This window comes from Eretmochelys imbricata, chromosome 8 (genome assembly GCF_965152235.1).
Source record: "Eretmochelys imbricata isolate rEreImb1 chromosome 8, rEreImb1.hap1, whole genome shotgun sequence".
Classification (NCBI taxonomy): Eukaryota; Metazoa; Chordata; order Testudines; family Cheloniidae; genus Eretmochelys; species Eretmochelys imbricata.
The window spans coordinates 73384659-73456747 of NC_135579.1; the positions used below are offsets into that span (position 1 = coordinate 73384659).

The 72089-nt window shown below is 40.0% G+C and overlaps 2 protein-coding genes across 4 annotated transcripts in view; both read right to left on the reverse strand.

Moving 5' to 3' along the window:
• Positions 1-5500: 5500 nt before the first annotated feature.
• Positions 5501-16143, reverse strand: HCCS (holocytochrome c synthase). Of its 3 annotated transcripts, none has more exons than XM_077824759.1 (7): positions 16117-16143; positions 14562-14723; positions 12504-12655; positions 11694-11842; positions 10378-10497; positions 8150-8236; positions 5501-7930 (listed from the first exon to the last, which is right to left on the reverse strand). In XM_077824759.1, exons 1-7 carry the CDS (start codon positions 16139-16141, stop codon positions 7732-7734), a joined length of 894 nt encoding a protein of 297 aa, XP_077680885.1. In that variant the 5' UTR covers positions 16142-16143; the 3' UTR covers positions 5501-7731. The 3 variants fall into 3 exon arrangements, with proteins under 3 accessions (XP_077680885.1, XP_077680886.1, XP_077680887.1); XM_077824760.1 differs by having other exon boundaries at positions 16063-16133; XM_077824761.1 differs by lacking the exon at positions 16117-16143 and adding an exon at positions 15598-16046.
• Positions 16144-41107: 24964 nt separating this feature from the next.
• The window catches only part of TLCD4 (TLC domain containing 4), a 32509-nt gene continuing 1527 nt past the window's right edge, over positions 41108-72089 (reverse strand). The window contains exons 2-6 of the mRNA XM_077825169.1: positions 61857-61946; positions 57687-57745; positions 56345-56439; positions 48731-48804; positions 41108-41423 (exon numbers count right to left, since the gene is read on the reverse strand). Coding sequence (XP_077681295.1) covers positions 41108-41423; positions 48731-48804; positions 56345-56439; positions 57687-57745; positions 61857-61946 — 634 coding nt within the window. The remainder of the gene's footprint in view (positions 41424-48730; positions 48805-56344; positions 56440-57686; positions 57746-61856; positions 61947-72089) is intronic.

The following is a 72089-nucleotide window of genomic DNA, read 5'->3' on the forward strand; positions in this document are numbered from 1 at the left end:
CTCCCCGCCCCAGCTCACCTCTGCTCCACCTCCTCCCTGAGCATGCCACCGCCGCCGCTTCTCCCACCTCCCAGGCTTGCTACGCCAATCAGCTCTTTGGCATGCAAACCTGCGAGAGAGAGAAGCAGAGCGGGGCCACGTGCTCAGAGAAGGAGGCGGAGCAGAGGTGAGCTGGGGCGGGGAGCTGTTCCCCTGTGCGCCACCTCCCCCAGCCCCGTTACTTGCTGCAGGCAGCCCTCCCCGCACCCCTCTGCCCCAGCTCACCTCCGCTCCACTGCCTCCCCGGAGCATGCTTTTGGCTGCCCCCAACCACTTGGCGCCCTAGGCGACCGCCTAGTTCGCCTAGTGGTTGCACCGGCCCTGGGATGTTCTGCTTTTTTACATTACAAATTCAAGTCCTTTTTTAGCCTGGAATACAAAATAGTAACATCTCAAGAGTTAAGAAAATGTAAGCTGAGTAACTCTGGGGGGAAGAGAGTTTTAAATCAGGCTGTTTAAATGTTTGCGGTTCTGATGTATGAGAACTAACAACTTCATACTCTGAGACACTCAAGTTCTCCAGCAAAACTACAAAAGACCTGTGATGATGTTTCTGATATTCCTCAAATAAAATCAACACTTACCCTCGCTATTTGGAGCTAACGTTAGTCCAGTTATCTGAAAAATAAAATTATCTTGAAGTATTTTCAGGTCTAAATTTTTATGACCTAAAGGAACTCATTTTATGAGAACACTCCCCTTCCTTAGTGTTTGAAAAAAGTAAAGCTCTGGCTACACTGCTAGCAAATCTGGGTCTGTGCGACCCATGCCTGGAGACTTGGTGTTTCCAAACCCGTGCTTGAGCATCCACGCTGCATTGGAAAGCTGAGCCTCACAACCGTGCTGGCATGTTCATGCTGCACTACAGACCCATCACAACTTCTACTTCCGGGGGCTTATCCCAGGGTTCCTAGTGCTCTTGCCAGCTGTAACCACGCTACGACTTGGTTCATAATGGTTTGTGGGAGAACTTATCTGTCCAGCTCATTGAACTTGACCAGAAGTGGGTTGAGCCCAACACGTCCAGCTAAGACACGTCTGTATCCGAACACTCTGAGCAGCTAGGAGTCATCAACATGAACCCTGACCCAGTGGAAGAATGTCTTCAGCTCACACTGTCAGTCCTATTTCAGAAATCAGGCAGAGCATCTGTGAGACTGGCAGTGATATCTGATCTGCCAAAGGCAGATTGCAGAGGATGCTATTGACATGGCAGCCATGACCCAACAGATGCAGTTCATGCCAGTTGCCGCAACCTCACATTCCCCAGTGCTTCTGGAGCAGAGCCACAGACACAGACTGGTGGGATCACATCATCATGTGGATCTGAGATGACAAGCAGCAGCTCCAGAACTTTGTCATGAAAAAGCAGACATTCCTGGAGGTTTGTGATCAGCTTGTCATGACCCTCTAACAACAGGACACACATTAGAGAGGCCATGCTAGTCCAGAAATGAGTTAATGTAACCATCTGAAAAACGGCTACTTAGGACTGCTATAGGTCAATGGCTAACCAATTTGGAGTTGGCAAGTCACCTGTGGAGGCTGTTGTGGCAGAGGTTTGTGAGGAAATCAGGAGTGATGTACCCAAAGGTTGTGGGCACTACAAATGTTTCTGAAATAATTGCTGGCTTTGAGAGAATGGGCTTTCCCAACTGCATCAGGGCCATTGATAGGATTCATATGCTCCCAGTTTGCCCTCCACAAGAAGCATGAATACATAAACTGCACACTCCACCGTTATGCAGGCACTGGTCAACCCCAGAAGCAGATTCATTGGACACTAACATGGGATGCAGCAGCAAGGTCGAGGGACGTGATCGTTCCCCGCTATTCGACATTGGTGAGGCCTCATCTGGAGTACTGTGTCCAGTTTTGGGCCCCACACTACAAGAAGGATGTGGAAAAATTGGAAAGAGTCCAGCAGAGGGCAAAAAAATGATTAGGGGACTGGAACACATGACTTATGAGGAGAGGCTGAGGGAACTGGGGATGTTTAGTCTTCAGAAGAGAAGAATGAGGGGGGATTTGATAGCTGCTTTCAACTACCTGAAAGGGGGTTCCAAAGAGGATGGCTCTAGACTGTTCTCAGTGGTAGCAGATGACAGAACAAGGAGTAATGATCTCAAGTTGCAGTGGGGGAGATTTAGGTTGGATATTAGGAAAAACTTTTTCACTAGGAGGGTGATGAAACACTGGAATGGGTTACCTAGGGAGGTGGTGGAATCTCCTTCCCTAGAAGTTTTTTAAGGTCAGGCTTGACAAAGCCCTGGCTGGGATGATTTAGTCGGGGATCGGTCCTGCTTTGAGCAAGTGGTTGGACTAGATGACCTCTTGAGGTCCCTTCCAACCCTGATAGTCTATGATTCTATGATTCAAGGTGCATGATGCCAAGAGTGTCTGGAGATTGGGACTTTATCTTCATGGACAAATTGGGACATTATTTCCACTGAATGACATTGTTATAAATAAAAAAAAAGGAGTATCTGTGGCACCTTAGAGACTAACCAATTTATTTGAGCATGAGCTTTCGTGAGCTACAGCTCACTTCATCAGATGCATACCGTGGAAACTGCAGAAGACATTATATACACACAGAGACCATGAAACAATACCTCCTCCCACCCTACTGTCCTGCTGGTAATAGCTTATCTAAAGTGATCATCAAGTTGGGCCATTTCCAGCACAAATCCAGGTTTTCTCACCCTCCGCCCCCCCCCCCACAGAAACTCACTCTCCTGCTGGTAATAGCCCATCCAAAGTGACCATTCTCTTCACAGTGTGTATGATAATCAAGGTGGGCCATTTCCTGCACAAATCCAGGTTCAGTTGGTTTTTGGAGGGGGGGTGAGGGAGTGAGAGAACCTGGATTTGTGCAGGAAATGGCCCACCTTGATTATCATACACATTGTGAAGAGAGTGGCCACTTTGGATGGGCTATTACCAGCAGGAGAGTGAGTTTCTGTGGGGGGGGGGGGCGGAGGGTGAGAAAACCTGGATTTGTGCTGGAAATGGCCCAACTTGATGATCACTTTAGATAAGCTATTACCAGCAGGACAGTAGGGTGGGAGGAGGTATTGTCTCATGGTCTCTGTGTGTATATAATGTCTTCTGCAGTTTCCACGGTATGCATCCGATGAAGTGAGCTGTAGCTCACGAAAGCTCATGCTCAAATAAATTGGTTAGTCTCTAAGGTGCCACAAGTACTCCTTTTCTTTTTGCGAATACAGACTAACACGGCTGTTACTCTGAAAATTGTTATAAATGGAGTTCTCACTGTTATTTTAGGGGAATTCCACTTAATTCTTTTGCCATGACTTCTGAAACAGTATCCTGAATTTCAGAAGACCTGCCAATAGAAGATTCAATGGCACACTCAGTAGCTGTAGCATGATGGTACAATGTCTGTGAGGACAAAGGAAAATCCTTTCACCTGGGTGGACTCAAGACACTGCTGGACTGCTGAATCAGTACACACAGCCAGAAAGTGCACCTGTTATTACTGGAGCTGGATCCACACATGCAATACAAATCAGGGTTTGCATGGTCCCATGCATGAGGGGGAATGAAATGGTATTTTTAATTGTGCTGTTTGTGGATGTGGGGCAGCTCTAGGAGATGTGTATTATTAATTGTGAACACTTGTAATGTACTTCTACACGCAGTGTAGTGCTCACTATGCTGACACATATGGAGTTTTTAGTGTATTTTATAAGAACTGGCTACATATATAGCAACAGCTTATGGATTACTGTAATGAGATTTATTGAATTTTACTGAGACTGGACATATACATCAACCCCCATCTTATGGATTACTGTGATGAAGTTCTACTTCATGACATATAATTAAAACTTGCTATTGAAGCCTTGTGTGGAAAGTCAATACGTTACTTCAACTATGACATGGCCCTGTAAAAGCCAGAAAGGTAGGCTAGCTGCCATCATAACATACAACACAATAGCCAAACAGTGCAAAAACAATGAAAGATGCATATTAATGCAATGGACAACTATTTTTGGGTGTCACCTGTCTGTTATTCTCAGCCTTTCTAGTTCATTTTTGTCACGGGTGCCACAAGAGGACTGGAGTGGAGGAATGCACTGAGTATATTTGACTGTTTCATGTACTAGTACTCATTACCTGTGACATGGTCCAGCCAACACCTGAATCATCGAAAGGCCGCATAGTCTGATAGCATGGAGGGAACTGACTCTGCATTGGTGAAGCAAGAACTAGACCTGGCACTAGAGCCTGCAATCGGGTGGACATGAGTGCAAGTAACCGCTCAAACAGCTCTTTGTGCTGCACTGTCTTCCTCCCTCAACCTGCTGTCATTTCCCTAGAACTGTGCTGCCACTCTCTCCTCACACTGTGTGGTCTCTTTTCCCATCTTTCTTGCATCCTTATTTTTCTGACATTCAATCTGTTGATTGGTTTTATCAAGAACCTCTCCCATGAACTCATCTTGCCTATAGTTGGAGGGTCCACTCCCACAGGTTCCTAGCTTACCCTGTGTGCCATTCAAAGGTGACGCTCGAGGGCCTTGAAAGGAAAATAAAAGAGCATGTTATCTGACCATGATAAAAATAATTACATTTTTTACTCCTAAAGGAGCTGCTTCAATTCAAGGGCAGATGATGATACTTTTTAATCAATGGATTTTATTTTATTCACACAAAAATCACTGGCCAATTTAGACATCCTTTAGAACATGGTAACATACACGTACAAAATTCAATTAAAATGATCAATAAATCCCCACCATTATTTTCTGGGCAGGACAGGAGGTGTTATATGAGGGGACCTTGTCACTAGCTAGTATCCTTTGTGCCTGGCAAGCTCTGGAGGATATTGATATTCTGAAGGTCCCCGAGTGGAAGTGAGAACTTTTGTTCCAGACCAGTGGAACACAGCTATCTGTGTATGCAACAGAGCTTCTTAGGCACCTGGTGGCTGACCAGCACATCGCCAAAAGGAGGGGGCTTGTGAGCTAGAGGCAGCCCTAAGTAAGCCCTGCCCTGGTGCATAACCAAGCATCTAGAGTGCCTACTCTGTGAGAGGTTTCAGAGTAACTGCCGTGTTAGTCTGTATTCGCAAAAAGAAAAGGAGTACTTGTGGCACCTTAGAAACTAACCAATTTATTTGAGCATAAGCTTTCGTGAGCTACAGTGAGAGGTTTTCCATTCATCCCCGGCCAGCAATGGGTGAAAATTCTCAGTAAAATCAACAAGATGCTCATTTAGCATGGAGACATAGTACAGCCTCCTCATATGAATATATACAGAGTATTCTCAGCGAAGGCTCTGACCCAGTTCTGTGTAGTTATGTAACAGAAGTAGAAAGGCTAGTCAAGTACAGGGTGTAAACAGGATCATTTCATTAATCACCAAACTTGGGAAAAGCCATCACCAGCACTAACAGCTTGGGTCTAAAACTAGAAAATATTACAACAGCAAAGTAAAAAAAGTTCACTTTATTAAAACAGAGAATCAAATGACAAGATATCACATTTAAGTAATAGTGTTCAAGCATTGCAAAGAATAAACCTGAATCCATACCGCAGTCAGTGGAGCATACTAGAAAACAGGTAAACTCAAGTCGTGGTGTATATGACATCTTCTGGTTCTTCATTAAATGAATACTTCAATAATAATGAAGCCACTATGTTTCTGCAATCAATGAGGTAGGTGAGGGGTTTGGTTTTTGTTTTTTAAAGTTTTTGAATACCAATTTAAGAATTGCTACCTTTTCTGTTTTGCATGAGACATACAGCATCAGGACTGTATGTATCACAAGTTATCAAAACTGATTTGTAAGGTGTGAGGACACATCATACAAGGAGTATCGACGTCATAATTTCAACTGCTTATGTTGGGTTTGTAACCCTTCCACTAGCAAATGTAGGATGTTATGGGCTATCCACTTATCTTCCTAGTAGCTCTGCCTCTTCTTGCACAATAGTAAATCAATCTCAGGTGGATTATTTATTGTCCAAAACTGCCTTCAATTCAGATGGCTATAGAACAGGATTATGCTGAACAAGGACAGAGAGAGAGAAAATGCACCTCAGTTATGTTGGACTTTAGGCTATGCAATACTTTCTGGAAGCCTCTGAAGGGGGATCTTTTCCTCTGGACAACAAAGGTGGTCTCCACTACAAGCATCAAAGTAGGAGCAATATGAGATCACTTCCTCATGAAGTGAAAGTCAGTTGATTGCAAAGCAGCTCTCTGAAGGCAGCTTCCTATATAAATCCAATTACACACAGCCCTTCATCCAAAAATTAGGATTATGTACATATTGGAGAAATTTCCCACCAGAGGGACTAGAATACAGTATTCAGTTACTCCTATCAATCCAAAGTGACATGCATGGATGGATCAGTCTCAAGAACAGGACATGCAGGAGGGAAGGAAAGGTTAATTTAAAACTTTACACTAAGATCCTGGTGCCATAGAACCCCAAAGTATGATTTATAGGGTATATCAAGTTTGTAATAGTTTTTAAGTAATTTCCCTTCCTATACACATGTAAGATTGTTCAAATTGCTACATGATATGCAATAATTTTAAATATCTACGTTATGATAGCAAGAAACAGCAAGTTAAATCAATAGATTAACATTTCTGATACTCTACATTTATATCTTTTACATGACAACACATTTCAGCATACAGTAATTTACTGTCTACCAAATTTAAAAATATACTCTATAAAGTGTGAAAACTGAACACTGTGTCCAATTATCATCTTTTCTTTAAGAGAGGCAGTTACTTGCCACAAAAATTAAAATTTCACACACAAGACTTAATTCTGCTTTTCACCGTGTCCATGTAACACCTACCGAAGGCAATGGGCTTTTAAGTACCGGTATATATACAATTAACTCAAACACTATGGATTTTTCATAACTTCAAAAATGAAACTTAACTACTCTGAAATGTCCATTTTATTTCCTGCTTTTTGGAATACAATACAGAGGCAGCATTTTAAAAGAAAAAAGTAACCATCACACTGTTTCAAATTATTAATTGCATTTCTTTTTAAAAAAAAGTCTGTTGAAAATAGGCACAACTCTTTCTACATTAGTTTCAGTTGAACATACCTTTAAAAATATTCACATGCCATATTTTTTATTTAAACAGTTAGTCCAACTGAAATCATCTCAGCAGATTTAGATACGAATGAGTAAAATACTGGTATATAACTGTATATAAATTAATTTGCAACAATAAGTTATCTACCTAGATTTTTACACCACACCCACCATCATGGTATCCATATACCACTTTTAATGACCAAGTAAAAACATTTACAAAACTCCCACTTTTTGTTATCTATACTGCAGTAGTGCCTAAAGGCTCAATTAGCATCAAGCCCCATTGTGCCTGGCACTTTGTGAGAGTCACTAATTTTGTGTAGTTTAGTCTTAATTGACTGTAAAGTACACAAGATTTTCCAGCTAGGAGAGAACTTGACCACTGAAATAAACCTAAATAGAGAAAAGCATGTACCTTACTTTTAAATTAAAGATGGTATGAAGTATCTGTTCATACAAAACTGCATAGTGTTTTCCCCCAGAGAGAAGGACAATGTTGGTTAATGAAGACAAGCACAGTTACTATAATCTTTATTTAAAGTTCAAATGGCAGCTCATCTTCAATCTGAGAAAGTACAGTTTCAGTGTAGTTATGAAGTCCAACGCCACCAAGCTACTTTCATTCTGTCCCACACAGCAGAGAGAGAATCAAATGCAGGACGGACATCCAAGATGGTGAACTGATAAGAATTATCTACTTCACCACCATCATAATAATCAATAACATATCTGACTTCCTTCCCACAACGATCAATAATCCAATCATGTCTGTCAAAAGGAAGTTCATATCTGGAAAGAGAATTCAGTAAATTAACACCAGCTATGAAATCAAGATGACATTTCATAAAATGGGCACAAGTCATATGTACTATATAGGCTACTCCTGCCTCTGTTCTGGTAAATATAGTTTAAAATTGTCATTCTAAGACATTTTAAAAAAAATCTACTTCTACATCACATTTCAACATATAAGGAAAAAACCCCACATTTCTGGTCCTGTAAACGTACCCCATCCATGAGCGAATTCTGGCTCTGGGTGAATACTCTTTAGCTTTACCTCCAAACCGGATCAATGATGGTCCACATGGGCATTCCCTAAATACATTTTAAACAATTAAAAAGACACTTTCAGTTTTAAGACAGATAACGTATAGTTTAAGAACTTGTTTTACTGATACATAAATTGTATATTAAAAAAAGTTGTGGTAAAAAATCAGTTATTCAAATAATAAAACAGTTACTTTAATAAATCTTTAAAATAGATTTACAAGTCAGCAGTAAGCTCTCAGTAAATGTGAAAGTAACAGTGTGACTAACATATCTCTTCGGTATCTCCATCGGGGAGGACAGCAATAAGAGTACCCGTGACAGAAGAAAACACTAGAGATCATTTCTGGCCAATGGGATCACACTGGGTCAGATTCTCTTTTTTGAATAGACCACTCAAGTAAAGGAGGAGACTGTGGCCAAGCATTACCCACAGCAGGGGAGCTCTCAGTTGGTGTAAAAATGGCAGAGTTGGATCCTACACCAAACAGCCACTCACCCCAGTGTAAAGGGTGCGTCAGAGGGAGATGGTGAGGTGGACCTCTGCTGATTCTCAGATGACATATGGTTCCCTAGGGTGGACACAATAGAGGTCGAAAAAATCATGAATTGTGTGGAGAAAGTGAATAAGGAAGTATTATTTACTCTTCACAGAACACAAAAAACAAGGGTTGCCCAATTAAATTAATAGGCAGCAGATATAAAACAAGCATAAGGAAGTACTTCTTCATACAACACACAGTCAGCTTGTGGATCTTCTTGCCAGGGGATGTGGTGAAGGCCAAAAGTATAACTGGGTTCAAAAAAATAATTAGATAACTTCATGGACAAAAGGTTCATCAACGGCTACTAGACAAGATGGTCAAGGATGCAACCCCATGCTCTGGGTGTCCCTAAGCCTCTCACTGCCAGATGCTGGGACTGGATCACACAATAGTTTCCCTGTTCTATTCATTCCCTATGAAGCAATAGCATTGGCTACCATCAGAAGACAGGTTTCAGAGTAGCAGCCGTGTTAGTCTGTATTCGCAAAAAGAAAAGGAGTACTTTTGGCACCTTAGAGACTAACCAATTTATTTGAGCATAAGCTTTCGTGAGCTACAGCTTACTTCATCGGATGCATAAAAGTGGAAAATGCAGTGAGGATGTTTTTATACACACAGACCACGAAAAAATGGGTGTTTTTCTCCCCTCACCCCACTCTCCTGCTGGTAATAGCTTATCTAAAAGTGATCACTCTCCTTACAATGTGTATGATAATCAAGGTGGGCCATTTCCAGCACAAATCCAGGGTTTAACAAGAACGTCTGGGAAGGGGAGGGGAGGGGAGGAAGGGGGTAGGAAAAAACAAGGGGAAATAGGTTACCTTGCATAATGACTTAGCCACTCCCAGTCTCTATTCAAGCCTAAGTTAATTGTATCCAATTTGCAAATAAATTCCAATTCAGCAGTCTCTCGCTGGACTCTGGTTTTGAAGTTTTTCTGTCTTTCATCAGAAGACAGGATACTGGGCTAGATGGACTATTGGTCTGACCCCGTATGCCCAGTCTTATGACCACATATTGCCAACACAAATTAAAGAAGCCCCTAGGTTATTCTAACTTACTCTGAGAGACGAGCATTCTGACCCACATGACAGGATCTGTAACCAGCTTTCAGATAGCCTCTGCCACCAATATCCTGCACAAAGTGCATCTCAGATGTATGATAATCTAATACAATAGATTTTAAGGCCAGAAAGGAATTTATGATCATCTAGTCTGATCTCCTGTATATCACAGGTCATAGAATTTCACCAGTAATTCCTGCATGTAGCTCCTGCATCCTCTGGCTGAATTACAACATATCTTTTAGAAAGATAGATCATCTTGATTTGAGGACTCCAAGTGATAGAGAATTTACCCCATCCTTGATATGTTCCAATTGTTAGCTTATCCAGTCAATATTTTCATCTTGTTTCCAGTTTAAAAACGTTGCTGACTTAAACTTTCAGTCACTGGATCTTGTTAAACTTTTGTTCCTAACTAAGGGATTTTGGTACTACAGCCAAAAAACACACAAGTCTTAAAGTCTTGGAATTATAAACATCAGGTCATTTTCTGGGTAAATTGAAACCATTCCGTCTTTTAAAGACTTACATTAGCAAGAACCAAAGAAATTTTTTGTTTTTCCATCTCAAATGTACTTACACAGCATGAAGAGCTTCCCACTTTAAAATCTCTTTCCAAGCCTGCTCATTGTTCTGATTGTGAATCTTGATAATATTATTCATATCTTTGGGGTTTATGTCATCATCTTTCCACCTCCATCTAAGAAAGGAACACTATTTTGGAAATTTTTACAAATATTGGAGCTTAAATTCCCCACCTCCTCCGAGAGGTGAAAGATCTGCCCCAAGGTTACAGAGCAACTCTGTCAGAGTCAGAAGTCATGCATTGCTAGCTTCCAGTCCCCTGCTTTAGTCCTCTTAACTTTCTACGTACAACTTATAGTTATCTAACACTAATCACAGCTTGAACAAATGAACAGCATGAGCTAAGTCATGGTATTGGAATGTGCTGACAAAGCTATCTATAGTTAGTTTACATTTCACAACGCTTAGAAAATTTTGTGCAGGATGCAACCCAAATTCATTTTTGATAGATAAATGTACTAGATAAAGAAAAAAAATCATGTAAGAGTCATGTACAAATAACTCTCTTATTCCCTAATCCGGCACACGCGTATACATGTGCTTACATTTAAGTTAAACATCTGCATATGGGTTTGCAGGATCAGGGCCTTAGTGTTAAGATAGTTTATAATAAATGGACTAAAGTTTTACTGCTTTGAATACAGTGATATAAATAACTACTGTATTTTATCATCAATTGGACCTTAAAAAGTTTAAATATGACAGTTTCAACAAAAACCCACTTTACACATGTACTATTTGTATGAAAAAAAAAAAGTTGTCTCACTCTCCCATTACTGATCCAAAGCATTTTTTAGGCTAAGAGATTTATGTGCTTCATTCAGGCCTTGTCTACACTTAAAAAAAAAAAAAAAAAACCCACAACACAGAAATCACACTATTGCTAAACCCATTTCTATACTAGTCAACACTAGGCAACCCATATTGCTACCCAAAGCTCCTGCAGCCACCAACATTTTTAACACCACTTTCTCTTAACCTGTTTAGTGAATGTCTAACTGATACTGACAGACACAGAAACCTTGTCTACACGAGGGGTTCCATATTGCTTACACCAGTGGACCTGATCTAATGTTCAAAATGGAGGAACTTTCGTTAAAAAAAAAAAATCCACAGTGACCAAGTTTTTAAGACCAATTTCCTCTTGGGAAAACTTTTTAAAGGGATACTGACTTCTCTGAACAAGCTGACTGATTACTGCCTGCAGCCCACCAACCCCTTAATTAAATGCCTACAATATCAACGCATAATGATTTATTTTGCAGTCTTCTGGCTAGCACACATTCTACTGGGTAAAATCAGTTTACTTACCCTTTCCTTAGCATAGCATTCCAAAACATTTGTTCTGACGGATAAACCCATTTTTGTTCTGAATGCGCTCTAGGAATGGAAGACTCTTCTCTGATAGTTGATAATGGAAATGGTTGATTCAGGGATGGAATTTGATTAGGCGGTGGCATCTAAACACAAAATGATTGCTTTAACAAAATCTCAGAGCCAAAAGTGTTTTGATATATCATAGTATTTTTTAAAAAACAATCACAGTATAACTATACAGTTGCTACAGACATCAAAAAGCATGGTCCTCTGAAGAAATAACTATTTCTCTTCTGAAGTTGGTACTCCTCATCCATGCCTAAGACTGCCAGATGTCCTCTTTCTCCTCTTTAAACCCAAAGCTCCACATCACAATTTTACTTTAAACAGAGAGAACCTTGCTGAGGCCCTGCAAAAGACCGATCTGAGGAACTCTATCAGGTAGAGCTCATCATTCAACATACCGCAGTGCTCACATCCCTGTCAGCCTTGGAAATATTAAACGAACCCTTAACACACATATATCAGTGGCTCTATGGGCCATCTTGTCTTTGTTGTTAAGTAGACATTTATAATTGTGAGGGCATTCCCTACCCAAGTGGAATGATTTTAAAAGAAGATCAACTTTTAGGCCTTAACTATTCAGCAGTTTATCTTCAAGTGTATTCGCAACACAAAGATAGAACAGCTTTAACATCGATAGTTCTTTTGTCTGTGCCAGTGCTACTAGTGAGATCTCATTTTCATAGCCACTTTAGAAGGGAACACACTACACAAAAGACACCCAGACTACACAAAAGTTACCATATTTCTAGGATCTATGTCATCTTTCATTTCAGATGTACTAGATTTCATCGGACACTCCACATATTCATATGCTCGTTCCTGATGTGCAGGAATATTATTATTTTGGTTCTCAACACCTTGGTCAGGAGATTTCATGTGCATTGGACAACCTGAAAAAAAGAAAACATTAAACCATGCATTAGTACAAAAATACAATTCATAATCAAATGTAATGGGACTTGGAAAGGGAAGAACATGGTGTGCAAGTAGGTATACAAGTCAATTTTCTTAGAGCTCACCAAACCACAATATAAACCAACCCCCTCCCGCCATCACCCCTTTGCTCTTTTCAGTTGAGAAATGGTTCCAACTCCCTCTGAACAAGAGGATATTATTTCTTATTTTTTAAGGGACAGCAACATAATGATATTGAGAGTTCCAATTACACACAAGTACTCGTCAGTCAAATAATTGGCAGTTTTTTTCATTCCTGTGCTTGTCATTTCAACACACCTCTTGAATTTATATTACCAATAACAAATTTTGCAGCTTTTGCATAAGTAATCTGATGATTCCTAAGAGAATGATATCCACAGATTTCATCTGATAAGTAACACACCAAAGTCTCTTGTTAAATGCTGACACCAAGCAACATGAAAATAATTCACCTTATTTTTTTACATCCATATACAACAAAAACCCTGTTCCTGAAATCCCAGACCCTATGTGGAGCCCCACTGACTTAGTTCAGACTCTCTACAGGTCTGCCTATACAGATGAGATTGCCTGGGCCTAAGGAGGAAATGATGAAAAAAAGAGACTTAATAGAGAAGAGTTAAAACACTAATTCTGTAATCACTTGATATAACAGAGCAGGTCATTAATTTAATGGAGAACCTATAACAGTTTCTGTGATGAACTTTCCTTAAAAACAGTACTCCCACAATTATTATTGCAAGTGCCTAGTCGTGACCAATACAATTCAAGTTCCAAAAGAGTTTCTATTATAAAACCTTTTCCACATATTCAAATCTTTCAAACCCAGTTTATTTGGGACTGATGTTTCCATGCTTGTTTCTGCTCAAACATGAATTTATTGGGATGTTTTCCCCCCAAACTTTGTAGCCATCCAAATTCTCTAAGGGTATCAAATTTGCCCTGGAAGTTATAGGGAAGCAAACAGAATTTCACAATGCTATACTTACAGTCATTTCAGAGAAGACGCACACTTCAAGAACATATATTTCTACATCCCACAGCATTTGAGGCATCTTAAACGCCAAGACCACATTAAAGATTTTTAATTACTTTTAAGAATTCTAAAAACTGTGCAACTTAAGATTCATAGTTAGTTACCAACAGTCAAGAAATACAAATGCTAAGGTTTGGGGGAAAAAGAAAATCAACTCTGATGCTTTGCACATATACTGTATTTTCTGCTTCTGTTTTTCTGATTAAATGTGTAGTCTAACAATGTTTGCAACAGTATATACATAAGACTACAGGGCACGCAACACAGCTATGCAAATATTGCTGTTTGTTAGAACCTAGTCTTCTGCATGTTAATCATTATAAGTCAGAAGACTTATGTTCTTACTGTGGAACCCCAAACTTTAAATTAAATTAAAGTAGCTTCTGGCATTTACAGTTTAAAAGATCTCAAGTCACTAAGACTAGCCAGACTTAAAGAGTACATGCCTACACATTTTAAGAATGCATTTGGGAATCAGCTCCTCTCATCTTTCAAGACCTCAGTTCAGAGTTCTGTAGTTGAGGACACGAATAACAACTATAGCAATGTAAGAAATGAAACTTTAGACATCAGACACATCAGTCACTGTTACAGGAGACAGAATCCTGAACTATCACTTTAGCAGGTAAAACAGCTTGGTAAGAAACTCACACCTCTTTACCTTTAAAAATACAACTACTTGCAAGTTGCATTTTTGTGAAGGAAGACACTTGTCATACTAATACTCCTTTACTGATAAATAGCTTTCCTTTCTTGCAAAATATCTTTCAAAGCACTTTTCTGAGATTTAGATTTTGTTTCACTCTATTTTGGTAGGTAGTTACCTTCCATTTTTTCCTGGTGCATGGGACATTCTGAAGGTGGAGATGCTGTTTGAGGGTGTACAGATACATTTTCTGACTGAGCAGCAATAGATGGAGATGAAGTAGACAAACCCATCACAACTTCTAATTTTAGATCAGATTTGAAGAGAAAAAATTGTACATCTAAAAGACAAAACCATGGGCAATTCTTACTAAAACATAACCATGAATACATTTTCCACAGCAAATCACTAAAAAGAAATTAAAGTAAAAAACAGGCATAGGATGGTCAGCATATATAAATAGTTAAACAGTCAGCATTTACAATTAATGATGAATTCATAAACACCAGCAAAATATCTGGCTTTTTAGCAAATGTCCAAGACTATATCTATGAAGCTATATCAGAGCAATGTAAAAATGTTATTCCAAGTCCCTCAGTCTTCAATAAAAAAAAATCAGAACTATTATTTTTATGACAGTCACAAGCACCTTGAGTTATAGTCCAGTTCAGCCCCAATTTACCATGTGACCCCCAGTAAGTGTGGGTCTCCTCTGAAGAGTATCTTTAAAAATAGCACCTTAGGCAAGCCATCTGTTTCCTCTGTGTATACTGCCACATATACCGAAGCTGGTGAAAAAAATAATTCCTTTCGTTGTTCTTTTTAGACCTACATGAACTAATTAATACTGGTAACGGAGCATGAACTGAATTTTATACTATTTCCTATATCAACAAAACTGCTTAATTCTATTTGTAAGGTTAAATTTTACCTTCACCGTACTATAGCCTAATTTGAAGAGAAGAACAGTCCTGAGGATAAAACACTGTATGTGGATTTGGGAGATCTGCATTGAACTCCTAATCCTGCCAGACTTTGGGTGACCTTGGACAAATCACTAGATTTCTCTGCACTTCGGATCCCCAGCTGCATAATGGGGAAGATACTTCTCTACCTCCTTGGGTGGTTAGGAGAACAAGTGTGAGCGTCTCCGGCAGGTGCCTAGATACTACGGTGATGGGGCCGTACACATCCAGCCGTAACCCAAGGCCTACCTTCAACAGGCGGGGGCCCAGGTCTAAGTGGGGCCCTAATCTGGCCCGGAGAGGGGCGCCCCTCGCAGTGTCATGCGGGGGGCGAGAGCCCCGGCCGCCCGGGGGCGCAGGCAGCCCCGAGCCCCAACACACGCGCGGCTCACGGAGCCCGAGGGGCAGAGGCACGCAGAGGTCACAGTGTGCGGGTCTCCTCCGGCCGGTGGTGCCCTGCCGGCCTGGCGGAGCGGCAGGGAGGCGGCGGACGGGCGTGGGGGCCCGCGGAGTAAGAGCGCCCAAAGACCCCAGTCCGCTCGCGTCGGCGCCAGGAACACGGGGGTGCCAGGCCCCCCGAGCCCGGCGGCCTCCGCTCCTCCCAGCGGGACCTGGGCAAGGTCAGGGCCGACTCCTGACTGGCCCCCGCAGCGCCTTTCCCCGGAGAGCGGCCCACGCGCCCGCCCAGCCACGGTACCGCAACGTCCAACGCACCCGGCCAGTACCGGCCACCAGCCCTCCCCGCGGCCAACAGAACCCAGCACGCACCGCAACTCCTCCCGCGGTTCGGCATGCGCCGCACGATCTGCGCATGCGCCAAACCGGAAAAGGGGGTGGAGCTAACGCGATGACAGAAGGGGCGGGGCCTACGGAGCAGCAGGGTGAGGCGATGAGTTTTGCCCGTGCGGGACGTGAGGGGCTCTGGGAGACCGAGCAGCCGTCGGGAAGGTATTTTCTTAGGCCACTTTTAAAAGGAGTGTCATGTAAACACCTTCCCTTGTTCCCCAAGCGGTGTCAGGCTGCGACCAGCCGGTAACAGCCGCAAGGGTGGTTAGAAACGGTAGCACCTCATGATAACGGGGCTGCCCAGTTACTTCCTTTAGCTGCGGGTCCCTGAGGCCTGACCTGAATGAGCTCTTCATTCCCCGCTGCAGCGTTTGAAAGTTGTGTTTACTGTGCAGCTGGATTTCCTGCCCCACTAGCCTTCGCTTTTGTTTGCAATCTGTAATACACCACGTCATATCAATTTAGAAGTGGAGCTCCGTCAGCTTTCGTGGACGCTGGAAAATGACAGTACGATTCGTGGATTTACAAAGCCCTGAGCACTAGCCCAGCCCCTATAACCTGAAGTAGCTGAAGAAACCTCTCATTTGTGTAACTGCTTCCTCAGCTCTGTTCAGTCCTCGCAGACAAGTGGAAGTGGGCAGCTTATTTAATGCTGCAATGCAGGTCGAAGCAGGAGAGGTTGACGCAGACTTACATAAGGAACCAATTCTTCCCCTTGCACTTAAGCATGTAGCATGAAAATTGTTATGATGAATTCTCTAGGTCAACTACCATTTCTTAATTTAATAATTAGGTCGCTACTATGATAGAGTAACATGTAAAATGTAACTGAACATAGTTGAATTATCACTAGGAAATCAAAACACATTACCTTGCTATTGGTTGTGGGTACAGCACTGTTCTACTACATTTCAGATGAAGTTTCAGGTTGAGAAGTGGGAGATAGTATTTACCTTATGGTTATACCAAAGAGAGAAGCCTTTTTAACAATGTAGTAGTAGTTATAAAAGTTACAGAAAAAAATCCAAGTACACGAGCCATAAAACCTTGTGCTGAAATCAACACACCTGCCAGTTTGGGTAGAGATTTTTTTTTTTTTTTTAAGGAGGAGTTTAAAAAGAAATGAGAGAGGGAGAAGGTGGGAGTGGTACATTGAGAACTTAGCATTTTGGGTGCCAAATATTTGTCTATGGAAGAAGGAAACTATCCCAATCACTTTCCTGCTGGTGAAAAAGTTTTAGTTTAAAACATTAAAGAAAATGTAACTAGATGATTCATTTTACCCTATATAGTTAAGTGTGACTAGTAACTGAATACACCAAAAATAGCTATAGAATATTCTGATTCTAGCCTCACCAGTGTTCACAGGAATGACCAGAGTCCTCTCATTTAGGAGGTAACTTTCACCCTCGGTTAAGGCCACACACTTGAACACATTTGCTTTGAGAAAAAATATGGATCAATCATGACCTACTTCATTCTGTATGGCAAAACAGAAACACAAGTATTACTCATCTAGTAGTACTATAAGGAGGAAGCATGGATGTTGTCTCAGATGCACTCAGGAAAGCCTCTTCCTTGATAACAATTCTCTCTCAATTCTGGGATATACTCTCTGACCTAGTGTAGTGGGTGACTTCCTTGTGATTCATATAGGAGTTGATGCCCCACGAATTGCTTTGAAATTTGCTAAAACATCCGCTAACGTGATTATGTATGTCAGGGCTCAGATTCAGTCAGTACTCAGGCTACTACTTATTTCTCTAGAATCTCAGTATTCAGTTTTAAAAAATACATTAAGGCTCCCACGGTTATGACTGCACAGAAAAGTTAAAAAATCTGAACTCTGTAACCAGTGCAGAGATGTCTACTAGAGCCTACAGAGAGCCTGGAACAATAATTCAGAAAGACATGCACTCCACATTCATCTCAATGAGATGTTCACTCAGGGTACATCTACAGATTTCTTACTCCTGGGGAATTCTGCACCACTGTGCGCACACAGAATTCATGTGCCCTGAAATTTTTTTTCTCTGCAGAAAATACATTCTGCCAGAGAGGCTCTGCAGTTATGCCTTTTGCCCACAAAGGACTGCTGTGGTGCCAGAACAGAGGCAGCTGGCTTACCACTTACAGGCTGTAGCAGTCAGCAGCTGATAAGGAGAGAGCAGAGCCTTCATTCCTCACAGTGCACTGTCCGTAGGGCCAAGTGAGGAGGCACAGGATATTGGGGGCAGGAGACAGAGAGAGCAGAGCACAAGGGGCTGCTAGGAGGTCACATAGACAGGGGTTCAGAAGGGCTAGTGGGGGGGGGACAGCCTGGAGCAGGGACTGGATGGGAGTGGGGGGGTGCAGGGACCCATGGAGATGCGGGGCAGGGAGGAAGGGACACATGGGGACAGGGGCAGATGTGCCTGAGTGAATGGAAGAGGCTAAGGGTCAGCCAGGATCTACATGGGTGGGGGAGCTCCCTAACGATCCTCGCCCCTCCACTCCCCGCCAAAAAACCTGTTCCATACTTCTCCCACTAGCACCCAACAACCCTCCACTTTCACTCCCCGGCTCCTTCCCAGAAATTACTTCCCTTTCCCTCAGCTCCTCCATTACCTCTGACTCCCCAACATTTGCACCGTTTCTGAGGGGTGCGAAAATTTGTTTCTGTATTGTAGTTTAAATGAATTATTACTCAAAGTTCTGTATTAATATACCTAATAAGGATTTATTCGTCAAAAAAACATTTCCTGAATCTTTTATGTTGTCTGTATTGTTACAGACATAGTTGTTGACTGGTATTTTGAAATAAATTACCAAAATAATTGAAACTGGCATGATTATATTGTGTTAATATGACAAATAAAATATGCAGAATTTTAAAATATTGTGCACAGAATTTTTTTTTTTTTGGCACAGAATTCCCCCAGAAGAAACTTTTGTTGGCATAGTTATATTGGTCAAGGGGTGTGAAGAGGTGTGATCCCTGATTGACATATAGCCATGACAGCAGAAGCCCCTAGTGCAGGTGCAGTTATACCAATGAAATTTGCCCTTAGCAGTACAGTTTGTTTTGTTTGTAGGGAGCAGTTTTACTATTCCAGTACAAACTGCAGCTTTGCCTGTATATAGACATTATCATCTCAGGAATCTGAGGCGATAATTTAAATGTCAACCTTGTTAACTGTTTTATTGCTTATGTAAGAAAGGAGCAGGAGGATTACAGATCTGCACAATTTACTGCAAGAGATATCTCAATTTGGTGTCACAAGCAGGTGCTGTCCCCTCCCGCCACATCCATGAGAGAGGTAAGCTGAGGGAGCCACCAAATCCTGTAGACATATTCAAGCTTCACCAAGGGGCAACCCAAGCTCAATGAGCACAGTGGAGTTCACAAAGCAAGCATGATCATAAGCAACTGTGAGTAGCACGGCAATTTGGTATCTCACATAGGTGCTTATTCTGTCGGTAGAGCTTGAAAGACTTCTACCACCTCTTCCCCCCAACCCCAATTTTACTTCTGCATATGGTAAAACCTAGATATGCAAGTAAATGGAGCAGGAAGAGCGGGATACAAAACTAATGAGACTATAAGACTGCCCACAAATGACTTACCAAGGAAAATGGTCAATATGTTGGATCATATTAAAGACGTTCTGTATTAAAATCACAGATGAGTTTGATTTCCCCATAGTTTAAATTTCAGGGTATTACTAATTAAGAGGTCTCTTGGTTTTTAGTACTGTTTCTCTCCCTCTATGTGTGAAAATTGCAAGCTGCTTATTGTATTAGTACATTCTAAGACCGAGTCTGTTCTCAAAGCAATTCTTTGTAACAACAACCACTCACACAGAGAGAGACTCAAAGCAATACTCTGTAACAACAGAAACAGCACCCAGAGACTCCCCACCCTTTTGTTGTATTCATCTCGCTTTGTTAACAATTGTGATTAAAATAGAGATAGAGGATGTATGTGGATGGATGTTTGGTGTGGATAATAACTGAATGATCAGGGAGGTGCCAGCCTAAGAATCCAGTGTCCATCGGCTGAAGAAGGTGTCAAGTGGAAATAACCAGAGAACCCCCGGAGGGAAGACTGGAATCCACCCACCAGCCTCAAGCATGGGAGAACCAAAGAACAAGACAACATCTGGCAGCACGGAGCCATCAGGAATGTGACATCTGCTGATTGATTCAGCAACAGCATGATGAAGCAATTCCCATAGACTGACATAGGAAGAAATTCCTATAAAAATGGACTCTGGAAAGTGAGAACTTTGGGGTCTGATTCTGCAAACCAACTTCCAGGAGCATCAGATGTACATCTGACGAGGCCCTGCTCCCTCCTCATGTCCAGGCCACCTGGCCAGTGGCTTGGCATGAGCAACTCTAAGGCTGGTAACTATGATAACAACCTTGCAGAACCTGTGTGTGTGTGTATGAATGAATCATTGAATCATAGAATATCAGGGTTGGAAGGGACCCCTGAAGGTCATCTAGTCCAACCCCCTGCTCGAAGCAGGACCAATTCCCAGTTAAATCATCCCAGCCAGGGCTTTGTCAAGCCTGACCTTAAAAACCTCTAAGGAAGGAGATTCTACCACCTCCCTAGGTAACGCATTCCAGTGTTTCACCACCCTCTTAGTGAAAAAGTTTTTCCTAATATCCAATCTAAACCTCCCCCACTGCAACTTGAGACCATTACTCCTCGTTCTGTCATCTGCTACCATTGAGAACAGTCTAGAGCCATCCTCTTTGGAACCCCCTTTCAGGTAGCTGAAAGCAGCTATCAAATCCCCCCTCATTCTTCTCTTCTGCAGGCTAAACAATCCCAGCTCCCTCAGCCTCTCCTCATAAGTCATGTGTTCTAGACACCTAATCATTTTTGTTGCCCTTTGCTGGACTCTCTCCAATTTATCCACATCCTTCTTGTAGTGTGGGGCCCAAAACTGGACACAGTATTCCAGATGAGGCCTCACCAATGTCGAATAGAGGGGAACGATCACGTCCCTCGATCTGCTCGCTATGCCCCTACTTATACATCCCAAAATGCCATTGGCCTTCTTGGCAACAAGGGCACACTGCTGACTCATATCCAGCTTCTCGTCCACTGTCACCCCTAGGTCCTTTTCCGCAGAACTGCTGCCTAGCCATTCGGTCCCTAGTCTGTAGCGGTGCATTGGATTCTTCCGTCCTAAGTGCAGGACCCTGCACTTATCCTTATTGAACCTCATCAGATTTCTTTTGGCCCAATCCTCCAATTTGTCTAGGTCCTTCTGTATCCTATCCCTCCCCTCCAGCGTATCTACCACTCCTCCCAGTTTAGTATCATCCGCAAATTTGCTGAGAGTGCAATCCACACCATCCTCCAGATCATTTATGAAGATATTGAACAAAACCGGCCCCAAGACCGACCCTTGGGGCACTCCACTTGATACCGGCTGCCAACTAGACATGGAGCCATTGATCACTACCCGTTGAGCCCGACAATCTAGCCAGCTTTCTACCCACCTTATAGTGCATGAATGTATGAATACATATGAGATTGAATGGAATGTTATAGCTATAACTAATTGCTTACTATGATTCTTTCTGTATTCACAATAAATGTGGTATTTTGCCTTTTCCCCTTTAATAAGATCCTGCTGGTTTTTATTTTTTTGGTATAACAAATATACTGCTAATGCAACAGGAGAAAGTCAAGAAACATGCTTTACACATTCAAATTACAAATATGTTTCACAATCACCCATTTTTGGTAAAAAGAAAAGGAGTACTTGTGGCACCTTAGAGACTAACCAATTTATTTGAGCATGAGCTTTCGTGAGCTACAGCTCACTTCATCAGATACATCTGATGAAGTGAGCTGTAGCTCACGAAAGCTCATGCTCAAATAAATTGGTTAGTCTCTAAGGTGCCACAAGTACTCCTTTTCTTTTTGCGAATACAGACTAACACGGCTGTTACTCTGAAACCATTTTTGGTAGGAGTCACTGTCCAATAAACCCATTAAAATTAAAAGTAGTTTGTTTATAAGATCAAGTTCTAATACTAACCTCGCCAAATTAGAATTTCTCTCATTAAAAGAACACTGTCACAATTTGAAATGTGGATAGTTTCAAAAATTGAGTTAGAAAGAGTGTCAGGTGTTATACCTACCCAAGTCCCCTCACCAATTGTTGCCATTTTAATCACTTTTAAAAATATATATAAAAGAAAAAGTCTCATCTTTTTTGCTGCGAGGAAGAGCTACCAATACACCAAGGTGAAAACAGACTATCATTAAAACAATGAAACTGTCTATACCAGGGGTGGGCAGACTATGGCCCGTGGGCCAGATCCGGCCCCTCAGGGCTTTGGATCCAGCCCACAGGATTGCCACCCCCGTGGCGCCGCGGGCCCCGCACCACCCAGGAAGCGGCCAGCGCTACATCCCTGTGGCCCTGAGGGGGGTGGAAGAAAGAGAGCTGAGCGCACTGCCCTTGCCTGTGGATACCTCCCCCAAAGCTCCCATTGGCCATGGTTCCCCATTCCCGGACAACAGGAGCTTTGGGGGAGGTACCTACAGGTGAGGGCAGCGCGCTCAGCCCTCTGCCCCACACCCTAGAGGCCCAACCCTTTCTCTGACCCCTCCCATACATCCTACACCTCTTCTCTGCTCCAACCCCTTGCCCTGAGCCCCTTCCAGCACACCACACCCCCTCCCACACGCCAAGCCCCTGCCCCAGCCCCACATTCATGGCCCTGCATGCACTTAAATTTCCCCACCCAGATGCAGCCCTCAGGCCAAAAAGTTTGCCCACCCATAGTCTATACAAAACGTGCTGTCAAGTAAACAAAGTAAAGAAACTGAAAAATCATTTCCCTCTAGTCTTTGTTATAGAAATCTTGGGTATTACTAATTTCAGACAGAAGTGTGATTTTTAAGTTGGTGTTCTTTTAAAAACGTGTACTTGATACCCCTTTTATAAAAAAAAAAAAAATAAAAGCTCTAATCCTGTAGGATGAGCAAGGGGAGCTAACCTAAAATACTCCACTCCACAGGCTTTGAAACAAGAATCAGACCTTCATGGTCCTCTCCACTTCCATAAGCATCCTTATTTACCATAAATCTGTCTGTTTCTAAGTGACTCTTAATACCAGCAGAGAACAGACTGATGGGACTAGAAAGCTATTACTTTGGCCTTTACTATCTGCATCAAGTCATGGAGTGTGCCTTGCTACCTATATGAGAATAGGCTTGACTTAAGTTACCTGTAGCAAACCCATATTCTACCACTGAAGGACAAAATTTTCTGTAACAGCAATAGACTCTAAATCTCAGGTGGTGTAGTGGCTAAGGGGGAGATTTTTAAAGGCACAAAGGACTGTTAGGTGCCTTACTACCATGTGTGCCTTTGAAAATCTGACTCCAAAAACTTTGTTAAACAGGCACATTTGTTGTGAAGTTCATGGTATTTAAAATTAAATTTTAGAGCAGGGCACTCTCCTTTTCCTCCTCAATCAATACCTGTGTGACGTGCTCTGGCAGATTGTCCTAACAGACCATTTTCCCTCCCATGAGCCCCATGTGGAGTTAAAGCACTGAAATCATGTGAATGCTTGCTACTGTTGCTTGGTAAATCTGGCATCCATATTTTCAATGGCAGCTTTATGCATACATAAGCTTTACCTCTAAAGATACAGAAATAGTTAACCCTTGAAATTTGCCATTCTTAAGTGTATTTCAGATATAAGGGCCAAGTCGGTCTTGCACAATTGAATTCCAGTATAGCACTTTCTAGCTTTTGCAAAACCTCAAACAGATCTTCTCTTTAAAAAGTGAGAGGGAGATTTTAGTCATAATGGCTATTAAGCCCATCTTAAAAACAACAAACATGTGCCCACAATTTGCTTGTCTTGATCTCCATAAGAATTCCTATCATTCAGGCTACATCAGGTTCTGAGTCAATTTCTACAAATCTCTGCATGGGCAACAGCCAAATAATCATTTTGATCATCGCCTTCGTTCCTGATAAACAAGCCCAGAGTATAGCAAGAATATCTAGCTCTTAGCTACCTCAGAGGCATCAGCAAGGGCTTGAAGTTGCCAAAAAATTGAAAACATCTTTCAAAATAAACTCAAGTCTTTTTAAGAAAGAGAATCTATTTTGAGATGCAAATAAGCAAATTCAAGGCTGTGGTTGGTGTAGTGCACAAATGCCACCATGAGAAGTGTCTTGTCTGTCTTTGGCTGCATACTACTAAAACAGCCCATATTTACTGCTGTACCATCTTAAATCAGGCAAACAGGCCAGTTTTGATTTGAGCTTTTCTGCAGTAATCCCAAATCAGTTTTTATTCCTTATGCACTACCATCAGCGGTTTCAAATTCCAAGTATATTATGTCAGTAAAGAGAGCATAAGGTTTCCCTTCATGCACAAATTGGATGTATACTACAGACTCTCACTCAGTTACTGACCTGTCAGTGGATCCACCAGCAAGCCCAATAATAAATTTAACTTTCTACATGGATTTCTAAAGACACTTCACTGAAAGAATTTACATTTGCCTCTTTCGAGTCTTTCATTCAGAGGGTTATAGTTAGATACAAAATTCTGGGCACATTTGGAGTGCAAGCTGCAGAGTATTGCCAAAATCTTTGACTACATTCATATTTAGAAGCTATGTAAGCATGGTTAAACAAGGCAGCAAACATTTGGCTCTCTTCTCCTCATGTTGCATTTTACAGAGCAATCCTAGTAATAAGAGCTTCTTGTGAGCAAATTGGAACCTTTTCCGCATCTAGGCATTTAACATAACAGGGATGTCGATAACTGTTTATTTGTGGAGACTAGAGTTAAATAATAAAACAACAGCTGTTGACTATCACTTCAATGAGTAGTTTTGTAGCATGATAAAATTTGTCCACTTTTAATTAAGTGATCTGAATGATCACACTAGCAGACTATCTAACCACAGTGAAATGTAGTAAACTAAGGCAGACTCTCACCAAATACAGGATCAGTGACCGTGAACTAGAGGTGGATATTGGAAGGCACAAAGTAGTCTAATCCCAAAGAAGAGCAACTGTGCACCCAAATGTGATAGAGGAGAGTAAGATACAAAACACTTTTTATATCCATATCTCAAATATAAAGTAGTACAAGATTTTACACTCTGGCTACACTTGGCTAGCTTGTCATGACAAAAAAAATCTCACCGAATTGAATCATACATTTATCCTAATTCCATTTAGCTCCTCCTTTTTACTTTTCCCAAATCCAACAACTCAGTGCTGATATTAACGCCTTCCCTGAGACTGAGACTTCCTGCTTGCTGAACAGGGAAATAAGACACTTGTCCAAATAGCACTTCTGGGCCATTAGGTTTTCCACAGCATGCCTTACTTCATAGTAACTTCTAAAAGGAGACCAAATTATTTAGTAAACAGGTAGAAGAGGACCCATTTAATAAACAAAGACTATTACCCAAGAATGCCATCTACCAATTCAGGTAATTTTGCATAGTTCAGATTTAAAAAAAAAAAATCACAAGCAGGGGAAATAAAACCCTTGAAGCATTGGAGTGCTTTTCTCGTAGTAAACAATTTGTGGTATAATATTAAAGAAAATTTAAAGCACGAAGAACATTTGTGGGGTCAGAGAGATTAAGTAAAATAAAAGGTAGCTTCCTCTGAGGAAGTCATTTCATGAATTCTTTATAAAAATTCTTGTAGCTATCAGGTTAAAGATTACAGATTGAATCACCTTCCATTAAAGTCGATAGTTAAATTCCTATAAGCTTCAGTGGAAATAGGATTAGAGCCTGCATTTTTTTTTAAAATCAATCACTTAAACTTGGAAAGATGCCTTTTTATTTGAGCAGTTACACAGACAATTACATTGTATAGACATATCCATCTAATGATCTTGGTGCACATACGTTTGTCAAGAGCTCCAGAGATTTGTAAACTCTGGGGACAAGGACTGTCATTATTTGTACAGCACTATAGGGTCCAACCTGATTGCACCCATTTGGCACTATCACGCTACAAAATGTTAAATAGTATCTGGCTCTAGGGTATAGGCAAAGAGCCTGATTAAATGTCCTCCGATTCCCATTGGCTTCAATGGACTTTGGACAAAGCCCAAAATAGGCACACAGGTCATTCAAAATGTTCGGTAACTGTGGATTAATAGGTAATGATGATATTCACCTAAGGCAGCAGAATCCCTACTCGTGGATCTCTCTTCCTTTTCTTTCATGCTCACTAGCTTTACATGGTATCCATATGTATGTATCCGTTTGTTCTTGCCCACATTAGGTGGCATTTATATAGTCTCAACATGATCTCTACACTCAAGTTAAGTACAACTTAAATTATTTTGTATTGCAGTTAAACCTAAACTGCCACTGGAAGTACAGCATAGTCAAGATGTAGAATCTCAGATGAGCATCCTAAACAGAGAATTTCAATAAATAAATTCTTTTTCTGGTCTTTTTAATGGCAACCATACACTGTACAATAATGCAATTTTTAAGTTCAGTGTAGTGTAGTTGAATAAGCTGGCACCATTGATTTTTTTACTTTTACTTTTCCAAAAAGTAGTATTTCTGGCACTTTAGAAGCTGCCCAAGCAGTTGTACTGCCAGGTTTGGAGTTGTTCTAGGCCTATAATTGCCCGACCATATGGCATTATACTAGATGCCATATTCCTTGGATGGAATTTGATCCTGGGGGTTTATGGAGGCAGTCTTTTCATCCACCAGTAAATATGACTCTGTAAATCTCTCTATCCAGGTGCCTTTTAATCATAAGGAATCTTCTGTTGCTCATGTTTTAAAAATTACCACCACCTCACTATTTGAAGCATCAGTACAGTCTCCTGAAGTTAAACTTCATTTCCCCATCTCTCCCCTCATGTTCTTCCCCAACCTTAAAGTGCTGTATTTGCTTTGAGCTATAGCTACTCCTCTGGCAGGCTCTCCCCATTCCTGGGCAGTCTGGAAAATGTTCATGCTGCTCTTACGCTGTCAGTTCACTTTTGCAGCATTTCTAATCAGATCTCTACTTGATACAGGTTTTGGAGAAGTTGTGGATCTCAAAACCACAATTAAACTTAGGAAGATGGAGATTGAGGAAAGGTGGGAAGAAGATGGGGACAGAAGAGGTGGCAGAACAGTTCTTTGGGTACTTGCGAGACAATACCTGAGGCCTGAAAGCAAGAGCGAGGAGCCTTTAAGTAATCTCAAGTCAAGAGGAGAATATAATAGTAGGAGCTCTAAGAGATGTGAAAAAAAAGGGTGAGGTGCATGGCCTAAATTAAGGGTGGTGTTTGCTGGGAATGGCAAAGGCAATAGTTAAATGGTTTTTGTCCAACGGAAATCCAGTTATTCAGTTTATTTATACATGTGCAGTTACATGTAGGCTTCTAAAGAAATGAACTCTCCAGGGATTTAGCTTCCTTTGTGTTATATCCATCTACTATAATAAAATCTTACTTTAATACATACAGTCACTTTATGATTGTTAGATCATCTTTGTTATCAAGATAACTGGAAGTGTGCACGTAACTACATATGAACAGAATGTAAGAACATAGGTTAAACTGGATTATAACAGTGTTCTGTCTAGTCCAGTATCCTGCCTCCAAAAGGAAGATGCAACAAATCACATTTGGAATGATCTGCCTAGTTGCCATTTTTCTTAACCCCTGTGATTTAGTACTTCTGTCCTGAAGCATGTGATATTTTATCTGTGATATATTTATCCTATCTGACGTAATTGTGGGCATCCTCAACATCCATATAAAAGTGTAAATTTATTTGAATCCTTCTGAGCTCTTTGCCTCAGTAATATCTTGCATACATATGCAGCCTTAAAATGTAACCCTTAAAATTTAGCCATCACAAACAAAATTCTGACTACATTCTTCCATAGCACAGAACTATATTTTATGAATGATATATAACATGCACAGTTTCTAGCTACTGTACAAAACACAAGCCTTTCTGAAAGGAGCACAAAAATCCCAGTCCATGGGGCAGTTATTTTATTAACCACCCCACCCCATCATTTTAAAGAAAGAATCCCACAAAGGTAAAACTGCATTCTCTTCCTTTATTATGAAGTACTAGTACCTTGTGTACAACATGCAACTTATTGACCTTATTGCCTATGTCAATTTCAGCCTACAAAAATCAGTTTACATCAATTTATACAAACTGCAAGGCTGTTCAACTAAAATGTAGAAATACTTACAATCCTAGTGAAATACAAATATTGTTCATATGATTATTCTACAAGCAAAACCCGTAACATTTAATCATTCACACATTCATCTTATTACAATGTATGACTTTTGTAATCAATCCACAGTATTACCATTACCTTCCTAAATTCTTGTACACTACAATTGTTGCCATACAAACAAGATACATTATAGTTTGCAATTAATAAGGTTTCCATGATCTTCTCAGGCAATGCTGCAATATTAATTTTACTGCAAACAGAACTGTAGAGTTAATGGCAGTTTTTAACTTCACTCTACATAAGGCATTTTATACTGTGTTTACCAAGTTTGTGTTTAGACAGAGGCCTATGTAAGGCCTTTAAGGACTCAACTGCAGTTGTCTAAATTGCAATTTTTTTTTAAACAATCTGTAAAATCAGTTTTGTATTTGGTTAGTTTAAATGTTAATTGTAAATAGGTATTTGGGATAAAGATCTGTAAACATTAATGGTATATGTATAAATATATTTGTTAGGGTATTTGAATATACATACACTACACGAGATATACTTATGCCAGAGTTTATTAGTAGCCAAAATCTTTTTGTTTTTCCTCCAGTGTGCTGATTGCTTTCAGTTGAAATTCAGGATTAATTAAAATAGTAATTAACTTGAAAATAAATTCTTCATTACATTCAGAAGTTGCCTTTATGCCTATCACATTATATAAAATACTAAACTTTCAAACTTCAAAAAACAATCTTTATGCAACTTGACTCAGTCAGGAGCAATTCCTCAGAGCTCTAGTATTTCATATGCTCAAAAAAGTGAGTTACAAAACCAGTACAATATTTGACAGCCAAAGCATATACCAGGAGAATATACTACAAAGGATTTTGTTTGTGTCCATGTTTTAGATTTTACTTTCCAGGCATATAGCCCTAATGTATATTGAATTATAATATGGTTCAAATTGAGACAGTAAGGACTGAATTATATTGAGTTCAACACATTTCGTTCACAGGCATTTCCTTTATGCAGAGAAAAAATAAACTATTTTAAAGTAGACATTTACTATTATACTCCTGGGTGCCAGGCATCACATTATGACACTGACCTCAGATCAGCCAGGCATATGAATAATTTTGTTTCCTAAAATCAGTTGCTCTATAGCTACCTTCAGTTCATCACCGGCTGCAGCATGCCTTCCCTTTTGCTATTAATTTTTAAAAAAGCAAGAATTTCAGGGTAAAATGTAAAGAGTAAGGAGGTGGCTAGTGGAGGTTTCTGATTACTACACTTTTTTTTTTTTTTATAAAAAACCCAAACACATCCTGAGTAATCTGCGTGCTGATAGAAAAGGAGTACTTGTGGCACCTTAGAGACTAACAAATTTGAGCATAAGCTTTCTGTGAGCTACAGCTCACTTCATCAGATGCATTCAGTGGAATGAATGTGCTGATGTTATATACAATGTTGTTGTAACCATCTCAGTCCCAGGATATGAGAGAGACAAGGTGGGTGAGGTATTATCTTTATTTCAAGCTCTGGTGTAAGCTTGAAAGCTTGTTTCTCTCATCAACAGAAGTTGGTCCAATAAAAGATATTACCTCACCCACCTAGTCTCTGCTGGCATTAGGTCATACACGTCACCACATAAAAGTATGGTTTGGTGCTTGTCGCTAGAGTGCTACACAGCGCCGAGTGGCACACCACTTCTCTGTACAGAGAAACTTGAAATTGAATCAGGCAGTGACTGATTTCGCTTATTGTTGGGTGAATGCTAAAGGTCATGTAGATCCACCATTTCCAGTTTATTGACATCAGGATCTCACTAGTGAAGCAGTGTTTTCTCCATGTATTAATTATTTGATATAATACATAGGTTGTATTACAATGGGTTAGGAACAAGGAATGCTTCTTCATCCTTTGTTGTCAGTTGATGAAGCTATAGAACACAGGCCTTTTTAGGTCCAGTGTTCTGTGAAAGGCTCTTAATACCTTTGCTAAAGCTGGATCTTTGTAAAAGTTTCAGAATCTTGACAATTCCCCTTCAAAAGTTCGTTTCAGATATATTGTTTTTCAGTGATAAACATGGCCACACTTGGAGTCAGCTTGGAGTGACCCTTCTTTTCTTGAAGATGAAGCAGGAAAAACCTTATAGATTTTTCAGTCAATCATCTTTCATTGACAACCTACAAACTGATCAATAGCCATGACAAAAACCCCTTCCATATGTCTGTCAGTGACTGATAATTCATCATACATAGTGTATATCAAGACAGTGTGGTTACATTCTAAAAAGACCCCACACAGTTCAGGTATAATTTTGTGTTTCACATATCCTCAAACCTCACAGATGAGCCAAAGAGGGATATATCCCTTCCCTGATATTTGCCATTCTATAAACATCCTACTTAGATCACATATAGGACTCCTGGATTCTTATGCCCTGGACCCCTTCACTCCTTTTTACAATAGTGTTGCACTTATGTTTGTTACTTGTGTAAGAGGTTTTGTTTGGTTGGTTTTGCTGATTACAGTAGCTTTTTAATACTAGAAAACCCTCTTTAAATAAAAATACTTCTAGATTTATTTTGAAAATAAATTAAACATTGTCACTGTAAACCATCAGTGGAGAACCCCTGAAAAATGTGGACATTTTCTGTACCTTGCCAGCCATCTCTCCCAAACAGCCAACATTCACACAGAAATTGAATACAGGATCTGCTCTGCCAGCACATCTTTTGGAAGACTACTCAAACGAGTCTTTACTGATAGGGATCTACAAATGGGTATTAAGATCTTGGTTTACAAGGCAGTTGTCATCCTCACCATTCTCTATGGGTGTGAGACCTGGGTAATCTACAGATGACATCTCAAGCAGCTGGAGTGGTCCCAGCATCGCTGCCTCGGGAGGATTCTCAGGATCAGCTGGGAAGACTGTATGCCTGACACTCACCTCCCGAAGCAAGTACTCTTCTCTCAGTTAAGTCAGGGAAGAAGGGCTCGCGGAGGGCAGTGGAAGTGTTTCAAAGGCATACTGAAAGTACATCTTAAAAAGGGAGGCATCAACCCAACAAACTGGGAGGACTTGGCACAGAACAGAACACAGTGGCACCATACCATACACCAAGCCACAGCTCACTTTGAGAACAGATGTGCTCATGAGACACAGAAGTGACAGGAGGAGGAAAGAAAGGGAACACTCCAGCCAACAACTATGCCTCCTCCAAGATTACACCTGTCACTTCTGTGGGTGTCAAATATAAAGGGAAGGGTAAACCCCTTTGAATTCCCTCCTGGCCAGGGGAAAGCTCCTCTCACCTGTAACGGGTTAAGAAGCTAAAGGTAACCTCGCTGGCACCTGACCAAAATGACCAATGAGGAGACAAGATACTTTCAAAAGCTGGGAGGAGGGAGAGAAACAAAGGGCCTGTGTGTCTGTCTATATTCTGTCTTGGCCGGGGATAGACCAGGAATGGAGTCTTAGAACTTTTAGTAAGTAATCTAGCTAGGTACGTGTTAGATTATGATTTCTTTAAATGGCTGAGAAAAGAACTGTGCTGAATAGAATAACTATTTCTGTCTGTGTATCTTTTTTGTAACTTAAGGTTTTGCCTAGAGGGGTTCTCTATGTTTTGAATCTAATTACCCTGTAAGGTATCTACCATCCTGATTTTACAGGGGGGATTTCTTTATTTCTATTTACTTCTATTTTTATTAAAAGTCTTCTTGTAAGAAAACTGAATGCTTTTTCATTGTTCTCAGATCCAAGGGTTTGGGTCTGTGGTCACCTATGCAAATTGGTGAGGCTTTTTATCCAACGTTTCCCAGGAAAGGGGGGGTGCAAGTGTTGGGAGGATTGTTCATGGTTCTTAAGATCCGAGGGTCTGGGTCTGTAGTCACCTAGGCAAATTGGTGAGGCTTTTTTTTTTTAACCAAACCTTGTCCAGGAAGTGGGGTGCAAGGTTTTGGGAAGTATTTTGGGGGGAAAGACGTGTCCAAACAGCTCTTCCCCAGTAACCAGTATTAGTTTGGTGGTGGTAGCGGCCAACCCAAGGACAAAGGGTGGAATATTTTGTACCTTGAGGAAGTTTTGACCTAAGCTGGTAAAGATAGTTTAGGACGTTTTTCATGCAGGTCCCCACATCTGTACCCTAGAGTTCAGAGTGGGGGAGGAACCTTGACAGTGGGAAAATCTGCAGGGCAAGATTTGGGCTCCTCAGCCACTTAAAAACTCACCAATGAGCCCCCAGGTAGACATCATCCTCGCATTGAGGGATAGCCAAAGACGATGACTGTAAATTTAGAGCAATTTTTAGTAGATTTTTAAAAAAAAAATCTTACTAAAATTAGAGATTGTTAAGAACTAAGGTCAGCTTGTCTCATCTCTGTCAATGGGATATTTTTTGCTATAAAGAGATGGTACATTATAGTTTAAAAATTAGGCTGAGAACTTACTGAACAACTTTGTATTGGCATATATTTGTAAAGACAATATGATCCACATGCAAAACTTAAAATTAGACTAGGAAAGAAAAACTATTATGGAATTCTTACCACTTTGAAGTAGGATACCGATATCCATTCGGAAGCTCTCTGACATAAGGCTATAAAACTCTGGCTCCTAACTCAGATTGAAAATCTATTAGAACACACATCAGGCAGAAAATCTTTTCCTGCAATAAAAACATTTTGAAACAATTCTCTACTCTATGTATAGTATACATAATGAGTGGGATATAATAGTACATTCAAATATGCCACAACACATCCAATTGTTTTGAAAGTGGCCATTCAAAAATGCAAAAAAAGTCAGAAAATAGTACATCAATGCAAGAGAAGCTATGTTTCAACATTTGCAGGTAACATCCTCCCACATCATATTACGTCTATGCCACATGCTATTCACAGAACAAAAGGCAAAAAAAATCCCAACCCCTCCCCCCCAAGTTATTTAGGCACAGAATATTATACATGACTAACTCCATTAATCTACATTAACAAATGGAGATGAGGCTAGGACCAAGACATCTGATGCCATAGCAATCTTTTGATATACAAGACAATGATTGTCAAAAATGGAAGATCAAAAAATGTGTTCATATTTCTTACATTATGAAGATAGTGTTCTACTGCAAATGGATTTAGCCAATTTGTTTTTTTCTAGGAAATACAGAAAAGATGGTAGGAAACTAGGCAAATTGTAGACAGAAAAATAAAGCAAATATTTAAGTTTTTTATATCAAGACTACATATTGATTGTGAAAATGTGTGCAGGAAAAGCTCCTCAGGGACCATCTTTGGGTATGTCTATACTGAAATGTAAGCCCAGGCTCGATGTTGTGAGCCTGAGCGTGCACACTGAGCATTGACCCCAGATGGAGAATTTCTGCAGCCTGGGTATCACACCTGTGCTCAGGCATTTACACTGCATTACACAGGCCCAAATCAAACTATCGCAGGCTTTGTAGCACCCTCCCCAACTGTAGATGCTCTAACCTTTGTTTGTGGTTCACTGTGGGAAAATGTCCAACCCACACATTACCGGAAGCTGTTGCAGCCCACCAAAACATCCTGCTGAGCCATCTTTTGGGTCTGCACACTCCCAACAAGCAGAGCCGCCAAGATGAGAATCACCATTTGAAAAACTTGTTTTGATTGGGCTTTCACTCCTGTTTCGGGAAACGGGTAGAGCATCCATGAGACAGTGGTGAATGTTTAAATTGCTTTTTCTGACCTATCGAAAGCACCTATTAGAGGAAGGAGGAGGATACAGACTTGAACTGGCTGGTGCTGCTCATGACTGAGTATTGCTCCTGATGCTCCCTATGTAGACTGGCACTTTTGGACTAGGGCCACAAGCACAGACTGGTGCAATCATTGTCATGCAACCTGGGATGACCTGCAGTGACTCCAGAACTTTTGCATGAAGAAAGCTACATTTCTGGAGTTGTGAGCAGCTTGCCCCAACCTTTCAGTGTCACAACACACACTTGAGGGTTGCATTGCCAGTCACAAAGTAGGTTGCTATAACCATCTGGAAACTATCATAGATTACCCAAAGTTGACTTTCCAGCACCAAACTGGCTAGCAATGGACCTGTAGCAATCAGGCATGTGATTTACCCAAAAGGTGGTTGGTATAAAGAAACAATATCCATGAAGTAATTGCTACTTTTGAGGGACTGGGGTTTCTAAACTACGCCAGGGCCACTGATGGGAATTGTTTGTCCATAGTTTGGCCTCAAGGAGCACAAATACATAAACTGCGAAGGGTACTACTCCATAGTTATGTAGTCCCTTATGGGCTACAGAGGCTGTTTTATGGATGCCAATGTGGGCTGCACTGGAAGGTTGATGATGCCAGGGTTTTTGGCCAAGAGTGAGTCTACCTTCATGGACAGGCCAGTACACTATTCCCACCAAATGACATTGTCATAAATGGAGTAACTGTCCCCACTGTTATTCAAGTTTGGTTACAATTTGCAGGAGACAATGTCACCTGAAAGTGAGAATAGGTGTTCGCATGGCACTGTTGTAGTCGGCGTCACAAGATATTTACGTGCCAGATGCGCTAAAGATTCATATGTCCCTTCATCTTCAACCACTATTCCAGAGGACATGCATGCATGCAGATGATGGGTTCTGCTTGATAACTATCCAAAGCAGTTTGCAGCAACGCATGTTCATTTTCATCAACTGAGTCAGATGCCAACAGCAGTAGGTTGATTTTCTTTTTTGATGGTTCAGTTTCTGTAGTTTTCACATCTGAGTGTTGCTCATCTAAGACTTCTGAAAGCATGCTCCACACCTTATCCCTCTCAGATTTTAGATGGCAGTTCAGATTCTTAAACCTTGGGTCAAGAGCTGTAGTTATCTTTAAAAATCTCACATTGGTACCTTCTTTGCATTTTGTCAAATCTGCAGTGAAAGTATTCTTAAAACAAATATGTGCTGGGTCATCATCCAAGACTGCTATAACATGAAATATATGGCAGAATGTGGGTAAAACAGAACAGGAGACATTCAGTTCTCCCCCAACATGATCAGTCACAAATTAAATTAACACTTCTTTTTAAAAAACAAGCATCATCAGCATGGAAGCATGAAGGGACATGTAAACGTTTAGTATATCTGGCACATAAATACCTTGCAACGCCAACTACACAAGTGCCATGCGAATGCCTGTTCTCATTTTCAGGTGACATGGTAAATAAGAATCGGGCAGCAGTATCTCCCATAAATGGAAACTAGCTTGTTTGTCTTAGCGATTGGCTGAACAAGAAGTAGGACTGAGTGGACTTTTAGGCTCTAAAGTTTTCTATTGTTTTGTTTTTGAGTGCAGTTATGCAACAAAAAAATCTACATTTGTAAATTACACTTTCACAATAAAGAGGTTGCACTACAGTACTACTATGTGGTGAATTGAAAAATACTATTTCTTTTGTTTATCATTTTTACAGTGCAAATATTTGTAATCAAAAATATATAAAGTGGGCACTGTACACTTTGTATTCTGTATTGTAATATAAATCAATATATTTGAAAATGTAGAAAACATCCAAAAATATTTAATAAATTTTAATTGGTATTCTATTGTTTAACAATGCAATTAATTGTGATTAATTTTTTTGAGTTAATCGCGTGAGTTAACTGCAATTAAATTGACAACCCTACCTGTAATACATTTTGTATTGGTCATAAATCTGAAATTTCTCCCATTCCTATATTAGAGCAATAAACATGAATCCAGAAATGTATCAGGCTCTGGGGCTACTTATGTCTCTTCTGTTTCTGCAGTTTCTACTAGTTCTGCAGCAGGCTCCTCCCTGGGAGTGGGGGGGAAAACAAAAAACAAAAAAACAAACAGCTCCTTGGAGTATGGACCCAGCATGTGCTGCAGCTGCTCTGGTGGTGGAACCTCTTGGAAACCAGTGTGAGCACCAGAGTCACTTCACTAGCTTGATCTGGTGCCTGCTGGTTCCCCTCTAGTATAGGAGTAGTTCAGGGGTCAGAAGGTCACCTCCCAGCTGACCAGGCTATCGTGAACTGCTGTTGGTTCCATGCTTGATGCAGTAGCCAACACCCAGTCAAGCTCCTCATTAAAGAGGCAGGATGTTGGGGAGTTCCCAAAGGCGTGGTTTTCAACCCTGGCTTTCCAATAGTCTTGAGCTGCCTAATCCAGATGCAGCACTGGTCACCAGTCCAGTGAATCACACACACTGCCAGTTCATCTGCAATTTTGTAGTGAAGAGAAACTTGTTGCTTGCCTTGCACCAGAGATTAACCAATATCTGACTGTGGTCCTGTCACCAGGGAACAATGTGTTTGTCAATGGACTTCTTATCGGTGGCCATAGCTAGCACAGAAGATGGTTCATTCTGTTGTCTGCAGCTCAGCAGTCAGAATACAATGTTAAACATTGAGCAGCTATACTTGAATAAGGGGAGGCTTCCATTTCCTGGGAGTCAGCTGGTTAGTCTTGATAGAAAGAACAAGGAACATTGGCCTATGGGTCTGTGTGATAGAATTGGCAGACTATCAGGACATGAGTCTGGGGGACCCAGGCCCAAGCTACATCCACACTACATAATGATGCACTGTGGACTAGTGGGGCTTGGGTTTGGATGAACCCCTCTTGCTGGATCCTATATTCTGGGTCCAGGGGCTTACTGACCTTAGCTTTGTGTGTAGACAGAAGGGGGGTTAGCGCTCAAGCCTGAGTCTGAGCCCAGGCTTACACTGCACTGTAGACATACCCTCAGTGCCGTCTCTTCTACAGCACTGAGTGCCAAGTATGTAATAAGGGGAAGTGCCGTGGTATTCTCTTAACACATCAGCCAGTAGAGCTCGCTGAATGCAAAGATGGCAGGGGAAAAGGCAAACAATAAGCTGTGCTTTGCAATGGGCTGTTCAGGTTACTACCTCAGCTCAAAGAGGGAATCACTGAGTTCTTTTTACTTCCTAGGATGGCAAAATTCTAAGGAGAAAGAAATCTAGTCCCAAATGAATGTGTGCACATCTGCACACGCCCCTTCAGATCTGCCACCCCAGACATACACCCACCAAAAAAAAAACAAAACCCCTACAACTCCTCCTCCTGCCCAGAAAAAAAAAAAAAAAAAAAAAACACACTCCATGCTGCTCACCACAGACCTATAGAATTTTGCAAGACTAAGGTGCATATGTGTATTAGATATTAATCATAAGACCTTTACAAGACAGATGCTTGTGATCAGAAATTCTAGCAACAATTCTATTTTGAATAAAGGAGACAATTTAATCTGTCCAGTTTTAGATTGATACTTCAGATAGAGAAATGTAACTACTAAACTGAGTCTAGTAGAGGAACAAAACAGCAGCTGGTTTCAGTATTATATAATCTTAGTGGCCTGTGAAGGAGCCCTAAAAATAAAGGATAGGTGTATTCTGTCCATCACATATGTGCAATCTGTATATTTCTGTCCTTGCCCAATACATTGGCATTCATGACCATTTAAAAATTATTCTAGCACACAACTGCTGTGTGGTTATAGTATAACCTTGTAACACCAAATAAAATAAATCAGAACTTAATTTAAACCAAATGGACATAGCAAATATGGTTGGATATATTTGCTGATCTTTTACAATGCAATTGAATCCTAGAGGATAAAAGCTATTCGGATCAAATGGATTAGTAGGTCATCTAGCCCATTCCTCTTCCACTGTAGATTGTTCCCCATGCTGTATTTACTAGGACTTTGTCCAATCTAGTTTTAATATAATCTTTCATACTTTTATGATAAACCTGAGTCTTAGTTACTATTTAAGATGTATAATGGAGAATACAAGGGAATAGACCATTTTAAAGTTTATAGCTTTAGTGAAGACTCTACATTGGAAATTAGGAATTTACTGTATGTAGGATTCAAATGCCATTAAAGATGAATGCTTAAAAAAGGATGGATTTCCAATGCAGTTGTCATGAAGTCCTTACTTCCTGTAAAATCATTTTCCTTATGAAAAATGTTTCATCCTACTGTATTTTCAGAATTAGTAAACACCATACTTCTATGTTCAAGGTGTATTTTATCCAAAGTGCTTGCATCTACTCAATTACTGATTTTGAAACTGGTTAAGAGAAAACCAAAATGTAAACATAAAAGTTATTACAAATGTGCAAACTTAGTCATTAATCAGATTACAAAAAAACCCCTCTTTCACTAGTTGCCACCTTGAACACTAATACATTAGAACTGCCTTTGTGTACATATTGAATTAAATCACTATTTTTAAAAGTGTCTGAATCTATATGTTGATAAAAAGGTTTTCCTTTGTTTTAATAAAAATGTAATGGAGGGCAATTGACTGATATGAATTTATTGGTACCAAAGACAAAAAACAATGTGCTAATTCAAGAATGACAATTAAAGACAATAAAACACACCAGTTACTATGCTTTTTAGGACTGAACAACTCATCTACATAATAAGGCAACAGGACTGCCAAGAATATAGTGTAAGGAACTGAATGCATTAGCAATCTGTGCCTCCCACCTATTGAAAAATAAAGATAATGCTGAAAAAAATTACTGTTAAATAATGTAACTATGCCTGTAAAAGTGAGTATTATATCAACCCATATAACGATCTATTATACTCTTCAAAGAGAAGAGCTGAACTGCTTTAGCCACAACTGCCTTGGCTATACTGCAAGACAATGCAAAGACCTTTGCTAGCAGTTTGTGGAGTCTTCTTGGAGACCTAGGGAGACATAACCCTGATTTACACTACAAACTTATGTCAGTATAACTGCAGCACTCAGGGGTGTGGAAAATCCACACCCTGAGTGACGTAGTTATACCGACCTAGCCTCTAGTGTCAGTGCTATGTCAACAGGAGGGTTTCTCCTATTGATATAGCTACTGCCTCCTGGGAAGGTTGAGTACCTATGCCAACAGGAGAAGCTGTTCCATCAGCGTAGGCAGTGTCTTCACTAAGTGAAGCTGTAAGTGTAGACAAGCCCACAGTAAATCATAAAGGGACAGCTAGTTCCTGGAAATTGTGTGTGTGTTTTACAGCTCTCCCTTCTAGCCCACACTAACTAATAGCCAGACACCTGCATTTGTTTAGAGGAAAGAAGAGAACAGCACACACAGAAAACACACCACATATTCCAATAGGACAAGAATTTGATAAATGTTAACAAAAGAAGTTGCTTGAATAGTTTGCTACAATGTTTTTATGTAATAGCACCACACTAGTGAGTGAAAATGCAGTTTGAGCAGCACATACTAGCAGATGGTATCACAAACTACAAGTGATGACAAATCAAGTGAAGAAAGCATTGTTCCAACAAACAAAAACCACCACAAAACATCTAGCCCCTCCACAAAAAACAAAAATTCTCTCAGGTTGGCATCTCTTCCATAATCTGATCTTCCCACATTCTCAAATTTCCCCCCCCCCCATCTCCCATGGACATGACTGGAAGTTCTAGGATTGAAGAGAAAGCAGAATATCTGCCAAGGACTATGTGGATCCAAAAACAGAATGTTGTCCCTAACAATGTTAGCTGCTTCTGTAACCCACCTCTATAAATCTTCTCAGTTTTGAAGAGAATAACAGAAACTATTCTCTGTTGGGGCCACTGATAAGTCTTCTTGCTTATAAGATGGGATTTCTTTGGCCAGCACCTCAAATTTCCAGCCATATGAACAACAAGGAAACAATGACAAATACATATTTATATGAGCATTTGAACACAATATGAACATTTTCATACTAAGGTGGCAGTTCTGGAGGGGAGAGGGTTACTGTGACATAGCCACATATACCAAAGTATTTAGTCTCCTATACTTAAGTTGTTTACACCCTAGAAGTCTCTTGGTTAAAATAATAAATAATAAATAATAATAATACATTTAGAAGCAGAGTTGCAATACTTTTCAAAAGTAGTAGCAGCTGCCGCCGCCGCCACCGCCTTCACAGTGAGAGCACTGTAGTAAAAAGGAGTTTGTTTCCACACACTGTTTATCATGGTAACTTTGGATCAGAATTCTGATCAGATTTAACAGTAATACTGCTAGAAGGACATTAGCACAGCCATCCCTTCACATAAAAGGAGGAGTTTTTAAAAGATAATAGATTATACCAGTATCTGTAAAACTGTTTCATAAATCCCCAAAAGATTGTGTCCATGCATAAGGCAACAAAGTCAGTAAAATATTCATAGCATCAAAGCTAAATTCTTAGCCTTTGTTGCAAAAAAATAAGAAGTTGTCAAGGATGAAATCTTGATTGTTAACACCAAATACTAATAAGAGAAACCACAGAAACATGGCAGGAAACTTGCCATATCTGCATAACTTACAACAGAAGATCTTAACATTCACAGGCTTTTTAAAAAAAGCCACACACAACACATTGAGAAACCTGAGTGAAAACATTTTAGGAACATACTGATAGAAGACCACCAACTAATCAGTCTGTTCCTTTTTAAGTTCATTTGTCAATTAAGTGCTTAGAATACAAGCTAGACTCATTTGTATGAACCTATACATACAGTATATCATATGCTATTGTTTCCCATTCTATAGAGTGGGATTGTCTTTAAATGAAGTGACTCTGGGCATGCAGGCAGTGTGGCAAGGGAAAGGTTAAGATCAATAAAGAGGCAATACCTTGCTTCCTTAAAGGAGCATTTTATGGCAAAAGTGTGCATTGTTTCAATGAACTCAAGTGATCTTTATAGAGAAGTTCAGTTTTACATATATGATTTCTAGTCAGATTTTCCATTCTTACACATTTTGACTTCTTCTTGTCTAGTGAGACAAATAACTTTGTAGCATCCCTTTGTAATTTTGACCATCCACATCAAGTTCATCACATCCAAGACAACACTAGAGATAATCCAGGCGCTTTGGGCTGCAACTCCTACTCTGTGGAAAGCCTCTGTTCCAAACACAGAAATGACGTTGGCATAATAAACAGGCATGACTACAATCCTCACCATGAAGAACACGACTGTCATCAGCACCCCATTGATGATGTTGGCTTTTGAAGACTTGGGGTACCCCAGCACTTCAAAGAACCACCTGCAAGAGAGAAGTGTTCACAAAACCAAACAAGTTTCAGATTTTTCAAATCCCTTCTTATGACCAGTCACTATTCAATTTATGCTCAAGCCCTCCCAATCCTAAAATGCTGCCTTGTATTGTGGCTTCATCTAAAAGCTCTTTAGGCCAGTTAATTGTCTTGGTGCAAAGCATAGTGTAATCTCCATTACTACTTTAAAAAGTTTCATAATATTTTAAGGAACAGCATGTACAATAATCTCCTAATTTGAATTGTAAACTAATATGTAATAAGTATACATGTTAGTTGCTATCACTGTAGCGTAGAGGAGTGGTTTTCAACCTTTTTTCGTTTGTGGACCCCTAACAAAGTTCAAATAGAGGCTTTGGAAATCTTAAACAATTTGTGGACCCCTAGGGGTCTGCAGACCACAGGCTGAAAACCACTGCTGTAGAGCATGGATAATTTGTTTTGTAAATTAACTTTAAAATGACTACTGTGAAATTTATTTTTTGTTCTTTGAACATTTTAATTTGCACTTTTTTTTTTTTTTAAGAAGTGAAACTAAGCTGAGAAATTTAGCTCCAAACTTCCTCAGAATTATAGATTAAGGCCCCTACCAAATTCATGGTCCATTTTGGTCAATTTCACAGTCATGGGATTTTAAAAATTGTAAAATTTCATTATTTCAGATATTTAAATCTGAAATTTCACAATGTCGTAACTGTAGGGGTCCTGACCTAAAAGGGGGCTTTAGAGCAGGGGTCTCAAGGTTATTTTAGGAGGGGCGGGGGGGTGTCACAGTATTGCCACCCTTACTACTGCGCTGCTGCTGGTGGCTGCGATGCCTTCAGAGCTGGTCAGCCGGAGAGCAGCGATTGGTGTTGTGAGTAGGACCCCCATCTGTTGTTATTTCACATTTGCTGGATTTGGGCTTTTGTGATTGGTGCCTTGCTACTGTCCTAGTAAGATCCTTTGAGATCAGTCTGGTCCCAAGCCAAAACCTCAGCTCTAAACATTACAAGCTGAATTCCATTATTATATTAATGCTTAGCTGTATGAAAAATGTCAGTGTGGCAGAGTAATTTTGAATAGGTTTTCTATATTTTGATGCCCTAATAGAGAGGTGTAACTATTACATATAGCCTATTGCCTGGCAAGTAGAACCTGTAGGTTGGGTTCTTAAGAAAGTATTTATATTATTGTATGTTCCTCTCTTTCCCCTTCACTCACACAATAAAATCACTGCATTGAAGATTTGTACAGCTGTGACAGGTCAGAAAAAGGACAGAGAGGACCAAACCATAGAAAACAGCTTAACTGCTGAACCTGTGAAGGCATAACCAGCTAAAACTACTGACCATTAAGCAACAGATGTAATGATAGTTAGAACTTCCACTTTGTAAAACTAATCGTATAGCCTGTTACAAATTTATTACTAGGGGTCACAGCCATATTGACAGATACTTGTGATATGACTGATTATAATTACTAGGGATCTATAATGTCCAAAGTCAAAAATTTTCTTAGATATGCATCAAGATGCTGATTAGGTACTGTGCTGTGCCAGCATATTAATTTATAAATGCTTTTTAAACAATAAATGAAAAATGGTAATAGCACAACTGCTCACAACCAAAGTCAGGCAAAACATAAATTGTCATTCTATCACTGACTAAATCCATGCTAAAATTAAACTTGCCTTTTATATGGACAAGCCCAAATCAGAAAACAGTAGAAGAACAGAAAGGAGATGCAAGGTAATAATTTAAGAAAAAGTAAAACCTCTATTTACTGTTATGACAATTGTGCAATTCCTTTGTAATTTTTTAAAAAGTGAATTTAATGCTTGTGAAAGTGCTGGATTATTAGACAGCGCTGGAGACTAACTATAGAACAGATATAGCACAGACAGCGTCAGGGCAGTTCATACTGCCCTCACTATTCTACTTATGTGCTTAATGCTGAGAAGAGTGACAGTCTCTAGGGAAGAGGGAGGTTCAGTCTCTAGGTCCATTTAGATCTTTGTCTTTATGCCAACAAGAAAGGAAATTGTGATAGTGGTTTTTGTGAAGTGAGCAGAGTAGTGCTCTGCTGGACTGTGGTTTAAACCTTTAAATTTTAGGCAGACAGTTCAATTCTACAGCTCATCTATTCCAGATAGTGTAGGTTCTGTCAGCTGGGTTAAAAAAAAAGCATACATCTTTCAAAGAACAGAAATCTGCTCTATAAGAGCAAGACTTTAGTGTCCTGTACTATACTTTTTTTGCATTAAATTAGTCATTAGGAATACTGAACAAACTCTTTTCAGTAGTATTCATATTTACAGCTCGCCAGAAACAGTTTCATCTGAGTCATAAAATTACTTTCTCAAAATATAAATTCAAGAGGTATATTATACCAATATTTTTCTAATTGCAAGATGGAGAGGAGAGGCAAGACTGACACTAAAATCCAGAACAATGGTCTGCTTTTTCTTCTATGGTTTTATTGTTCTAAATTTTGTCTTTAGACTACAATTTTTAGAAGAAATTATTGTAAATAAGAGGGTGAAAATATTTCACGTGCCAAGTATGTTATTTCATAACATTACATGCTACCATTAATTGGGCTACAAGATTGTTAGTTACAGTTTTCCTTTAGGGTTGTATTATCCCTACATTCAACTCTGGCACTTTGACAAGCTAAACAAAACAAATTTCTTATGTTCTTTTAAAATTAAAATAAGGATATATAGTGAGGTACAAATAGTTTAAAATGGTGAGATGAGATTTTTCATATGTTACAAAGAATCCTAAATTGAACTAAGTTGACCTGTATTTTGTATACTGTCTGGTGAGAATTTAAGCCAAATCATGAGAGTGATAAGTCCTGGCACAGTCAAAGAATTATGATGTGATTGGAACAACAGAGACTTGGTGGGATAACTCACATGACTGGAGTACTGTCATGGATAGATACAAACTGTTCAGGAAGGACAGGCAAGGCAGAAAAGGTGGGGTAGTTGCATTGTACTTAAGAGAGCAGTATGACCACTCAGAGCTGCAGTATGAAACTGCAGAAAAACCTGAGAATCTCTGGATTAAGTTGAGAAGTGTGAGCAACAAGGGAGATGTCATGGTGGGAATCTGCTATAGACCACCAGACCAGGGGGATGAGGTGGATGAGGCTTTCTTTAGGCAATTAACAGAAGTTACTAGATCACAGGCCCTGGTTCTCATGGACTTCAATCACCCCGGTATCTGCTGGGAGAGCAATACAGTAGTGGATAGACAATCCAGGAAATTTTTGGAAATTGTAGGGGACAATTTCCTGGTGTAAGTGCTGGAGGAAGCAACTAGGGGCAGAGTTCTTCTTGACCTGTTGCTCACAAACAGGGAAGAATTAGTAGGTGAAGCAAAAGTGGATAGGAACCTGGGAGTCAGTGACCACGAGATGGTAGAGTTCAGATCCTGACACAGGGAAGAAAGGAGAGCAGCAGAATATGGACTCTGAACTTCAGAAAAGCAGACTGACTCCCTCAGGGAACTGATGGGCAGGATCCCCTGGGAGAATAACATGAGGGGAAAAGGAATCCAGGAGAGCTGGCTGTATTTTAAAGAATCCTTATTGTGGTTGCAGGAACAAACCATCCCGATGTGTAGAAAGAATAGTAAATATGGCAGGCGACCAGCTTGGCTTAACAGTGAAATCCTTGCTGATCTTGAACACAAAAAAGAAGCTTACAGGAAGTGGAAGATTGGACAAATGACCAGGGAGGAGTATAAAAAAATATTGCTTAGGCATGAAGGAGTGAAATCAGGAAGGCCAAATCACACCTGGAGTTGCAGTTAGCAATGGATGTTAGAGTAACAAGAAGGGTTTCTACAGTTATATTAGCAACAAGGTGGTGGTCAGGGAAAGTGTGGGACCCTTACTGAATGGGGGAGGTAACCTAGTGACAGAGGATGTGGAAAAAGCTAATGTACTCAATGCTTTTTTTGCCTCTGTCTTCACGAACAAGGTCAGTTCCCAGACTACTGCACTGTGCAGCACAGTATGAGGAGGAAGTGACTAGCCCTCTGTGGAGAAAGAAGTGCTTCAGAACTATTTAGAAAAGCTGGACGAGCACAAGTCCCCTTAGATGCAGTGCATCTGGCCCCATGTGCTAAAAAAGCTGGCAGATGTGGTTGCAGAGACATTGGCCATTATCTTTGAACACTTATGGCAATTGGGGGAGGTCCTAGATAACTGGAAACAGGCTAATGTAGTGCCCATCTTTAAAAAAGGAAAGGAGGAGGATCCGGGGAACTACAGGCCAGTCAGCCTCACCTCAGTCCCTGGAAAAATCATGGAGCAGGTCCTCAAGGAATCAATTTTGAAGCACTTTGAGGAGACTAAAGTGATCAGGAGCAGTCAGCATGGATTCACCAAGAGCAAGTCATGCCTGACTAACCTAATTGCCTTCTATGATGAGATAACTGGCTCTGTGGATGAGGGGAAAACAGTGGATGTGTTATTCCTTGACTTTAGCAAAGCTTTTGATACGGTCTCCCACAGTATTCTTGCCAGCAAGTTAGAGAAGTATGGGCTGGATGAATGGACTATAAGGTGGATAGAAAGTTGTCTAGATTGTCAGGCTCAACGGGTAGCGATCAATGGCTCCATGTCTAGTTGGCAGTCAGTATCAAGCAGAGTGCTCCAAGGATCAGTCCTGGGGCCGGTTTTGTTCAATATCTTGATTAATGATCTGGAGGATGGCGCGGATTACACCCTCAGCAAGTTTGCAGAGCACACTTCACGGGGAGAAGTGGTAGATATGCTGGAGGGTAGGGATAGGATACAGAGGGCCCTAGACAAATTAGAGGATTGGGCCAAAAGAAATCTGATGAGGTTCAACAAGGACAAGTGCAGTCCTGCACTTAGGAAGGAAGAATCCCATGCACTGCTACCGTCTAGGGACCGAGTGGCTAGTCAGCAGTTCTGTAGAAAAGGACCTATGGGTTACGGTGGACAAGAAGCTGGATATGAGTCAGTGTGCCCTTGTTGCCAAGAAGGCAAATGGCATTTTGGGCTGTATAAGTAGGAGCATTGCCAGCAGATTGAGGGACATGATCATTCCCTTCTATTCAGCATTGGTGAGGCCTCATCTGGAGTACTGTATCCAGTTTTGGGCCCCACACTACAAGAAGAGTCCAGTGATTAGGGGGCTGGAGCACATGATTTATGAGGAGAGGCTGAGGGAACTGGGATTGTTTAGTCTGCAGAAGAGGAAAAAAAATGAGGGGGGGATTTGATAGCTGCTTTCAACTACCTGAAAGGGGGTTCCAAAGAGGACGGATCTAGACTGTTCTCAGTGGTACCAGATGATAGAACAAGGAGTAATGGTCTCAAGATGCAGTGGGGGAGGTTTCGGTTGGATATTAGGAAGAACATTTTCACTAGGAGGGTAGTAAAGCACTAGAATGGGTTACCGAGGGAGGTGGTAGAATCTCCTTCCTTAGGGGTTTAAGGTCAGGCTTGATAGAGCCCTGGCTGAGATTATTTAGTTGGGGATTAGGTCCTGCTTTGAGCAGGGGGTTGGACTAGATGACCTCCAGAGGTCCCTTCCAACCCTGATATTTTATGATTCTATGATAATTGAGTTGTTTTTATATAAATCAATGGAATTTGGAGATTAAAATGCAATTGTATATTATAACTGCAGCTTGGTGTTATTTTTGTTAATACTATAGCAGAATACAAACAACAAAAAGACATAATATAAACTAATCTTTATGAACAATTTACTTTAGTTACTGTCTCAGAGGTCTGGTTCTTCTCAAATTTAATTAAAGTTATATATATAAATTTATGGGACAATAAATCCCTTAATGTAATAGACTATCACCATCTTCTGCAGAGATTCCTGTTTGTCTGCTAAGATAATAATTCTGGGTATTTGAGGACACTTGGCCTCAGTCAAAGAACTTTTAAATAAACATTTAAAGTAAATTGTGTATCTTTAATGATATGATATGTTGTGATGCTTCATATCACAATCTTTTAAAAAAAAAAAAGAAGAAAGGATTGATACAGATACCACTGAAAAAATCTGGGTGAAATCCTGGCCCTATTGAAGTTAATGGGAGTTTACCCATTGACTGCAATGGGGGGGTAGGATTTCATCCCAGGGAGGCAAGAATACCTTTTTATATAACCTTGATAAGGCCACAACTGGATCTTTTTCCTACGGACTCCTCAATACCGAAGTAATATTGATCGATTAAAGCAAGAACCACCACCTTGCAGTTTCTGAACAAATAAAAAGTAACCTTTATGGATCATTATAATCTCACCCTGTCTCTCTAACTGAAAAGCTGAGCTTGCCAACCCAGTGTTTGAGACAGACCCCAACATGGCACCTTCTCATAGAGCTACTAGAGACTATGTAGTATACTATACTCTACTGCAGGGGTTCTCAAACTTCACTGCACCGTGACCTTCTTCTAACAAAAAATTACTACACAACCCCAGGACAGGGGACTGAAACCAGAGCAGTATTATAAAATATTGACCGCAAGTAATCTAGAACAATGATGAAGGTTTCTAAATATCAGAGGGATGAAGTTCTGGAACAGCCTTCCAAGTGGAGCCATGGGGGCAAAAAACCTAACTGGCTTCAAGACTGAACTTGCTAAGTTCATGGAAAGGATGGTATGAGACTACCTAAAATGGCATGTAGCTGATGTGCGACTGCTTGAAGCAAGTATCTTCAATAGCCACTGATGGGGAGGGCTCTGAGTTACTGTAGAGAATTCTTTCCCAGGTGTTTGGCTGGTGGGTCTTGCCCGGGGTCAGATTGCCAGAGACTGTGAGGGTGGTTCCCCCCGCCCCCTTCCTCTGCAGCACAGGGCATGGGTCACTTGCAGGTTTAAACTAGTGTAAATGGTGGATTCTCTGTAACCTGAAGTCTTTAAATCATGACTTGATGACTTCAATAAGTCAGCTAGAGGTTATGAGTCTATTACAGGACTGGGCAGGTGAGGTTCTTTTTTATCTAATAACCTATTTATACCTATCTAATTTATACACTTATGCATACTCTTTTGTTCAATAGATTTATGCCAACTTCATGTTGCATACAGAATGCTATTTACAATAAGGAGGAACTTCTCTGGAATGCACTGGAACAGTTCTAGAAGTACAATAACCCGAAATTTTCATAGCAAGCAAGCTTTTTTCGGCTTATAAATCTGGCTATGTTCAAGTGTGACTACAGAAAGTGAATCAAATTTCTGTTATTTACAGTTAAATTCAGTTATCTGACAAGACACAAGTTAAAGTAAAATAATTAACAACCACCTACCGCTGATTCACAAAAGGAGTAGAGAACTCTGCAAGTAGACGGAAGTTACCAAAATATGCCAACATTCCTCCATCCTACATAGCAAGATAAATATTAAAAAGAAGAATCAGGGATGTAAACTCTAGTCAGAAATTTAAATCTGAAGAACACATTGACCATTTCCATTTTGTTAAAGTTTCCCAGCATTTGTAAAATTGTATAGGATCTCAAATACTTTACCAAAACTGAAAGTGTCAAGTAAATGTAATAAATTTCATAATCCTCTTTATAAAAAAAACTTTAAAGTAAACTGTTTAACATTTAATACTGCTGCCCTTTGATTTTTTTAAAAATGATAAATTAAGAAAGCAGGGAAATATGCAATGTGTCTTGTGACTCCAAATCATTGACCAAGTATTCAAAATACTTTAGTTATTTGTGGAACATTAAACAAATGCCAAAAGTTGGCTAATAAATGATGGCACTCCCTAATCAACGTAAAAATAGTGGTAAGTTATGATAAATTAAAATGGATCTATTTTACAGTGATGATCTAAAATGATTCAAGAGCATTTTGAATCTCATGTTTTAAATAAATCCAGCAGAACCATACTTTAAACTCAGAGAAAAGGAGCACTCGTTTAAGTAAGTTAGTTAGCCAAAACAGAGCCTGAAGGTCAGATCCTTGGTTCTGTTCCAACTCTTCTGCACTGCTCCATCACTGCAAAAGAGCTGGAAAGCCTGCATAACTAGCCAGCTGGATTCTCTCAGCTCAGGGGAAATCTGTGGATGGTGTAGAACAGACTATGCAAGCTCTACTCTAATCTTGTTAGAGGCCCCAGCAAAGGGGACAGGTTGGAGGAAGGGCATGTGGCTAGAATCTTTCTGCCAGCTGCAGATTGTCAGAGAACAGCAAGGCACCAAAGCACAGCTGCACAATTAAACTGAGCATTTTGTAAACTGCCAAATTACCCAAAATAACTTTGGATTGAGGTTTCCACTTATAAACCAAATCTTCCACTTATCTGCCCTGGTTCTGTCTGTCTACAGAAGAGTAAAGATATATTGTTCATCTCTATTACTTTTTGGCAGCATCACATACTCCTAAGAGCGGTAATTAAATGTTTGTGGGAGAAGCAGTTTGAGAGGCTGAATTCTACACTGGAACCCATTAAAAAGATAGCATTCACCAACACTTGCCATACAGCAGTAGGTCAGGTGCCACCGTTTTTCCCCTATACTTGGAAAGAGGTAATAATGGCTGGCAAATATTGACTTCTTAATGACCACCACTGTATTGCTATAGGAGTTTATTAGTGTGCTCAGCATGTATAAAAAACTGAAAAATTGTGCATCCCGTGCTCTTACATTTTAAGGATCAAATTCTGCCATAAGATATATGTGCACAACTTCCACTGAAGTCAATGGTAATTTTATGCATATATCTGAGGGCAGAATTTAAACCTCGATTCAGTGATGACAATGACTTTTTTTTTTAAATTCCAAGATCAATGTCAGAGATCCTATTATTTACCTCAAATCTCTGGGACTTGTTTTACTGTCATTGCAACTAAAAGAAGACAGTAAATATTTGGTATTCTTTGACTGGCCCTGGAAGAGATAACGCTGAATTTCTCTAATCTGGTCTCAGGAGTTCCATGATTCTACTGATACGTCTATTATCTTCAGCTAGAAATAGTCATCTTCTCTGATCCAGGTAATAGGAATCCTGAGACTAAATCCAAACCAAAGATTTGGACATGCAGATGAATTAACAGGCACACTGAATGATTTCAAGTGGCAGTAAGCAACTTTATTTAACACAGGGGAAAGCATTGTATGTGAGAATGGGGGATGGCATATCAGACATTTAATGGGGTCTAGTACAAGGTTGCAAGATTCCTGCCATAAAACCAATAACTGAGGATAGTTTGTTTCTGAATCTTCTTTAACAGCCCCCACCCCATGTCTATAGAAGGTGTAAAAGTTACCAAGAGAGGATTTCAGTGCATCAAGACTTCTTGTCTCCCCTTTTTCCCCATAGGTAAATGGGCCACCAGTGAAATCCAGGATCTCATTTACCTCTGGGAACTGATCTTGTAGCCTTATCTGTACTGGACACTGGCTGCAAGTTGCAAAAAGCTAAAACATTTAACAAATTTAATATTAGGAAAGGAAGACTTAATTCTTATAACCTAACTGTGCTTCCATGATGCTGTGAGGAATGGGGGGAACCCACACTTTTGCCAATTAAGTCCAAGGGGAAAAGTTTCTTCCTGATGTTAAGTTAAGTTAGACTTGTAGCATAACAGCTTTGTTTTTAGGATGCTGCAACTAAGAGGAGTGAGTGCAGGGCAACTAGCTGGAACAAGAGGCTTTTGAAAACCTGGGGTGGGGGGAGGGAGTCTAAATAAGTGGGGGTGAAAGAGGCACTATGAGTACCAACTGGCTAGCCCATGCCCCTGTCAATGGGAAGCCTGTGGTCTCTCCCCCACCTCCATTCCCACCATGGGTGTGTTCTTGCATCCACCTCTCCTTCCCCACCTCCTGCTAGGACTGTGTACATCAGGGTGGGGCATTAAGAGTCAAGTGTATTAGTTTGTCAAACTAATTTTATATAAAAAAAGACAACCTCAGCTTTTATTTACATATAGCCTCCCCCTGATGTTTACAGGAAGAAGGTAACAAGTGAAAGCTTGCTGATATATTTGTATTACTGTATACTAGTTGCTCTCTCCATATTTACTTGGAAGGAACATCAGCTTGGGGGGGAGGAGTCATTGGTCTGAAAAATTTTTACTTATGGGATTTTCAAATGTTCCTAAGTGATTTAGGAACACCATAAGACTTCCAATGGGAATGGTCATCTATGCACTTAGAAAATCCTACCCACTATAGTTAAAATACATAAGATTAACTGAAATCAGTTAATTTTTCTATTTCCCTTCAATTTAGTTTGTGTATTCAAACAGCACTGTGTGTTTAGTCAATACCACTGTTCACCCAATAAAGTCATTTTTTCCCTTGCTGAAGGCACCCTTATCAATAGGAAAGAAGAACAGTGTCTACACTGCATTAAAAAAAAAATATTTTCAGGGACATTTTATTTAAAGGATTCTGTACCGAAATCTGGAACGTTTAAAATTAGCTTTGTCAAAAAGTTGACAGTGTCTCTTTAATAAATACTTAACAATTTATCGTTGGTGGTACAGTGCTTTGAAGATGTAAATATTAACATAAAGTGAGTGAGTGTCAGATATTAAAGAGACACCAACATAAATTAAAGTAGGATTCATTTCAGAAGTCTGCCAAAATAGGGCAGAGTTCCATTAACAATGGAAAGTGCTGTTGGGCTAAAATATGAAAAAAGTAAAGTGGGACAAGTTTTAAATCCCTTTTATCGTAATTGGATTTTTTTACACAGTAAAAAAAGAAAAAACACTGGATATACATACACTACACTTAGAGATCACGGACTTGTGGAAATGCATTGCAAATACAAGGAAAGCGGAAAACATGCAATTGCTTTTGGCTGTTTTGTCTTCTTCCTATGTGCAGCAAGCTACAGCTAAAAGTTGTCATCTACTTTTGGTCAGAGTGATTTATTTTAAGTAATTTCCTACAGCTGTATGTGTCACCTAAATAATTTGTATCAAATATCTAGTTTAACAAAATTAAGAATTTTAATTCTTCATCTCATTAAACCAATGATTCCAAATCATATCACAATCAAAATAGAGACTGCACTTAATCCCTTTTCTGGTTCCTTCTTTTGCACTTTCCAGTTGTTTGTTCCTCTTTTGTTCAGTCTCTCCCTCTATTGTCTTTGTAGTGTCAGGGAACAGAGGCTACTCATTTGCGAGTGTAGTTGGAGCACCTTTCCATTCCAAAAAGTCACACTACTGGGGAAGTGTGCCTGGGAACTAGCAGCCCCCAAACCATCTAGAAAGCAACGACCACTGAAACTCTATTCATAACCCCTCAGACCTAAAATGTCTAGTGCAAAAATCAACATAATTTTTCATTCCTTTCACCAAATTCAGAACATTGGGTAAGGACTTCAAAGTAGTAGGATCTTCAGAAGCCATATACTGGCAATTCTCCATCAAGAATTGCCATATCTATATATATCCATCCCCTCTTGTATCTTAATTCCTAGGTTTCAAAATAACTTGTTGCACCTGCTCTGTAATTTCAAGGTCGACTAGATGCAGCAAGTCTGGATCAGGTAAAAAATGCGGCCATCCTTTTGGGACAGAAGATCCGAAGACATTAGAAGAATGGCTCCAATGCTATTGCAAGGAAATCAGATTACCCCCCCCCCCACATACACACACAGAACAACCAAACAACCCCACACAGTAGTGATCATTGAAAAGTCAAATATTTTATATTAAACCTGCCATTAACTTAAAATATTTAGTACTTCTGAGGATGATTAAAGTCAGATGTCCAGTTACAAAATTTACAACTTAAAGTATTAACTGACACCAGTTTTATACCTAGTATTTAGGTATCAGTAAATAAACATGGAGAGAGCAGTACACAGCAACAATGAAGTGCAGATGCAATCTCCCACCCTATCCTCAATATAACTATCATCTACACTTTTAGGCAGCAATAAGCCTATAATAAAATGAAACTCACTGTTAGTCATGATTTGGAAGATTAAAATGTGTATGCATCATTGTATGTTATGTGGATTTCTTTGAAAGTGTGTAGAAGTACTTCATTTTAAACAGATATTTGTTTCAAACTTTATGATGGGCAGTGATGCCTAGTGGATAGAGCACTAGACTAACTCTGGAGACTTGGGTTCTACTTCTGGAACTGCCACTGGCCTAGGGGGTGACTTTGAGCAAGTCACTTTGCTGCTCTGTGCCTCGGTTTCCCCATCTGTAAAATGGGGGAAATGATACTTAACTCTTGTGTAGCGCTTCATCTGTAGCTTACAAAAGAGCTAAGTAAGCAATACAAGAGCATTGATGTTTCTTTCATTCATTTTATCAAATTACAATATATTCTTGACATAAAATTAGAGTCTTTCATAAGAAGGTATACGAAAGGACAATGCTGGTACACACTAGCAAACAGTTTAGAAACTTAAAAATAATCAGTACAATATGAAAAAAGGAGATTGAGGTTATTACAACTCCTAAATTAAAATTTTATAAAGGTCTCTTTGAAACAAACAATAGTAAGGAAGTTTCAGCATTCATACTGACATTTCATACAAATAATCATTTCCTTTATGAAATACTTCACCTGGGCACCTGTATAGCATTTTGCTGACTGTACTGGGATAGATTAGATAGCTACGTAAAATTTTTTTAAAACTACATTCAGTATACTCTAAAGTTGAATTTTTAGAGTTTAAAAAATCCCAGTTGCTGTTTTAAAAGAGTTATAGATTATAAATCTATATCTCCAGAGCTATTCAAAATGAATCTCAGTAAAAGTTATTTTACTGCTATTCTCCAGTAGGAAGTTTATGACCCAAAAAAAAAAAAAAGTGTTAATGAGCAGGCAGATGCTAAACAAACTGCGAGCTTTATAGTTAAACGTATTATTTGGTAGGAGAATTGTAAATATGTAAGTATTGTCGTTCATATTAAACAAAACCATTAGAATTTACCTTGACAAAAGGTGTTGTGAGAATTTGTTATTTATAAAAGCACTTTGAGGGTAAGTGCTCTGCCAGAGATAACTTCTGGCAGAGTCAAACCTCTCTTGTGCATGCAAGTGATGCGTAGTACATTCTGTGTGACCAGCTATGGACTTGATCCCAATCCCATTCAAGTCAGGGTCAAAACTCCTACAAAGGGAGGAGGTATTAGATCAGACAGCAAGCTGATATTTTCCTGAGATTTAATCATTGTAAAGCTGAAAGATAAAATAAAAATTACAAGGCTTTTGAATAGTAGGTTTTTACAGGCAATATGTGCTGTAATACCTAGATAAATAGTGCTGGTTAAGTGCAGACTTTCAGCATTTACTCTGAATTTTGCAGCTTTTCTTGATGTAAGCAGCCATATACTCTTGCTGCAACTATATCCTTTAAATATATTCTATACACTGTATGTTTAAACTAAAGACATTAAAGACCCTTCCCCCACCAAGGAACAGGAAATAAACTCTTATGTATTAGATATCAGTTGATAGCTCAAGGTAGCTCCCCCACAGCCACTATGTAGTACCGCATAAAAATTTATTGCAATAATTTGTAAACACCACACAATTAACAAAAGTCATTAGCTCATTGCAAAATAAAGTCTGAATAATTCCAAACTAGGTCATATGTAGAAAAAAGCTTTTTGAAAAGTCGTCTTAATTGCTGACATTCATGGAAAGTTTTAAGATTGAAAAGAATTCTAAAAAAACCTGATTGTGTTAAGATCCTGATTCAGCAAGATACTTAAGCACATCAAAGCAACTACCCATAAGTTTAAAGTTCCATGTTTTGCTGACTCAGTCACGTTTTAAACTGAAGACATTTGAGTTTTGGGAGTGGGAGGGTGACATTGAAATGTTCTTCTTAAGCTACAGCCCTTTAACACAGAGCATATTTTTGTACTGACAAGCAATAAACTGTAGAGAAAGTATCTTGCATTAGAAATCAAGTCAGTCTTAACTTTGTAAAAAGAGTTTTAACAGCATATACAGCAATTTAATCTGTGAAAGAGAAAATGTTCAGTTCAAAACACATACTGGGTCAACTAACTCAAAGCTTTAACCGGTGGCCAAAAAATATCCTATAAAGTATTTCTCAGTGTTAAGTCATTGTAACGCAATTTACTGAAATTGCAAATATGGATAGAAAAAACCACCACCCAGAACAAATGTATGCTACCATTACATAGCTCAATACAGCTCTAATATTAGTCTATTGACTTTTAAACAACTTACATAATAAACCCAATTTCAGAAGCCAAATTGGGATCAACCTCCTTGAGCTATTGAACCCAGTATTAGAGTCCACCAGCTTTGGAGTTTTAGAGGCACTTATTACTTCCCAGTTTTGCTAAATCCATGCTGTTTGACTTACCTCTAACATCTCTTAATAGCTAAGAGTATAATAAAGTTCTGGACATGAATGCAGAAGCCACCAGTGAAAGTCTAATTAATGGATTTTAGGATCTCAGATGATTATGCTGTGGGATTTAAAGTCTTAAAGTAAGCATGTCTGTGTATGTTTAGGAATGCCTATGCAGCTGCTGGGAGTGTATTTCCCAGCGTGGATAGACAAACACTAGCTCTGCTCAAGCTAGTGTCCTAAAAATAGCTGTGTGGCCACAGCAGCATGGCTAGCAACACAAGTCCATACCCATGAGAAGAGGGGTCAGGCAGGTTTGTACTTGGGTGCCTAGTCTAAACCACCATTCACATACTGCTATTTTTAATATGCTAGCTCAAGTATAGCTAGTGCATGTTTTCCAGCCTGGCTGGAAAGCACACTTCCAGCTGCAGTGTAGACATACCTACCCTTGCTTGTATGTAGAAATACAAAAAGTGGAGTTTCTTGGGGCAATGCTGTTGAGACACCAAACAGCCTAAATTCAGAGCAGTGAAATTCACCCTTAGTCACTATTCCCAATCTTGTCTGGTTGTTAGGATATTGGAAAATATGGCACTCACCAGTACAAAGTAGTAGGCATACAGAGCTGCCAAGTGATGAATTACAAAAAATTTATCACCAATTGCCTTCCAATAGTAAGTAATAAGAAACAAATCTGTAAGGGAAAAAAACCCATTACTACAACGTAAGCTACTTAAGGACTATAATAGTTCTCTTTAAAGCTTTCAATATTACAGCAATCTAAAAGGAAAACCCCTTTTTGGTTATCTGAGCTATGCATATATTTTGCATGACAAATGGTGTCCAACTGAACCCACAAAAAAGAAAAATAATCTGAATTGTCTTTGACTAGAGCATTTCAAGCTCAAGACTTCTGTATTCCACCCCCCAAATCACCCTGCACTTCAGATGGACATTAAATGTGAAAGGAAAAATTAGGCCTAATCACTGGTTAAAATACTTTAGCTCTTCAAAAAAAATGTTCATAAATCTTTATATTTCCTATGGAAGGGAGCTGCCTGGCCACAGGAGGTACACTGTGAGCAAGAGTAGATCCAGGGACCCCCCAGTTATAGGTCCTGGTCTGGAAGAGGACTCATGAGCCCACAGTAATTGTATCAAGAAACCCAGAGAGAAAAAGGGGCTTGAGGACACTGCCAGAATATGACTAGGTCCACTATGGGAATGGTGGAGCAGCAGATATTAGCAAGGCAGGGACCCCTAATGCTAAAAACATTAGCTCTTTGATTTGTTGATTTCATTTAGTCATAGTCCACCAGTGATCACAAAAGATAATGATAACCTATGTCAGATTATTTAAGAACAAATAATTGAGTGAAAGTACAACTGTAAGTAAGGATGACAGCCACATCAGATGAAATTAAAGATATTTTCAACCTCTTTCACATAGGATCAGACTCTGGCTTAAAAATATATAGGAAGACAGGGACAATGGGGAGAGGAGTAAGTATGCAGCTGTTTCCCCCAGCTTTGTTGGGATTGCAAAAAACTTGCAGCTTGCACTCTATGGGCACAGGGGAGAGTGAGGATGTTAAAACTGCCAGCAGCAGTAGACATCCCAAAAGGGGTTGGGGTCACAACTCCCATTCCTTCTGCATTGTCTGGAGGACCAAAGCTGAGTATTAAGGGTGTTCACTGGACCATCTTAAAGCATGCAGTAGTAGCCACACTACTGTTGGGTGTTCCTTCAGCACCTAATAAGGCAGTATTTCCATCTCTCTCCTCCACTAGCAGGTTACCTCCAGACACTGTACCACAGCTCACAAACACAGCAGTAGCTTTAAAAGCTACACTGGAACCTATATTGTTTATAGAAGCTCATCACATCTTCAGAATAATATTTAGATGTATCTTTGTAAGTGATAGACAACGTATAGTTACCAGAAATGAGGTAGCCTGTGGTAATAGCAATATTCAGTTTCACAATTGAAGGGTCACCCCTGTAAACATAAAAATGTACAGTTTCAGCCTTTATAATAAAAAGTTAAATTTGCATAGGACATACAAATATCACAAACCATTCCCCTCCCCCCAGGCCACTCATGCTTGATCCAGCTATGTAGCATCATGGGAATTCGGGTGAGAGGGAGAGGAGAAGACTGATTCCAAAGACAGAACACATCTGCTGCCCAGGGAGGCCAGCAGCAAGGGAATGGAGCTGAAACTCAATAAGTCCCCCGGCATACTGAGGAGATGAACAAAGGTCAGCTAATACAGAGTGCTTGTCAACACCAGGGCCGGCTCTAGGTTTTTTGCTGCCCCAAGCTCCAAGAGCACAACTGCCCAAGCAAAAAAAGGGAGGTGGCAGGAATGCCGCCTCTGGAATTGTGCCGCCTCAAGCACATGCTTGCTTTGCTGATGCCTAGAGCCAGTAATAATGTCAGCAAAGGTGCTGACCAGGAAACACCCCCTTTTATGCCTCTGATCCTGCTCTAATTTTAGCAAATGTAGTTTGGGATGATAAGTACCAGTTGAGTGAGAAGTGATTTTTAAAAAAACCTAATCATAAGATACCATGTTGACAGCTAAGTGCAAGGGAACATGAAAATTACTCTCCTGTAACCAAGCTATTTAAGAGGATCTCAGCACAGTGTCTCACTTTTGAGAAGTGCTGAAATTGTAACTTGGACTGATGGAAACTTCTAAACAGCAGTGCCCACCGCTGCACTCCGTGCGCCCTGCCCCTCTCCTCATGGCTCCTCAAAGGGCAAAGCCATAAAAGCATACATGGTGTGCCAACCACCTCAGTTTTTACCACCTCAAGTCCAAAGTTGTAATTAGGACTCAGAGGAAAAAGGTGGGAAGCGAGTGTCATTATGCAGAATCCATCTCCAGGAGCTCTGGTTACAGGTGACTAATCTTCATTTGTTCTAGGAGTGGGAATGTGCCAAGGCCACTCAAAGGAGTCTGGCAAGCAGTATTCTTCATTCTATACAGTGATCCAATGAGGTCTCATTAAAAATATTGTAAACTGCTTTACCAAATTGTGCATCTGATCTAGATGCCACATGTAAGAAATGTTTTATGAAGTATGAATTGAGACTAAGTAAAAGCTGTACAGATGCAGCTTTGTTCTCAGAGTGCACTCTAGGGTCTTTTGGAAAAGGTGCATTTAAAACACTCTTCAATACAGAGTCCAACCCATGTAGAAAGGTGTTGGGATGTGACTGCCCAAACTTCACTCTTTCCCCATAAGAGACAAATAGTCTTGGCAATTTTCTGCCGGTCATAAAAGGCTAATGTTCTGTTAGCATCCAAGGTATGGAGTTTACCTAGAATGTAGCCTTGGAAAAAAATACTGGCAAGTTTATGGATTGATAGGGATGATAGATGTTCATTAAACCCTTCAGAATCTTTTTAATTTATCATGACTAAATACAGTATTTTGTTCAACTAAGCTATAGTGAGCAGACATGGCTGCGAGATGTATTTTTATCAATGATATGGAGAGTCTCAAGCATTTCAGATTAATGAGATGCTCCCATATGAATAGGAACTAAACCTAGGTTGACTGTTAGTTGCCCACAAAGAGAACCATTTCCACTTACGATCATAAAAGTCGATGTTTCCTGGAGTTTAAACAGAATTCCTGTGCTTTTTACTCAGAACAGAACTATTCTATATCTGTCAAAATACTATTCTGCCCCATGGAGGCCTGGATGGCAAATCTGACCTCTAGGCTGGGCCCGTAATTCCAAGGAGAGACAGATAAACTGTTTATGATCGTTGCAGTAGATCCCACAACAGCCGTTGTCTCACACAGGCCAAAGTAACTTTAGCTTTCTCTTGTTTGAATATTCATGAGAACCTTGAATTAGAAGAATTTGGGGCTGAGGGACAGAGAGGAGGAAACCTACTCCCTAGTCTACAGGAAATGAATCAGAGATGGACCGGTTGTCCATTCCTTCTCTGGAGCAATACCTCGGACAATTGGTGTTACATCTTGTTGCAGATAGGTCCATCTCCAGGTACTCCCATGGGGAAGGGATGTCACTCTATAGAGAGTTCCCAAGTGACCACCTGTGCTGATCATGAAAGTCTGTCAACTGATCTGCCAGTATGTTGTCTTTGTCTGCAAAGTGAGGAGCTATATGATAAATTTGGTGTGCCATGCACCATTCCCACAGAGCCACCTGCCTGGAGTGGGCTAGACTGAGCTGCAGTTCTTCCTTTTTCTTCACTGAAACACGAAATTGCCATATCACATCAGACCAGTGGTCTTTCGATTCTAAAAAAAGCTTCCATAGTGGACAGTGCTCGTTGGTGAAGTTTCATATTAATTCCTGTCAGCTAGTGATTTACTTATGACCTGAAGCATACCTTTCTCCTCCCCCCACCAATTTATCTCTCCTATTCTCACAACCTCCGACTTCTCCCTCATTTTCATAACCTTAAACAATACCTAAGTAGTCTATAAAGTCAAATGGTATTAAGAAGGGGGGGAGGGGAACCTACTAATATGGAACCAATAGAAATCAAGGGAGCTTAGAATCTTGCAGGACAGAACCCTAAACAATTATAATATCCCTGTGAGGAAATAGTGAAAGCATTATCCTATTCTTAGGAATGAAAAACAAAATAGCATTAAAAAGAATATTCCCAAAGCCACACGTCAAGTCAGTTGCAAAGTTGTGATTAGAACTCCTAACTTCATAGCATCCAGTCCTGTTCAGTAGACTAGACCATATTGCATTCTATTACTGATCTGTAAACTGAACAATATCAAATGCAAACATTTGTTCTGTTTTTAAAACCAGATGAAATATTTTTTGCATTTGAGTTTAGTCAGATTCCCATGTTGTGATTCAGTTTAAAATAAAGTTATGGTGGAAAGAAGAGTTAAAGCTTTAAAAAAAATAAAAAGTTTAATTATACAGGTAAAATCAACAGTATCTCTTATATTTAAAGAAAGGGAAAAGTCAGTCCCAATAAAGGGTAACAGCTTCAATCTCATGAATCAACTCAAACAAAATCCTGTATTATACTGCAAAAGTCTGTTGTGGGTGGGAAAAAAGGACAAACGCCAAGGACCAAAACCAGTAAACTTATTTTCTTTTGAGTTTTTAAGTTGTAACGCAGAAAGATCTTCTAGTTAGAGGAACTACTGGAAAAAATCAGTGAAGGAGGAGCAGCAGCAGCATTTATTAGAGAGAGTACCTCTGTTGTACCTATTGACAAAAATTTTTTCGGAGGGGATGGGGAGCTGAAGAAAAACTGTTATAGTGTCTTGGTTATACTAAAGAAACCAAAAAAATCCCCACCCATCTCATCTAATCTAATTTTTGGTCATAATCTCCCCCCCCCCCCCCCCACACACCCCATTTTGAGGGTGCAACCAACCTAATTTTCAATTACTAAGGGACAATCTCCACTCATTGATATATTTTGCTTTCCACAACCAAATCTCTGTACAGCTTTTCATGAGTGATGTACCAGAGTATTCAGATTCTAATATCTAAACTGTGTTAAATCTATTTACCTAAATTTGGGTTATTGCTGATTATGTACGCTATGTATCATATGACATTTAAAACTAACTTTATATTTGTGGATAATCTAAGCACTATATCCAGATGTACAGACACTTTCCCCAATCTATTATATATTTCTTTTTTTTAACATTAGCTTTAATAAAATTTTTATAATTTCGCTGTTTCACTTTACAAGCAAAATAGTAAATAGATGCAAATAATGATATTAAATCTTCAGTCACCTTTTTGACTGTTTAGGGTTGTATTTTCAGAACAGTGCATTAAAATTGGAGATTGAAATTCAGTTAAGTCCTGAGAAGTGTGTCTGTTTATACTAAGTTGTAGAAACAGTTATACAGTAGACTTATAATGGCATTTTAATTGGCAAAATATTTTGGATTTTATCAGAGATAGTCAGGACAGACCTAAAATGGCCTTCTACATTTTAAGAGAAACTGAGTGATAATTTGGCTAGTTAATACTCTAACATGATAGCAACATTGTGAGACAAAGATGTGGGGAAATGGGAACAAAGAAAAAAGTCATTCTTAAAAAGTCAGTTTGATATAACTTGTCTTACCAGACATGGTCAGCATTAACAGCTTCATCATACAACAAGATATATACACAAAAAGCACCAACCACCAAGGCATGGAATGTGGATACTGTCCTGAAAAAAAGAATTACATTTGTGATTACCATTCTGAACGATACCACAATTTAGAATATACTATCTTAAGTGCCAGATGGTATATTTCCAAGGAAATTCTAAATGGACATACAGAAGTTCTTGAATTATAAAGACATTTCATTTTTATATTATATCTATCAGCTCATGGATTGACTAGTTTTTAATACAGACAGCAAAAGTATACATGGGAAGCAGGAATTTTTTTTTTTTTTTTTTTATAATGACAAAGTAGTTAATTTTATGTTTTAACATACCTTGATAGCTGTCCTATTCATTGACACTTATCTGAAAAAGCAAACTCATGATTAAGCTCTTTAAATTCATTCTTCCAGTAGTGATCAACTTGTTAAATGGACCAAAAGACGTCTTGTACTTTATACTGAATTCAAACTGGTCCATATATGCTATGTTAGCAGATTTCTGTTTGTAAGCACTAAATTTAACAGCTGGAATGCTTTCCCCTCCCCCCCCCCCACCGCCTTTTTTTTTTTCTTTTTTTTTTTAAAAAAAAGAAAAAGGTAGGTGGAGAGGGCTGGAGATTAAACAGGAACTCTAGCACTGACAGCTTCAGAGAGGGACAGTCTTGTGCATATGACCCAGCTTCTAGGTCTCACAGAACAAAATTTAGTAGTACAAGACAGCAAGACTGCAATACACAAATATGAGCATCATAGGTGTGCTGAGGGAATAGCAGCTATAGTATAAATGATCATGCTTATTTTGACACACAGCTTCATCTTCAGCAAGATTCCTAAACCCAACATATTCCCTCTCCTGCATTAAAGATGGCTTTGGAAGGGGGTCTGGCAGCATCTATGCTAGGCCAAATGCCTGCGAATTTCAAGTTGGATATATTTCATAGAAGACAGCATAATAAGGGGTGCATAGATCCAAAATTTGGGAAATGTGCAAACTAATCATTGTTTATCCAGTTGTGGCTTTAAGACACTGCCCAGTCAGACACAGGGGACACCATCGTCTCTCAAATTAGCACTCACCCCTACCTTTTTTAAAATTTTAGTGCAAAAGGAAAAGCAAGGTGCAAAAATTGTGTTTACTGTAACAAATATTTCAGACATGAAATTTCAAAATTATGTCAGTCAAGTCTAAAGTGTCAGACATTAGACAATTAAGGCTATATAATGCAATGCACACGTGCAAGGAGGCAAAGGGAACCCTATATTTGCCTTCTGCATTTAAAATACTAATAATTTGGAAAAAAATCAAATTTTCAATATATATAAACATTATCAGAGTCCCAAACACGTCTCTGCAGGATTTAAATGGAAAACTACTTGTTCCTCTCAAGCCTTTCCCCAAAATTAGTTTCTTACTCTCCCTCGTTACAAAAGCCATTCTTTCCAATCCCAATGGATTATACTGTAAATCTCCAATAAGAGAGGTCTGGATGGTTTCCACTTTAATTTGTGTTACTGTGCTGCTTTCAGCAATTGCTTTTAATGGAATGTTCTACCAAATGGATAGAATATAGTCTTTTAATTAATCTTCAGAACAGTTAAATATAGCTGTATAGCACAAGTGTATTTACTGCAATAGGTTTTTTGGACAAATGCACAGAGTTGCCCACTCTTGTGATTTTATTGAAAATCTAAAAAAAACTGATGCTTTAATAAAGGTCCACCTCCTGGAGTCAAGTGATTATAGGAGAACCTCAGTTTTTATGTTAAAAAAAGTTTCTAATCTTCATGTTTAGATAGAAAATGTAATCTGAGAATACCCTGAAAGCTCATAAACTAGAAGGCAGATATTAAAAAAACCCAAAAGGTTTCTTTTTTTCTCCCTTTAAATACATTGTGATTTTTAAGACAATCCCATGGGGTTTCTGCTCAGGATTTTTGGAGTGGTCAGTACTGAAAGTGGTAAGTGTTAGATAATTTGTACAGATCTAGAGTACAGATCTTTACTTTAGAATCAGTTTCTTTTAAGAATGGCTGTTTTATCCAGAGTTTCAGAGTAGCATCCAAAGTTCACATTTTAGCACTTAACTTTTAAGATACACTACTGGTACAGAAACTGCAGGCTTCCTCCTTATCTATACACAGAGGTCCTCCACAGGGAAGGGGGGAGGAAAAGTACAACTCCTTACATTTACTTACAAATGTAGATCAAGTTTAATATATGCCTTGAAACCACTGTCAAATCCCACATTCTGAATATATACACTTTAAAAATGTAAAGGAATACTATAGTAAAATAATACTATGCAAAGTATCAATATTAAGATTTTTTGCAACTGAATCACCACCACAACCAATAAGAATCAGATTATATGAATGACAGATTAAAATTTTAAACAATAACTGTGATGCAGTACAAATTTTGTCTTCACATCTAAGAATTGCAGAAGCAGTTACTGCAATGAAGCATAATTCCAAGTGATTGGAATACACAATCCAAATGAAGGCCAAACATCTGATCTATTAAGTCCTCTGAATTCTAATGGCTTATCTACACCACATCAGTTAGCTCAAATTAGTACACTCAAGTGACTGCACCCATGCTAACCTAGCTTGGGTGAAAGCAACCGCACTAGGAAAAACTCAAACCGTGCAGAGTAATTGGATTAGCAGTACAGAGCGATGAGATAAGCAACTGATTGAGCATCAACGGCACTAAAGCTTCAATCCATACTCCCCAATAGACCAGCCACCTTGAGCTTAGAGTACCACTTAACTCAAGCTAAACACTTTCAAAGAATAGCATTCATGGAAACGGCACTGGAGCAGGATAGTCGATAGCGTAAAGCAGTGTTGCAGATGCCTTACAATACTCTGGTCAACCACAAAACCAAGGAGTCTTGGTGACTTTTGGACCATAGAAACTAAATGAAGAATGGAAGGAAGAAAGAAAACGTATGCTGGCTCAGTCATTGCCCAGACAAGCAAGTGCCAGAAACTGAGGCGGGGGTGAAAACTGTGTAATTGGAATAAATACAAACTTAATATTCAAAACAGGAAATTATGTGCTGAACTTCAAGGAAATATATTTATTGGAACATACGAACAGTATATCAGGCTGGAGAACTTGATGCACAAGTTGAAAAAGATACGAGTGGGAAAACATCAGCTATGCCAAAAGAGATGAGAATGCAAAGGAGAATTCTACCATGATAAACATAGGATATTGACATTGGGAAGAGAAGATGGTGGATACCAGGACAGAGCTGAATTGTGCTAAAGCCAAAGACAAGGAAGGGTCTTATGGCATTTAATCCAATATCTTCTCATATATTGAAGGTGAGATTTGGAATCAAACTTGGTACAGTTACAATAGTACAAATATGTGCTGACCTCAGTAGTGCCCAAGGAGAAATTGATTAATTTTATAATGATCTGCTGAAAACAATACAAGATGTTTCAAGACAAGCTCTGTTATTGGTGATGGGAGACATTCATGCCAAAGTAAAAGCAGACTGGAATTCCTGGGCTGGAGCAGTAACCAGATTTGGAACAGATGAAGAAAACAAAAGGAGAAAGACTTCTAAGGCTATGTCTACACCACATCTTATGTCAGAATAATTTAGGTCACTCAGGGGTGTGACTAAACCACCTCCTCAAGCAACATAAGTTAACTGACATAAGCACTGGTGTGGACAGTGCTATGCAGAGGGGAGAGCTTCTCCTGCTGGCATAGCTACTGCCTCTTTGTGGAGGTGGTTTATTATGCAACTGAGGGAGGGGTCTCCTTTTTGCATATAAAACCTTCACCAGATGCACTGGAGCAGTGCTGTAAGTGTAGATAAGCCCTATATCTCTGCGTAAGCAACAACCTGGTGATAACAAACATGCTATTTCAACAAAGCAAGCTGCAGAGGATGTGGACATGGACATCACTGACACTGGCAAACCAGGTGCCAGCTCTTGCCAAGGCTTTAGGCCTCAGCTGTGCCCTGACAAAATTAATTGCTGGAAACTAGTCTGTTTCACCTGTGCTTTAGTATGTTTAAAATGGGTATTAAACTTGTAACAATGTTTAGTGTTTATGAAACACTTGTAAATTGCTGCATGAATTAGTCTCACTTATAGCAGATTACTAGGTAGAAGGTAATTAAGTTTTTGCTTTATCAAACTTTTTAAAAGTTTTCTCTGAAACTGAATCTGTTAGGAGGGATCATCTCCTGCTCATCAAGTGGCAATTGTGGGATACCACAATACAAAGACTTTGTTAATTGCCCCGTGACACCCATGAAGAGGCTAAAAGCAAAAGGGCTCCTCCCATCAACATGAATTCTGGAAGAAGAAGAACAGCTGACAAGAAATCCTCCTCTTTTGCTGTTTGGACTATGACAGGGCGAGAGCTATGAAACAAACAGATCTCCATGGTCAACCTAAAAGGCCTTCTGAGTGGACAGATTACTACAACTCTGCCACCTTTTGGAACCATAGTCTGTAACTCATTTGTTTATAGACGTTTACTTGGAAGTGTTATGAGAAGGAGTAAACACATAGAATATCAGGGTTGGAAGGGACCTGAGGAGGTCATCTAGTCCAACCTCCTGCTCAAAGCAGGACCAATCCCCAATTTTTGCCCCATCCCTAAATGGCCCCCTCAAGGATTGAACTCACAACCCTGGGTTTAGCAGGCCAATGCTCAAACCACATGAACTAGGGATCACCAAATAAAATTAAATAGGCAGCAGGTTTAAAACAAAAAGTATATCACAATGCACAGTTAACCTGTGGAACTCCTTGCCAAAGGATGTTGTCAAGGCCAAGATTAGACTAGGGTTCAAAAAGGAACTAGATAAATTCATGGAGGATGGTCCATGAATAGCTATTAGCCAGGATGTGTAGGGATGGTGTCCATAGCCTGTTTGCCAGAAGCTGGGAATGAGCAACAGGGGATGGATCACTTGATGATTGCCTGTTCTGTTCATTCCCTCTGGGGCACCTGGCATTGGCCACTGTCAGAAGACCAGATACGGGGCTAGATGAACCTTTGGTCTGATCCAGTATGCCCGTTCTTTTGTTCTTGACTAAAAAGAAATGAGTTATTACAAGGTTAATAAACGCTTAGTTTATTACAAGATTGGCTACAAGTGTTGTCTTTGATGAGATATAAAGAACAAATTGACTGGACTGTGAGAAACCTGAATATTTTGTGATCTTTGGTTTACAGCAACCAACTATCACTAAGGCCTTCTTGCCTGGGTGGCAAGATAGACTGGAAGGCCCAAGGAGACATTGACTCTGTAAGGTGGTTATAGTGCTTTAGGAGTTCACATGTGTTACTGGATTGGTGAAATCCAATTATAGATTTCTCCCAATTTGGGGCCTTTGCCCTGTTTCTTGAAAGTCTGCCCTGAGGTTGGCACTCATGGCTGTGAGCCACTCCAGACAGTGTAACAATCACCCGATAAGTAATTAAAGAACATGATGGACTTTGTACTTGTGAATCACAGATGGAAAACAATTGTTGTGCAGATCATTTGCAGTTGATCATAAGTTAGTGCTGGCATCAATTGGGATGAAAAAAGTGCCAAGAACTAAGATCTATGATGTGGACAAATTGAAAGACAGGTATGAGGAAAGGATACAGAAGAGCCATGCAGAAAATCATCATACATCTGGTGAAAGAATAAATGAACATTGAAGAGACATGGAACAGTAAAAAAAATGGGATTACAAGAGTGGCTGAACAAATGTTGGGCTACAAGGCCAAAATGAAGAAAAAAGGTGGAAAATGGATTAGATGCTGCAAATGAGTGACAAGTGTAGGAAGCTGAAGGAGAATAAAAAGGAGGATGGAGAGTTTAAAAGCTCAGTACAATAGGCTGACTAGACATAAAACAGGAAGCAAAGACTGATAGGAACAACTGGATAAGCGAACAGTGTAAAGAAGCAGAAGACTACACAAAGAAATGCAACACAAGGGTTGTATTGCAAGATAAGAACTGTGTAAGACATATGAACTGCAGAGGTCAGTGGTAAAAGAAGTGTGGAGACATAATTGAGGATTAACAAGCAAAGAACAAACCATGAAAAAATATTTTGGAGACATACAATGTCTAGAACACAGAAGATGAAATGGTCCTGAACAAGCTTCCCAGCACAAATGAGGGAGAGCAAATGCTGGAATCCTTAGAAGTAAGGATCCCAATGGAAAGTTGCAAAGAAAAAAGGAGCCAGGGAAGCAACAACATAACCAAAAGCTGCTGCAACCAAGGAACACTTGGTAAAGGCAATGCACAAGCTATTCAACAAGATTTACAAACAAGAACAAGGGCCGAGTGAATGGGGGAAGCGACAGTAGTACCAATCTATTAAAAAAAAGTGAATGCAAGAACTACAGAGGACTCAGCTTATCAACTGTGCTGGTAAAAGCATTCACCAAGATATTGCAGAGATCAAATAGGTGTGTGGAAATGGCACTTGCAGGCCAGATTTAGACCAGGACAATGTACAGTATATCTGTTATTTGTGATATGATAGATATAAGAGGTACATGTAACAGGTTTGGTTGTGTGCTAACAACTGTATAGACTTCAAAACAGGCTTTTGACAGCACTTGGCAGAAACAGTTATGGCAACTTATGAGAATACATGGCATCTCAAAGAAAACTTCTACAGCAAGTTGATGAGTGCAGTAAGGGTAGACACGAAGCAGAGTGGATCAGGACAACCATAGGAGTGAGGCAAGGATACACACTATAATCAGTTTTGTTCACCTTGTTACTGGAAGCATTAATTAGTGTAGTACTGAGAGATGAAACAGGAGGAGTCACATTACGTTTTAGGATAATGCATAACCTTAGATTCTCATACAATATTGACCAAGAAGGATTATAAATAATTGACAAGGTAGATCAGGAAAGCAGAAAAGTCAGACTGAAGAACACCATGGTGAAGAGAAAAATTATGGCAACTAGAAGACAAGATCAAACTCTGAGGCAAAAAACCAGAACACATGGGGGAAAAAATTGTGTACCTTGGAGGACCAGTATTGAAGAACAGGAATTGTGAAGAGGATATCAAAAGAAAAAAATTCAGACTAGTAGTATCTGAAGGGAGTCTGCCAGTCATTTAAATGACATCTTGGAATGTCTAAATTCATCAGCCATTGATGGAGGAGAGGGCATTACCACTTCATCTGGTGAGTGCTGATTAAAAGGTAAGAAACAAAAGGGCAGGAATAAATGGTCAGTTTTCAGAATGGAGAGAGGTAAATAGTGTTGTCCCCCAGGGGTCTATACTGGGACCAGTCCTATTCAACATATTCATAAATTATCTGGAAAAAGGGGTAAACAGTAAGGTGGCAAAATTTGCCAGTGACACAAGACTGCTTTGGACTTAACTATCTTGAGTAGACTGAAGAGTTATAAAGAGATCTCACAAAACTGGGTGACTAGGCAACAAAATGGCAGATGAAATTCAGTGTTAAAAAATGCAAAGTAATGCACATTGGAAAACAATCTCAAGTATACATATAAAATGATGAGGTCTAAATTAGCTGTAACCACTCAAGAAAGATCTTTGAGTCATTGTGGGTAGTTCTCTGAAAACATCTGCTCAATGTGCAGCAGCAGTCAAAAAAGTGACCAGAATGTTGGTAATAATTAAGAAAAGGATTGATAATAAAACAGAAAATATCTATTGTCTCTATATAAATCCATGGTATGCCCACATCTTGAATACCACTTGCAGATGTGGTTGTGGTCACCCCTTCTCAGAAAAGATGTATTGGAATTGGAAAAGACTGAGAAAAGGACAACAAAAATTAGGGTTATAGGACAACTTCGATATGAGGAGAGATTAATAAGACTGGGACTTTTCAGCTTGGAAAAGAAACGACTAAGGGGGGGATATGATAGAGATCTATAAAATCATGACTGGTGTGGAGAAAGTAAATAAGAAAGTGTTATTTACTCTTCTCATTACACAAGAACTAGAGATCACCAAATGAAATTAATAGGCAGCAGGTTCAAAACAAACAAAAGGATATATTTCTTCACACAATGTACAGTCAACCTGTGGATCTCCTGGCCAGAGAATGTAGTGAAGGCCAAGACTATAACAGTGTTCAAAAAGGAACTAGATAAATTCATGGAGGATAGGTCCATCCATGGCTATTAGCCAGGATGGACTGGGGATGATGTCCCTGACCTCTGTTTGCCAGAAGCTAGGAAAGGGGAACAGATCACTTGATGATTACCTCTTCTGTTCATTCCCTCTGAAGCACCTGGCATTGGCCACTGTTGGAAGACAGGATACTGACCTTTGGACTGACCCAGTATAGCCGTTCTCATGGTACTTTTGAGGGGTGGTCTCCTTATCTGTCCTAGCTTTGTGTTCTGTCTTTTCCTGCTCGGGAATGGTTTGAGGTGGTAAAGATTGTGTCTCCCTATCATCCCAGTGCGCTAGGCTCAGAGCCCCATAAAATTGCTGTCTGCAGGCAGCCCAGGGATCCCAATATGGCCATTGTGGGGCTCCATATGGGAGAGGAGGTGGCATCCAGGATTGTCCCCACCATTTGGAGTGACCTTCCCAGGCTTCCTCCTTGTCTCTATGACTAACATGGAATGGGTTCCTATGAAGGTGGGTGGGAGAGCCCTACACCGAAATAGGAGAGGCTGACTGGACTCATTGGAGGTCCCCCTTCATCTTCCATTGAACTATGAGGAGGAAGAGCCCCAGCTGAAAATGGTGCAAGGAGTCAGGCAGTACTGGTGACAGCTGAATGTCTGGTGACCAAGCAGGTCTCGGTGCCAAAAGGCATTTGGTGCCCATGATCAGCAGCAACTCCTGTTCCTCTGCTACAATCAACTCCTTCAAGTACCTAACTTTTTGAGGTACCAAATAAAGCATTGGTACCAATGTGATGATCGCTCTTTAAGTGGACAGTACCAAGGGTTTGGATTGCTCTGACAAGGACACAGAGGCAGATGCTTCAACTTACAGTATACCAAGGGACCTGTCATGGGGCAGTACAGGAGGTAGGGTTGTGTACAGTAGTACAGCTGGAGGAATGTCTCTCCTTGCCATCTCTGACATGCCCAGATGGTACTAAAGCTTGCTTGGAGCTGAGTTTGCTCTTAGAAGAGCTATGGAGTTTCCTGGCTCCACTGGTACTGCCAGGGTAGCCTGAATGGTACTGGGCAGAGAGGTTGATGATCCTGAGACCATTGACCCAGTGGGAGATCGAGATCTTTTAGGAAGAGACTCCCTGCAAGGTGAGTTGGAGTTCCTCTTCCTGGGGCTTCTGGAGGTCTCAGAAGCCTTCCCTTTTCTGGGGGAGTGATGAACTGAGGTTGACAGGACACTGGATGTGTCTGGAGACTGATGTACTAGAGGGGGAAGTCTCCTGACCTGCCTCTGAAGCAGAGAAAAGAGAACATGCCATCATAAGCCTCAGCTTGATCTTCCAGTTCTTCCTCACCCTGAATTTAAGGGTGAAACAGAAGTTATGCTCCAGTGGGACATACAAGTCTTCCAGGCAGTAAACACACTTGGAGTGGTCATTGCTAGCCGGGATGGACTACTGACAAGTGAGGCACCATTTAAAAAGAGGTGGACATGCCCTCCCCAGGAAAGCAAACCTCCTGAAAGGAAGGAGAAAAAAAATGTAAAAACTAAACTAGACAGCTATACTAAGTTAAGACAATAAAATTTTAATAAATTAGGCACACTCAAGGTGGACATGCTAGAGCTCCATCTCAGGCTAAGGTGGATGAAAAGGAACTAAGGGTGATTCACCTGTCCAGCTTGATGTAGCCTCAGTGTGGAGCATGAGGCCATGTAGGGTGCATTGACAAGTCAAATGGAAATTTCCAATCGAAGGCATATGTGCATGTAAGCAGAGTCAGAATGAGCTCTATCCTGACATCTGGTGGTGAGCTGCAGAAAAGGACTTCAGGGGCTGATCTCGTTTGCCTGGGCACACCCACTCTGCCTAGCATGATGGGACTGCTTGCTCAAATGGTCACTTTGGCTGCTGTGCGATTCTCAGTCTTTGTTATAGGGGCAGGAGTAATAAAGTGTTGTTATCCTGGTTATGTGAATCAAGGATAGTAGAACTGTACTTGGCATTTTATGGTGGAGGGACTCGCCCTCAACTAAGTAGCACTTGCTAGGCAAGGGACATGGGTTCCAAAGCCCAGTGAAT

Bases quoted from the DNA above. Each gene is read 5' to 3' on its own strand.
- HCCS (XM_077824759.1), bottom strand. From the start codon at position 16,141: ATGCCGAACCGCGGGAGGAGTTGCG. The intron at 14,724-16,116 runs GTGCGTGCTGGG...TTTGTCTTTTAG, and splicing joins GAACCGCGGGAGGAGTTGCG to ATGTACAATTTTTTCTCTTC. The intron at 7,931-8,149 runs GTACGTTTACAG...TTCTCTTTCCAG, and splicing joins AGAATTCGCTCATGGATGGG to ATATGAACTTCCTTTTGACA.